At 36.1% G+C, this 72,089-nt stretch overlaps 1 pseudogene; it reads right to left on the bottom strand.

Moving 5' to 3' along the window:
• Positions 1 to 45,036: 45,036 nt before the first annotated feature.
• LOC123940724 lies at positions 45,037 to 46,565 on the bottom strand (annotated as a pseudogene).
• Positions 46,566 to 72,089: the final 25,524 nt, after the last annotated feature.

Raw genomic sequence — 72,089 nt, 5'->3', positions numbered from 1 at the left:
TAGCAAGAAGTTGCTATGGCCGAGGCCAAAGAGGTTGCTGCCTGTGTTCTCCTCTAGCATTCTGATGGATTCCTGTCTCTCATTTGGGTCTTCCATCCATTTTGAGTTTATCTTTTTGTATGGTATAAGAAAATGGTTCAGTTTCATTTATTTTCCACTGGATGTTCTTTCCTGCTTTGTTGAATATTAGTTGACCATAGAGCTGAGGGTCCATTTCTGGGTTCTCAATTCTGTTTCATGGATCTATGTGTCTGTTTTTGTGCCAGTACCTTACTGTGTTGATGATTACAGCTTTGTAATAGAGCTTGAAGTCTGGAATTTTGATGTTGCAAGCTTTTTCTTTTTCAACATTCCTCTGGCTATTTGGATTCTTTTCTGGTTCCATGTACATTTTAGGATTATCTGTTTCAGTTCTGTGGAACAGTGTCAATGGTATTTTGATAGGGATTGCATTAAATGTAGCATAGACATATAACAATATTTATTCTTCCAATCCATGAGCATAGAATATTTTCCCATTTCTTTGTGTCTTCCTCAGTTTCTTTAATAAATGTTCTGTAGTTTTTAGAGTACAGATCCTTTACCTCTTTGGTTAGGTTTATTCCTAGGTGTCTTATGGTTTGGTGCAATTGTAAATGGGATCAATTCCTTAATGTCTCTTTCTTCTGTCTCATTGTTAGTGTATAGAAATGCAACTGATTTCTGTGTATTGATTTTATATCCTGCCATGTTAATGAATTGCTGTATGAGCAATTCAGCAATTTGGGATGGAGGCTTTTGGGTTTTCCACATAAAGTACCATGTCATCTGATGAAAGAATAATTTTAGATAAGATAATCAGAGAAGCCCTCATTGGTGCTGTGACTTGAGCAAAGCACCCAGATGCATAACATTTTCTGGGTATTGTTGAAATGACAGGGAACTCTAGAAAAGGGACTGCCTGTGTCCCTTACGTATTTCCTCTTGGCTTGTTGAATTCTGCTCTGTGGGGAAGTGGGGTGTACAATTCAGCACAAAGGGGAGTAGGAATGGCATCTCTAGAAGAACAGACGCTGGGTAGAGGAGTCCACTTTCCATGTTTAGGAGTAGTCCTAGGGCACAGATTTGAAGAAGGAGAGAGAGGGACATATCTGGAGAAAAAACATTCTAAGTGGAAGGAACTACAGAGAGTTCTGAGACAAACTTGAAAAATTAAGACAGAGTAAGTTGTGGATGGGTGGGGGGAGATGAGGTCAGAGTGAGCAGCAGAATTCTACAAGGGCATTACAAGGACAGGCTTTTAATCAGGTTGAATTGTAGGAGAGATGTTGTTAGAGGACTTCAAACAAAAGATTTCCATGATAACTTTGATATTTTAGAAGAATCATGGCAAATAGCAGAAGGGAAAAAAGAAGAGCTAGCAGAGATCCTTAAATAAATAATTTACTAAGATTTTCACAGAAGGTATCACCTCTGGATACCAACTGTTATTCGTGTAAATAGATCCATGATCTAGGAAGAAGGGCCAAGTAGATGCATGGTTTTGGAAAAGCTTCTTCATCTTGATCTCACTATGCTTTTTTGTCCTTACTAAGTTAACCTGTTAGGCTAAATGGCCAAATATTATAACTGGGGAAAACTTATTGAAAATGTACCCTAAGAAACTTATTGAATTATTGTGATTTTTAAGCTCATTTTCAACATTTTCCATTTAATTTTAGGTGTTAGGCAACTCTGATAATCATAAATTACATTTACCAAAAGTTGAACAGTCCATTCTGACATTAATGAAATTATTGTGCTACTTTAAATAGAGCAAATTATGCTTGCCTATTGTGGATGGATATATATCTTTTTTGCTTTCTCTGTGCATAATAAATAAAGTTCATTAATAAAATCATAACATAAGCAGCTATTGGGAGAAAAACTGTGCATAATTCACTTGAAGCAAGAATGGTATACAGCATATATCACTTTTCTATTAAAAATAGATTAATTGGAGATATCTGAATGCTTACAACTTCTGTATTCCTGTGATATTATTATGTTTATAAGCATCTTACAGCAGAGTATGTGAATTTGTGATCATAGAAGAACTCATAAAAGAAAATACATACACTTGAACATTTGATCAATTCTACAAATTAATCTTGCAAACACGAAAGTAACATTTTTAACTAGAGTAAATTGAAAAAAAAAGATTAATGTAATGGTTTATTTAGCACAGTTATAAGAAGTAACATCATCAGCACAATCAGAAATGCAATCTAGATGTTGGGAGCATTCTTGGAATAAACTTTGGAAGAGTGTATCTTTCATTTTCTCTTCTGAGTGCCTACTCCACACCATCTCAGTGGCTCTGTTTGGCTACCTCTTTTAAGCACGTTACTGTTCAGTAACTCACACATGAATAGCAACTTCAGAAGAGAGCCCTATTCATTGAACAAGTTGGTGAATAAAATTTGGAGAAAATTAAGGCTCTCAAGTACTGATCAACATTTCCCTTGGCATCCTATTAGTCTCATGCTGTAACTGCTTGACAATAAGACTACGCAATTATCTTACAATTACAGCTTCAAGATTTTAACCTGAATGGGTTTGTTGGGTCCCACTTCCATTATTTTTGCCATATGTCATACTAATGAATGTTTTGTTGTAGTCTTTCTTAGCCAAGTCTTTCTCATGAGACTGTGAAGTCAAAACAGTAATATCTAATCTACTGTATAATGAGAAAGATATACTAATCGGTTGGTAGTTTCTTTTCTCGCTTTCTTTTTTCTTTTTCATGATTGACTGGCTATTAGACCTTTCTTGTTGATGTTAATTAGACTGGATTTTTAAAGATGAAATGGAAAGAAAAGGAAAGGAAATCTTAAAAAGAGGAGGGAAAAGTGAGTGGAGAAAGAGAGAAATAGTTGGGAAGGCAAAATACTGTATGAGAAACATAACTATGATAAAAATAACCTCTCAGGACATGCTTCCCATTTCATTTGTCAGTCTAATCAGGTTATTAAAATCTTATATTTTGCAAAAGAAAATGTATTTTCAGTCACTTCTAGAACAAAAATGCAAATGGGAAAATCATTTCCTATTTTTTTTTTGATTTTTTTTAATTTTTATTTATTTGACAGAGAGAGAGATCACAAGTAGGCAGAGAGAGAGGAGGAAGCAGGCTCCCTGCGGAGCAGAGAGCCCAACGCGGGGCTTGATCTCAGGACCCTGAGATCATGACCTGAGCCGAAGGCAGCGGCCCAATCCACTGAGCCACCCAGGCGCCCCTCATTTCCTATTTTTAAGCATTTGTCTCAGACCATTTCAGTCATCCTGTTTCAAACCATATTCACCACTAGAATTTCAAAATTCTGAATTAGAGTTTGTATTTTGAACTATAAAATGGGTTTACATATTAGAGTTTCCTAATTTTGTATCTAACCAGTGTAATTTTATCATGAAAATCTTTTATGTGTATCTATCTCCATACCCCATACTTCATTCATTCATTCACCTATTCAGGCATTTAATCTACCAGAAATGTTGCATATTTTATACTGTATGCATGTTTAAATTTGGTTTGATTTAACATTAAATTCTAGAAGTTTCATTTCTGGCTAAGTATTTTCAACATTGAGGAACATTTACTGAGATGGGAGAGAGTTTATTCAGAATAAATGATAAATGACAGAATAAATGATAAGATAGATGACAGAATAGATACTAAAAACCATTTTGTTTGTTTTAGAGTGTTGCAGAGACATTTCCTAATGTATCAAAACATGCTATAACATAAAAAAAATTAAACAATCAGTGGAAGCAGAATCCAGTATACGTAAAAACTTTACAACAATAAAGGAAGTATCACAATTTAATGGGAGAAGGATTGACTCTTCTAAACATACTGTTGGGAAAACCTGCCACACGCTGAGAGTACAAAAGTCAGCTTGGATCTTCATCTTTGACTCCACATAAAAAAGTCCAATTGGATAATGAGTTTGAGGGGGGAGAATAAAAAAAAGAAAATCAATAAATAACACAAGGGCTTGTAGAAAAGCTAGATGTTGATATCAATATCAGGATTAAAATAATATTTCTAAAAATAGGAAAAAATAACAAAGGAAAAGATAGACTATATAAAATTTAAAATAGCATGCAAATTAAAAGGCATGATGACAAATATATTCACAATATGCATGTCAGAATGTTGAATAACTTTACTTCATAACAAGAGCTTATACATGAATAAGGAGTATATATATGCATCTCAATAAAGGAAAAGTGGAGGGTAAAGAGAAACATACTAATAAATGTAAAATTTGGTAGTAAATAAATTCACAAGTGTATTTAATTACATTGTTCAAAGATAGTTGTGATTATGGCAGCACTGTCAAAGATGTGCTCTTATAGCTTTTCTGGAGAATAGTCTGATGTCATGTAACAGGGAAGTGAAAGATAGTTGTACTTTTGATCTTAAAATTTCACTACTAAGCTACTAATGTATCCTAATAAAATCATTAAAGATGCTTAAAATGGTTTATATTCAAGGATGATCAAAACAGCTTTCCTTGGGACTCTTGGGTGACTCAGTCAGTTAAGAGACTGACTCTTCATTTCAGTTGAGGTCATGATCTTGGGGTTGTGAGATGGAGCCCAGGGCTCAGGCCCAGTGTGGAGACTGCTTAACATTCTCTCTCTCCCTCTGCCCCTCATCCCCCCTCACGTACACACAAGTGTGCTCTCTCTCAAAACAAACAAACAAAAACCAAAAAACAAAACAAAACAAAAAAGCAGCTTTCCTTTAATAATATGAAAGTGAAAACAATCCTTCTTTCTAAATATATGGCTATAATAACATAATGAATGCTATATCACTATAGTTGGAAATGCTGCCATAGATATCATAGTTTCTGTAAATATTCCATGATATGGGTAAATGTTAATTGGTATAATTTGAGGGAAAAGAATAGAATCTACTCATAAGGAGTATTTTTTTTTAGTTCTTCATAAATAAGTAGATAGATAAAGAGCTGGAACAAAATAAAAATGCTAACAGTTACCATTTCATGATGAAGGCATTATAGCTGCTTCTTATTTTTAAATTTTTAATTTAAATTTTAATTTTTACTTCTGATTTTAATTTATACTTCTCTAAACTTATTTATAATTGTGTATTACAGTAATAATTTTAAAAGATAAATATTTTAAATAAAAATGTGTCACCCTCCTTCTGTCCTCTTCTGCCTCCACATCCCAGAAGGACTCTGTGAAATCTACTAACACTGAACAAGCAGAATTGAAAATGAATGCATTTGAACCTGGGAGAGCTTGCTTCTTTCCTCAGACCACAATTTCCTCCTACTTCCTCTTTCTTCTTCACCTTGACAATCTGTGAACATATCTGGCCCCTGAACAAGATCCAAGAGCCTTCAAGAGCATGAAACTCTCTCCTTCCACACTTCCCTAGCTGCCCCGCCACCATGTCACCCTGTCACAATATGAAATCATTATAGTAGCAAAGAGGTCCTTTTAAAATTTAAGTCAGATTAAAACCTCCGTTCAAACCTTCTGATGGTGTCCTTTCACTCAGAGTAAAAGCTAAAATTCTTACAATGCCTCTGTAATATGACACACCATTACTACTTCCCAACTTCTAATACTTTCCCTCTTGGTCCCCCTACTCCAACTCCTCTGTCTCTCTGCAGATCTTGAAACTGTCCCATGTTCACACCACAGAGCCTTAACACTGTTCCTTTTGCAAAGAGCACTTGCTGAATCCACCCCATTTAAAATTACTACTCTCTGCACCTTGGGATACCGGCCTAGAATTTTCCTTTTTTGTGTGTTGTCTTTGTTTTTGATATCAGAGTTACGATGACTTTGTAGAATGAGTTTGGAAGCATTCCTTCCTCTTCAAATTTTTGGAATAGTCTGAAAAGAATAGGTATTAGTTCTTCTTCAAATGTTTGGTAGAATTCACTTGTGTCATCATCTGGTTCTGGACTTTTGTTCATTGAGTATTTTTTGATTACTGATTCAAATTCACTGCTACTAGTCAGGATATTCAGATTTTTTATTTTGTCATGATTAAGTCTTACAAGATTGTATATTTCCAGGAATTTATCCATTTCTTCTAGGTTGTCCAATTCATTAACATATAATTATTTATAGTAGTCATTTATGATCCTTTGTGTATCTGTGGTATTCTTGGTAATATCTTCTATTTTCTTTCTGATTTGCTAATTTGAGCTCCTCTTTTTTCTTGATGAGTCTGGCTAAAGGTTTATTAGTTTTGTTTATCTTTTCAAAGAATCAGCTCTTGATTTCTAAGTCAAGTTACTATCTGTTACCACACATAGCTTTTACAGTATTGTTGACTGTATTCCCTATGCTGTACATTACATCCTCCTGTCTTTTATAACTGAAAGTTTGTACCTCTTGGTTCCTCTTCACCTATTACTTCCATCCCCCTCCTCCCCTCTGGCAACCATCAGTTTGTTCTCTGTATTTATGAGTCTATTTCTATTTTATTTTGCCTTATTTGTTCATTTTGTTTTGCTTTTTAGACCCCATTTGTAAGTGAAATCATAAGGTATTTGCCTTTTTCTGTCTAACTTATTTCACTCAGCATAAGGTATTCAGCATCCACTCATGACTTAAATGGCAAGATTTCATTCTTTTTTTAGGGCTGAATAATATTTCTCTCTCTCTCTGTGTGTGTGTGTGTGTGTGTGTGTGTGTGTGTACTCCACATTTACATTACCCATTCATCTATTGATGGTCACTTGAGTTGTTTCTGTATCTTAGGTATCGTAAATAATGCTGCAACGAACATAGATATGCATATGTCTTTTCCATTTAGTGTTTTCATTTTTTTTCAGATAAATATCTAAAGGTAGTATTGTTGGATCATATGGTAGTCTATTTTTTTTTAAGATTTTATTTATTTATTTGACAGAGAGAGAGCAGAAGCAGGGGGAACAGCAGAGGCAGAGTGAGAAGCAGGTTCTCCGCTGAGCAGGGAGCCCGATGCAGGACTTGATCCCAGGGCCCTGGGATCATGAACTGAGCCCAGGGCAGATGCTTAACTGACTAAGCCAGCCAGGCACCCCTATTTTTAATTTTTTAAGGAGTCTCTGTGCTGTCCTCTGTAGTGGCTGCACCTATTTATACTTCAGTTTAAACAAATTATAATCCCTTACTTCTCCGAGTCCCTTTTATTCTGCTTTATTTTTCTCACTAGCACTGACTACATAATAAACTTCAGAGTTTATTTATATATTGTATTTTTGTATGACTTTTCCCATTGAAACAAAAGTTAAATGAAGCCTAGAATTTTTGTTTCTTCTTTCTATTAGTGCCTATAACAGTGTTTGGCTTGAGGTAAGGCCTCAAGATAAATGTATTGACTGAATGAAAGTTTATAGTCCCCAGCTCCTAGCACAGAGTCTGGCACACAGACACAGTATGTACTGAATAAAGGTGTTTAATCAAATATATGAAGTGTTTAACTTCATATAAGTGGTTTTTCTTTATCAGTTTACAACTTGTTTCTAACTCCTGCTCTCCCAAAAACTGTACTACAATGAGAGCTAAATCTCCGCATTTAACTTGTGATACCAAACCTTATTTAGATATAGTAAGTTCTGTTTGTTTCCTCAGTTGAAAAGTAAAATTTAGGATGAAAGAAACAGGCAATTTTTTGGTAACTATTTAAACTAAAAATCCTCCACCCCCGCCCCTTGTTTTTTTGTTTTTTGGGGGGGGGGTTTTTGGGTAAAACACTAGCAGAGATTTTTTATCTCAACAACTATCTCTCTCATATGTTTTTGTGGTTGTTTTTCATTTATAAAATGAATATACGATACCCACATTTCCTTAATAATTTATTTCCAAGAGAGTTTCCCTCCCCCACTTAAGATACTGTCATTAAATTAGAAAAGTTGGATGACAGGGACTCCTGGTTGGCTCAGTCTGTTAAGCATCTGCCTTCGGCTTAGGTCATGATCCCAGAGTCCTGGGATCAAGTCCCACATCGGGCTTCTAGCTGCAGGGGGAGCCTGCTTCTCCTTCTGCCTGCCTCTTCCCCTGCTTGTGCTCTTGCTCTGTCTCTCTTTCTCTGACAAATAAATAAATAAAATGTTAAAAAAAAAAAAAGAAAAGTTGGATGACAAATAAAAGTACCAAAGTTAAAACTGATTATTTAAATTAAGAATAGGCAGTCTTTATGCAATAGGAAAAGACTAAACTGGTCAAGGCTCTTAAATCTTTCTGCAAATCAGAGTAAATAACTCATATACTACCATAACTCATATACTCGCAAGGCTCAGATTTGCTTTAGTTTCAACAAGACAGTAAAACATAATAGGAACAGAATAAAGAAGTGCAATCAGGAATTATCTAATGTTAGATGCTTGAGTACTGTCTGGGCCCACACCTTAATGCTATAAAAGGCAACGAGTTGTATTTAGATGCTTGGGGCTCTGAAAGCTGGTGGAATCTTCCTAATACTATTGGCCATCACATTTCAGGGAACATCCATAAGGTAATACATGTTGGCTGTTAGCAGCACACTAAAGGGAAAACAACTTTGAAAGGAGTCTGAATTAATCACCTTTCAAATCTTCTTCTTTTTTTTAATATTGTTTATTTATTTGACAGTGAGAGAGGTCACAAGTAGGCAGAGAAGCAGGCAGAGAGAGAGGGAGAAACAGGCTCCCCACTGAGCAGAGAGCCCAATGCGGGGCTTGATCCCAGGACCCTGAGATCATGACCTGAGCCGAAGGAAACAATCCAATCAAGAAATGGGCAGAGGTCATGAACAGACATTTCTGCAAAGAAGACATCCAGATGGCCAACAGACACATGAAAAAGTGCTCCACGTCACTCGGCATCAGGGAAATACAAATCAAAACCACAATGAGATATCACCTCACACCAGTCAGAATGGCTAAAATTAACAAGTCAGGAAATGACAGATGCTGGCGAGGATGCGGAGAAAGGGGAACCCTCCTACACTGTTGGTGGGAATGCAAGCTGGTGCAACCACTCTGGAAGACAGCATGGAGGTCCCTCAAAATGTTGAAAATAGAACTACCCTATGACCCAGCAATTGCACTACCGGGTATTTACCCTAAAGATACAAACGCAGTGATCCGAAGGGGCATGTGTACCCGAATGTTTATAGCAGCAATGTCTACAATAGCCAAACTATGGAAAGAACCTAGATGTCCATCAACAGATGAATGGATAAAGAAGAGGTGGTATATATACACAATGGAATACTATCCAGCCATCAAAAGAAATGAAATCTTGCCATTTGCGACGACGTGGATGGAACTAGAGGGTATCATGCTTAGTGAAATAAGTCAATCGGAGAAAGACACCTATCATATGATCTCCCTGATATGAGGACGTGGAGATGCAACATGTGGGGTTAGGGGGATAGGAGAAGAATAAATGAAACAAGATGGGATTGGGAGGGAGACAAACCATAAATGACTCTTAACCTCACAAAACAAACGGGGGGTTGCTGAGGAGAGGTGGGGTTGGGAGGGGGGGGAGGGGGTTATGGACATTGGGGAGGGTATGTGTTATCGTGAGTGCTGTGAAGTGTGTAAACCTAGCGATTCACAGACCTGTACCCCTGGGGATAAAAACACATTATATGTTTATAAAAAAAAAAAAATTGGAAGGGGAGGGGAACCATAAGAGACTATGGACTCTGAAAAACAACCTGAGGGTTTTGAAGGGTCGGGGGTGGGAGGTTGGGGGAACAGGTGGTGGGTAATAGGGAGGGCACGTATTGCATGGAGCACTGGGTATTGTGCAAAAACAATGAATACTGTTAAGCTGAAAAAATAAATAAATTAAAAAATGCATTTGAAAAAAAAAAAAAAACAAAAACCACTGAGCCACCCAGGTGCCCCCCACCTTTCAAATCTTAAACCTGTTTTCATCCCTGTAGGTTGGTGTAATCTCATCAGCACTGTCTTCATTTTATTCCAAAGAAGACTGGAATTAATTTTAAGCTCATAGAAGCAGAAAACAGGTCCCCTTATACTCCATCTAGCAGAGATACTCCAACCCAAACCCTATAGGCAAACTAATCAGGATAAAGGGCTTGTCTAACATATAGAAATTCAAATTCCCCAAGAGTTGGCAAAGGACAGTTATAACAATATGCCCTAATATGATCTATTCATATCATAGAACCACTTTTTTTTTTTAAAGATTTTTATTTATTTATTTGACAGAGAGATCACAAGTAGGCATAGAGGCAGGCAGAGAGAGAGAGAGAGAGGGAAGCAGGCTCCCTGAGCAGAGAGCCCCATGCGGGACTCGATCCTAGGACCCTGAGATCATGACCCGAGCTGAAGGCAGTGGCTTAACCCACTGAGCCACCCAGGTGCCCCATAGATCCACTTTTTTAAAATGACTCTGTTCTGTAGAATGCTGCTTTAACATGATTGCTACACAGGATTAAGAAATGCTGAGAAGACTCTCCTGCCCTTCCCCCTGCTCATGTGTGCTCTCAATCTCTCTTTCAAATAAATAAATAAAATCTTTAAAAAATTTTAATTATAAAAAGGAATTCTGGAAAAATAAAATTATATAATTATAAGGAGACCAACCTATTTACCTGAGACGATTATTCTGACACATTTAGCTTATTTCTGTTCACAGAAAGAACAGTCCAGTTTCAAAATAACTACAACTTGAGTTTTATCCTGGCTAAAATTCACTGAAAATATATGTTGCCTGGTCATGTAATGGGTTATTTTGTGAAAATAATCTGTATGGCTGAGTTGTGCTTTCACTGTCAAATAATAGAAAAAAACCAACTTATTGTTTATCTCATGCTTTGGTATAATTGTGTAATTATTTAAAGCTGCACAATACTGTCCTTGCATAAAAACACCGGACAATTCCAGGAAAAAAAATCTGTAAGAATAAGATATTTAAAATAGATGCGTGGAAGAACTTCTAAAATTACCTTAATAGAGTTTATTTACATCAGTGAATTTCTACCTACCTATTGCCTGTTCTCAGAAATACCATATTAGCTTGCTATTTAAACCTAAAAGTAGACTCATCAGAACCAACAGTAATTTTTTTTCTTTCTTAATATAAAAGGTTTTTAAACTACCTATGTCTGTGTATTTGTCAGAGGCAAACGATGTGACCTATAATTCACTGGACTATAAAATAAATAAATAAATAAATAAATCCATCCATCCATGATCCCCAAGACAATAGAAAGTTGAACATCTGGAGAAAATCTAATACCCAAAGATAGATTATACAATGTGGTAACAGGTGGTGCTAAGAACTATTAAGCTGATTTTAATAAAAAAGGCAAGTATCTCCAATTCCATTTCTTCTAATAAAATCTTTAAAGCAGGTGCTAGGGTATAGCAGAATTAGCTTCCTTAGTGTTAAGTATGAAAGCGCTTCCTCTTTTTTTCTTTTTAGAATCTTTAAGATGACATTGGTTTCATTAAAATATCATTGTATACTGTGTTTTTGTTTTTGTCATTCAAGAGAAATGTAAATAATACCTTCTCAAAGTAGCTAAGTATCTGAAACAACTGTCTACATGCTGACAGATTAAATGGATGCAAATAAACCAGTCTAAAAATGTAAGATTTATCTTTCCTTTTAAAGGCGTTAACATTTTGTTGAACTAAATCCAAATAATGAAGGTATCTTAGGAAAACAGCCTTTAAAAATCAAAGGAAAATCCTGGTTTTCAGAGTAAGTATCCATTTTATCTTAGACTTCAGTTTCTCAAGCCTCACTTTTCTCAGATCCAAACTAAAAACAGAGACAGGTTGGTCTCTTCAAAAAAAAAAAAAAAAAAAAAAAAAAATCATATGGCATAATTCTAAAACTTAAGGTAATTTTCTTAAAAACTAAATTCTTAGCTTTCTCATCTTTGGACCCATGATAGACAAGTAATACAAGATTAAAACAAGTAGGCAGCATCTGACTCCAGCTGGATTGACAAGTCAATAAGTGGAGGTCAAGTTTTCATTACCTAAAACAATGAAAACTCTGAGCTTAATAAACCCTGAAATATTGTCTAGGTACTTAAATGCTGTGACTGCTCATATTCTTTAAGATTTTAGTACTTAGAAGCTGTTATTGATAAACTGATTTTTTGTATATTTATATTTGTGTTTATATGTTTGCATATATATGTATGTATGCATACATAACTTTTAAAAAAATATAGGATGACTATGTATATTAACATATTGTTACTTTCAATAAATGTAAATAGTCTTAACCTCCCCATTAAATGAAAAATATTTTTCAGATTGGCTAATAAGCAAAATCCTGCTCTCTGATGTGTATAAGAAACACAGCTGACGTTTTTCATTAAATTTTTCATCCATGCTATGCCAAGCATAGACTATGGGCAGCACCAATAGAAATCTGCCATTCCTGATCTATTTTGCAGCTTTCCACACTGATGTGGAAACCTTTGGTGACTCATGGAGTCTGAATTTTTTCATTTATTAAAAAAAATCATATTTCAATATTTTTTCTGAGATTTACATATCAACTACTTCTGTTAGAATTTGAAGCCAAAGATACATCATATAAATAATTTAATTTCATATCTGAAACAGGGCATTTCTCAAATTATTTTTAAATGATTATGTGTTTTTTTCTTCCAGAAGTCCATTAAGCCCAGTAGTCTAATTTATACATTACCTAGTTTTAGATTATTTGACTTGCATCGATTACATGCCAGTAAAATTATCAATGTAGAGTTTTATTTATTTCCTTACCTCTATGTGTGGTTCTTAATATGTGTTACAATTCGAGCTTCAAGAAATACTGCTTGTCACCCTGCTAAATTTTCTCCATCTTTATTTCTGAAAGACGACACACACCTGCTTCATTCACCATATAGCAATTTCTATCAATTTCCTCACGAAACCAAAAAGGAATTTTACACATATATGTGTAAATGTAAAATTCAGAAACAGTGTAGCCCTCCGGTTCTAAGATATTTTAAAGAGACAGGTTCACAGTAATTTAAGGGTAGTTCTGCCGCTTGTGTTTTCAAATCTCCAAATAATTCTCTCAAAAGCAAACCATTATGCTTCTGATCGTCATTCCATTCTTCTAATATAGCCTCTCACCTCACAGCCTGAGAATCTCACAGTGAGAATGAGAAAGTTACTATTCAATGAAGATGATTAGAGAAACCCTGTGAATTCTTTAAGAGTGAATAAGACAGCAAGCATTTGGTGGTGCTTAAAAGAACACTGCTGAGATGCAAGACAAGAATGGGGCCCTGAAAATATTTCAAGATGCAGCCCCTTTGCTTTAGAATTAGTGTTTCCTTGTCATTCCAGAAAAGTGGTTATAGTCTATGCTAATACAATAAAATATTGGAATATCATATCCGTTTTTATAACCGGAAGGAATCTCCTCCTCTTCTATTCTCACCGTTTTTCCATCAATCCTGAACCAAACAAGGAAAAAGTATGGTTTCTACCTTCAAGGAGCATAGAATCTAGCAGAGAAAACATATAATCAATTGAAAGAAACTGCCATGATACGGTACAAGGTCAAAAAGAAACAAAATCTCATGTGAGCCCAGAGAGCAAGTCACCACGAACGGGGACCAGAGGGGAGAGCTGGACCCAGGTGATCAGGGAAAAGATTCTAGGTGAAGACCCAGGGGCAGAAGAGAGTATAGGCATTCTCGGAATTGAAAGAAATTAATTATGTTTTCACTAAAGTGTAAATTAAGTTCTGCTCCCTCTCTACCCAAATTCATTTTGTTTTCTTCCTGGATGTTCACCAACACAGTATTTACCGGGGTTTTATTCTTAAATTTAGGTGTGTTCATGTGACTCTTTCCCACTAATAGCATGTGAGCACAAATAATGAGTAACACTTTTGAGCCAGGGCCTACCCCCTCTTTCCCTTTGTCAGCTAAATACAAAAAATTTTAAGTCCCTGGAGGAGGCAAAGCCACAAGATGGGAAGAACCAAGGCTCCTGGGGTACTGTTAGAAGAGCCTGCCAACAGGAATTCCTCAGTGGACTATGCTAAACAAGAAATACACAGCCATTGTGTTGCGCCATTACGCATTTGACCTACCCCAACTAACATAGGGGCTAAACAGCAGGGGGTCTGTGCAGGCCAGGTTAGAGTTTCATCCTTATCTTAAGGAACAATAGGGAACCACTGAGGGCTTTCAACAAGGAAGTGTCAAGATCACAAAACCAGTCATCTTTAATTAGCTCTATAATGAAGGAGTAGTCATTGTTTCTAATATTTTAGGCAATTTCCCTCAGATTCCTGCTCTTCTCACATGACAAATAATACATAGTGTGAATACTCAAAGTTTTAGCAAATTCCAGTCTTACACAGATAATAATCATAAATATCTGGAGCTTAAGAGGACATAACATTTTATTTTCTCAAAATCCCTTATTGCACAGAAAAGGAAGAACAATAAAGATGAGGCACTTACCCCAAGGTCACCCGGGGATGTTAAGAGAGAGTGGAAGGTCAAGGACTAAGCCAAGTTCTCTTGATCTCACTCCAAGTCTCTTTCCACTATGCCTGCCTTTTAATTCCTTGAGCCCCGTTGCTTACAACAGAACCAGTTACTCTGTGGGAAATCAATCACAGGGATTAACCACTGAAAATTATAATTTTGGCAATATCATTTTGATTTTAAACTTGGAATCATTTGCATGTAAATTTTAGAAATACAATGAATTGTTTCTTTTGCCTTTTTTTAACTGATATCTTATTGAACTGAAATAAATGAAATATTTTAACACCTACATCTCCTTACAGGAAACATCTCCATCAGTTACAGAGAAATATTTTGAGTACTATTTCCACCTTTGTTTTACAATTTTATGTCTTTATAATCTGAAAGTCCTTATGTATTCTTTTCTGAATTCTTTCTGGCCTTGAAGGTAATTACCACAGTGCCTAAGCCGCAAGTTAAGCTGCTAGTAGACCATCTATCTGATGAAGCTGAATTGACTGAGATTGGCATTTTGCTTATGGTGTCAAATATTAAAAGATAAAGAGCCCTATGTTGAGTTGCTTTTTAATTTTCCAATGCTAACTAAAAGCCCATGGTGGCTAGTGGTGAAAAATGATAGAAATATATCCACCAGTATGAGAGAGTTGCATCCGTAAAAATGAAGGAACATTAGAGTAACTGACAGACCAGGAAATAAGAAACTATGATATAGCACATAATGGCACATATTAAGAAAGTAGAACCCAGTATGGACATTTTTCTGTATTGATATTAATTGGTATCAATATAGATCTAAGAAATGGAAAATCATTTTAGTCCCTAATGGCAAACTAGAAATTAGTGGAAATAATTTAAGTTAAAACTAGCCAATAAAACACGTGCTTTTAGTTCTATATCCTGTAATCCCATAAACACAAAGACATAATAAATAGAATAATCAAGTGGGGAGTGATGATATGATGATTTAAGTGAATGATCACTATTTGAAGAGATAGGGATTTTTCTAATTATATCATATATATGTATACACATTCATATTTTATATACATATATAAAATATATATACACATATTTTATATATTTACACATATTTTATATATGTATATATACATATATATTATTTATATATGTATATATAAATTATATATTTATATATTATTTATATATGTATATAATATATATGTATATGTATATATAATTTATATATATACATATATAAATAATATATAAGTACATATATAATATATATATAAATATTATATATATAAAATATATGTACATATATATACATATATATATGTATATACATATATATGTATATATATACATATATATGTATATGTATATATATAAAATATATGTACATATATTTTATATATGTATTTTAATTTTATATATATAATGTATATATATATGTATTTAATATATATATATGTATTTAATTATATATATATAAACATATATATAATCAGTATTAGGTAGAAGAATACAATGGTTTTCCTTCTACAAGGATTAAAATAAATGACATTATGCTACAAGGTATGGTTACTAATTACTTGCTTATTTCATAAGAAAAAAGATAATTTGCCAGACCTCTTATCTGAAATTTCAGCACTTTTTGTTCAAGCTGTATGAACATGCTCTTCATTTAACAACAATAAATAAAAGGTAGTTAACTAAAAAAAGAAAAAGAAAAAGAAGAAGAAATACTTCAAGCGTATTATTTCATGGTGGCCCTGGAGAGCATTGGACAGAAAGTTCAGGATAATCTATAAAAAGCAGGGTGAAGGGAGGGAGGTGGTGAAAGGGGCCAAGGGGCTATGGGGCCATGTGAATCCATGTGGAAAGATGATCAGTGCTAGAGAAGGTTAAATTCTCAGTCCCTGAAGTCTTGCTGTTGTGGCTACAGCCCAAGAAAGTTAATGAAAGAAAGGAGCACTGACAACTCCTGCTGCTTCGACAGGAGCTTACCACCTCATTACTGGCCAGATTCTTACAACCAAAAGAAAAGAATACTCCTGCCAAGGAAAAGAGTAAGAGCTAGAGCGAGAGAGTCATCCAAGCAAGGCATTGCTGATATTGGGCGAAGATCAAAGTAATATCAAACAAAAGGAACTGGACAAGAAATAGCTGAGCCAAGAGCTATGACCACAGACTAGACGACTATCCAAACTCCAGGCAGGAGAGACGGAAAAGACAAGTTAAATCCCTTAGTCCTCCCTGCTGAACGGGAAAAAGTAAATGAAGTGACACCATCTGCTCACTTTCCCAGAAGAGAGAGTTTCAACTCCTCATGGTTAGCAATGCAAACATTTTCAAAAGCATTACTCTAATTACAAATGATTAGAAATGATTCCTAGAAGTAAGGACTTAACTCACAGTGTGCCTGACTAATGACCGTTTTCGGCACAACCCACTGCACTTTGAGCTGACTTTGAAAGCACTGGCTAGAGATAGTTTCTGAGGTTTTAAAATGATCCTCTTAGAGATAATAGGATGCTTTGCTTTGCTTTTTTCTAAATTTCTCTAAGCATACAAATGAATGGCTTTTTTTTTTTTCCCCTAAAGTGCAATAGGAAATCACAGAGTTCTTTCAGGAGCAGCAGTTGTTGTTATTATTTAAGTTGTTGGTATATGTGGGTGGTTTTGTGTTTGTGTACATGACAGAGTGCTGGGGTGGGGGGAGGGTGGGAGGGAAGTACATATCAACAAAAATTAAATATTTAAACTTGAATTCATAGGAATACTATTCATGGAGCTATATTCCTTATTATAGATTTTAATTCCAGTATCATCTCTGTAAATTATTACTACACCACCCCATTAAAAGTGGACCATAACAAGTGTCAGTGGTGAATTGGAGCAACTGGAACTCTAACACATTGCTAGTGGATGTAAATTTGGAAAGCTGTTTGGTAGTACAGGCACACCTCAGAGATACTGCTGGTTCTGTGTCAGACTACTGCAAAAAAGTGAATATCCCAATAAAGCAAGGCAAATTGATTTTTTTGGTTTTCCAGTGCATATGAAAGCTATATTTATACTATATGTAGTCTATTAAGTGTGAAATAGCATTATGTCTAAAAAATGTACATACCTTAATTTAAAAATACTGATAAAAAATGCTAGCTATCATCTGAGCTTTCAGGAAGCCATCATCTTTTGGCTGGTGTAGCTCCTTGCCTTGATGTTGATCCTGCTAACTGATCAGGGTGCTGGTTGCTTAAGATTGGGGTGGCGGTGGCTTTATCTTAAAATAAGACAACAATGAATTTTGCCCAACCACTGACTCTTTTATGAATAATTGCTCTGTAGCATGTGATTATGTTTTATAACATTTTACCCATAGTAGATTTCTTTCAGTATCAAAGTCACTCCTCTCAAATCTTGCTACTGCATTGTCAACTGTTTTTGTAACATACTCAATCCTTTGTATTAATTTCCTCAATCTTCATAACATCTTCACCAGGGGTAGTTTCCATCTCAAGAAGCCACTCTCTTTGTCCATCCATAAAAAGCAATTCCTCTTCTGTTGAAGTTTGATCATGAGAGGGCAGCAACTTAGTCCCATCTTCAGGCTCCACTTCCCATTCTAGTTCTTTTGCTATTTACACCACATCTGCAGTTACTTCCTCCATTAAAGTCTTGAACCTCTCAAAGTCATCCATGAGGTTTGGAACCAACTTCTTCCAAAGTCCTGTCAATATTTATATTTTGACCTCTTCCTATGAATTAAAAATGGTTTTAATGGCATCTAGAATGGTGAATCCTTTCCAGAAAGTTTGCAGTCCAGAAAGTTTGCAGTTTACTCTGCCAGATCCATCAGAGGAATCACTCTCTATCTTACAAAACATATTTCTTAAATACTAAAACTTGAAGGTAGAAATTATTCTATGATTCCTGGTCGTGCAATGGATGTTGTCGTACATCTCCAACAGAACTCTTGGTGACCAGGTACAGTGTCAATGAACAGTAATATTTTGAAAGAAATATTTTACTTTTTCCTGGACAATAGATCTCTTGCCATATTAACCATGTTGTAAATAAATGTGCTGTCATTCAGGCTTTGTTTTTCCATTTATAGAGAACAGGCATAGTAGATTTGACTTAATTCTTAATTAAGGGCCCTAAGATTTTTGGAAGAGTGAATAAGCATTGGCTTCAACTTAAGATCACTAGCTGCCTTAGCCCCTAACAAGAAAATCAGCCTGTCCTTTGAAATTTTGATGCCAGCCACTGACTTTTCCTCTCTAGCTGTAAAAGTTCTAGATAGTATCTCCTTCCAGTAGAAGGCTGTTTCACCTACCTTGAAAATCTGTTGTTTAATGTAGTCACCTTGGCAGATGTTCAAGCACAGATAATTTCTGAATATCTACATTATGAACATTACAGATTATCCATGTTTTCTTTTTCTTCAACCACCTAGAAGATGACTCACACTTTTAACACTGAAAACTAAATCTTTTCTTTTATAAATTATCTGTTACCATCTGCTCTCCTATCTGTAAGTTCCACAAAGGCAAATATATGTATGTTTGCTCAATATTATTTTTTCAGAGCTAGGTATTACCTGAACACAGCAGAAGGTCAATGGATATTTGTTGTGCATAAATAAATAAATAAAATAAATGCAGACAAAATTGATTTTAAATAACTCAAAAGAGCACCAGATAAGAGAAACTTCAAGAGTACCTAATCTGCTAAGTAAATTGTAACTTACACAGTCAAGGGCAGGAAAAGGGGCATTTCAGGGTTGTGGAAGCTCTTGTTTATTCATCTGAAACCACATATCAAATTCAATTAAGAAAACTTAAGATGTGAATATACAATGGCTATTTTACGATAATAGAGTTAGATGAGATTTTTTTGGTATTTTTAGCTAGTTTTTGAACAATCTACAGTAAGGTTTATTATTTTATAATCATAAAAGGGTGAAAATAAGGAAATCCAAACACTTATTTTAATAAATATTTAATTATTGCCTAGTATATGTGAAGCATTACTCTGGTTCCAACATGTAAATATATTAAACAAATGAACAAGAATGGTATGCCATTCAGAGGTCAGAGTTATGGAGAAGACAGACATGAAAATAAACCATTATGATCAGCATATGAGGGTTACAATAGGTGTATTTGTTCAGCATTTGAGAGAAAGCATTGAACTATACATATGTGTACCAGGGAAGAAAGACCTTCTACAGAGTAGAAGACCTGTAGATTGTTTTCATGGTAAGATTTAAAGGAATTATTAAATGAAACACATTATGTTTGATAATGATGGTGTTTAAACCACTCCATTAATTTTTTTAGTAAAATTATTACAGTTTGAGAAAAACAACCTGATGAATAACCTAACCATTTACAATTTAAAGAAACAAACACAGTCATGAAGGAAGCAAAAGAATAGGTAAAGGAAAGTGTTTCTAAATGAAGGAGGAAAGGAGTTTCCTTTCTGTCCAGGAAACATCAACATCAGATGAAAATGAATGAGTTTTTATAAGTCAGTAGTTGCAAAATTTTGTCATTTAGGAAAGTGATAAAAGTAATTTTTCCTTAGTTATTAATGCTATGATAGAACAATCTGATAATTCCATAAACTTAGAAGCACTACATGAAACTAAAATGTAAATGTTGTGGGGCACCTGGGTGCTCAGTGGGTTAAAGCCTCTGCCTTTGGCTCAGGTCATGATCCCAGGGTCCTGGGATCAAGCCCCGCATTGGGCTCTCTGCTCCGCAGGGAGCCTGCTTCCCTTTCTCTCTGTCTCTGCCTGCCTCTCTGCCTACTTGTGACCTCTGTCTGTCAAATAAATAAATTTAAAAAATAAAAATAAAATGTAAATGTTGCATTGTTCATTTAAAAAAAGATCAAAAACAAAAGTTAAAAAGCAAAGAGAAGTAGAAAGAGCCCTGGAAAATAAAAGCCATTATGTTACCTTTAATTTGCCCTGCTTTTATAGATGCATGTTTTTGAAAATCCCACAATAGTAGATTAGTAAAGACAAATATTTTTTCTTCCTTTTCAGAAGCTGTGAAGTCACTAGGAGCGTCACACGAACACACTCACACACACAGAGGCACACACACAAAAGGAGACTAAGTGAGAAGAATAGAAAACGTCAATGTTTGAATCCTACACTATAGTCATTTCAATGCCCACATGAAATACAAATATTTTAAAAATATCCAGCCTGGGGTGGGGCTTTTTGAACATTTGACTGGTTAATGAATTAGGTGACTTTTGATTTCAGGTAGTGCTCACCATTTTAGGTGCTTAAATAGGAAAAACTTTTGTTTTGAGGGTGATTTTTATGTAAGTCATTTTCTGAGCTTTGCAGAAGTCCCAAACAGTGAAACAAATGCATTAGAATGGTATCTTCACTGCTCATCTGATTAAAAAATACTGTTTAATATACACGATGGAGTATTATGCCTCCATCAGAAAGGATGAATACCCAACTTTTGTAGCAACATGGATGGGACTGGAAGAGATTATGCTGAGGGAAATAAGTCAAGCAGAGAGAGTCAAGTATCATATGGTTTCACTTATTTGTGGAGCATAACAAAGAACATGGAGGACATGGGGAGATGGAGAGGAGAAGGGAGTGGTGGGAAATTGGAAGGGGAGATGAACCATGAGAGACTATGGACTCTGAAAAACAACCTGAGGGTTTTGAAGGGGTGGGGGGTGGGAGGTTGGGGAACCAGGTGGAGGGTAATAGAGAGGGCACATATTGCATGGAGCACTGGGTGTGGTGCAAAAACAATGAGTACTGTTATGCTTAAAATAAATAAATAAATTGTTAAAATAATGTTTAATATCATTTATTATTAAAAAAAAGCATGATGATCCAATATAAAAGTGCCATCTAGTAATTTTGCCCAAAGAATCAATTGTTGAATTGTGTCAGGTGTTATTTCTCAGAATATCTTGAAGGATAAAAGTTAATAAGCCATGAGTTGGAAACTTGATCTTTATAAGCCTAAGACTTTGGAGATTAAAGTGTCTTTAATGATAGTGAGTGTTTTGGAAGGCTTACGTTCTCTAGATTTATTTGGAAGTCATTGGACATTTTTTTTTTTTTACCATCTGGGCCATCAAGACATCTGAAATAATAAAGAACAACTCATAAAAGTCATTTTGCACAAAATAACTTGTATTTGAAGTGATGTTCATCATAACAAGCTTGCTTCAGGACTAGCCCTTGTTCTCCAGGTGGCTTCTAAGTATAATGGTATATTCTTCACATTCAGTTTGCCCTCAACTGGGACTGGCAATGGTAACTTTCTAGGTATTAATGCAGTGTAAGAGATGGATTTGGGACAGCGTACGTAGTCTGAAGATGCAGTATAATTTACCTAAAACTTGAAAACAGATATATTTTTACATCTCATCTGGATGAGAGGTATATATATGTATAGTTAGTTAATTAGTTAATTAGTTATATTAGAGGAATTTTTAATTTTTTTCATGATAAAAAATGTAATTAGAATCAGGGATAGGGTGAAGAGCTTTTAAGGGTGATGAACTGCATAATTATATACACATTGTATATAACTTAAAATAGAAGAAAACAGTGTGAATAATATAAAAAAATAACATTCTCTGTCCATCGTGAGGGTAAAGATAGTATAATATGAAGATTTGAGGCCATTCTTCCAGATTCAAATATAAATTAATCTGGCCTATCAGATATACTACCAAAATGATTTTTATTGAAACTTTATGTGATTTTCAGATGAATCAGATTCCTCCACTCTCCTACTGATAATAGATTTTCCAAGATGCACTTAATGATCTGAAACCCATGGAAGAATGCTTATGGCATCCTGCTACAAAGGGGAAAATAATCTACCATGAACTCTTATTTTAGTTGTTTATCAGGAGAGGATCACTAGACTTCTACTCTTCAAAATTTCATGAAGAACAGGTGCTTGTTATCTAACCTGATATTACCCTAGTTCCCTCTCTCACCCCCTTAAAAGAATGTATCAGAGGCCTGGATAGAATTATATGGCCAAAATGGATCTTAGAAAATCAAGGTTTCAAGTAAGTTAGGTTTGGAAAATATCTGCCACATCTTTTCAGAGTGGATTGAAAAAATCAGCATTCAATAAGACTGAAAATGGAAGATTTAGGAGCAAAGCATTAAGACCTGTGCCAGAACTGTAATTTCTTTAAAAGAGAAAATGAATTAGCTGTTGCATCCCAGATGGATGAACATAAGGCAAACTAATCTCTAGCCAGTGAGCAAATCTTGAGGGAAGGCCCTCTCCCACCCTGTCCCATGCCTCAGGAGAACCCTCTGTCCAGCTCTATACTCAGCAGGGCCTCACCTGCCCTCTACCTTTCTCCTGCTCTAGGTTCCATCAGTTCTAAGAGGACTACAAAAAGCAATTATAAGGTATGGTCATTTATTAGCTAGGACAAATTTCTAGTTCCTTTAAAGTAAGTTTTAACATTATGTACATAATTTTAAACATTATGTGCTGTGGATTTTTTAAATATCAGCTACAGAGTAAGTTTTATTATTTCTGAATTAGAATAGTAATGATAATCATAACTGTAGCCATAATCATAATATATAGCTTCTTATTGTAATTTCTCTGATGTAACCTCTTCATACTAACCTCAGGTTCCATTTATAATGAACCTATTTTGTGTCAGATGTGAGGATAGAGAGAATAGTGAGAATGTAAGCTGTAGTCTCATAGAGTTTATATACTAGAGGAAGAGACAGAAAACATAAGTAAATGGATAAAGATCTGGTGACACAATCTATAAAGGCAATATAACTGGGTGATGTCTTTTAGCACAGAGAGCAATTGGGTTGAAGAGGAATGGTTCCTACTTTAGTATGGATCATTTAGATTTCTCTGGGATGCAGAAATGAGGTGATTTCTGAACGATGATGGGGAAGCCAGTCATGGGCTGATCTGGCTAAGGTGGGGCCCAGCAAAAGGAAGTTCATGAAGAAACACTAGACAGTTTATGCTTTGGGTGTCCTAGGGGTAGACAGGTGGCCACTGAGGGCAGAGAGCACAGGAGAACCTGGTATGAGATTAAATCAAAGAGATAGGAAGGTCACAGCAAGATGATGCAGAGCTTTTAGGTCTGAAATTAAAAATGAGCTAAAGTTACATACTGAAGGATTCTATATTCATGTATGACAAGATCTAACTTTTCTCCCTGAATGCATGTGCAGAATGGATTGCAAAGGGAGCCCATATTTGGAGGTGAGGGCAATTTGGAGGCGAGGTGTTGAGTATTGGAAACTTGTACTGAGTTGAGGGCAGTAGTGGAAACGGATGCGGTGCCTCCTAGACAAAGAGCCAGTAAGACTTAATGACCAATTGGATATAGGAGCTGAAGTGCCTCAAGACTTCCGAGATCTTTATGTAGTAACTATTACACAGATAGATGTTGATGTGCTCAATCTTTTATGTACATGCTTTCTGTATTTCTCTACTTAACCCTGGGCAAAAGGTAGAATTAATTTGCTCTTGCAATTAATAAAACAAAGGAAAATGTGAATATTTTAATAACATGAAAATCTTTTCAAGTTGTGGTTAGAAATTGTGTTTTGGTGGGGCGCCTGGGTGGCTCAGTGGGTTAAAGCCTCTGCCTTTGGCTCGGGTCGTGATCCCAGGACCAGGTCCTGGGATCGGGCCCCGCATCGGGCTCTCTGCTCCGCGGGGAGCCTGCTTCCTCCTCTCTCTCTGCCTGCCTCTCTGCCTAGTTGTGATTTCTCTCTGTCAAATAAATAAAATATTAAAAAAAAAAAAGAAAGAAATTGTGTTTTGGTGTCTGGGCATCACCTCTGGAAAAACAAGAGGACATGATTAGCAAAACAGAGAGCAGGATTTTTAAGTAGAGGGATCAAAAATCTTCCATTTTTAAGATATAAAGTGGTAGGGTAAAAAAAGTTAGAGAATAAAAGAATTATTTGTTCCTAATAAGCACATTTATTCAAATCAATATCAAGAAATAATCAATAAAAAGAGTACAAGCAAGGTGAACAGCAAAGGGTAACTAGCAACAATAAGAGAGAGCACCCCAGGAATTTCAATGATCTAGGATAAACACAAAACACTGAAGAAACATTTTTCTGTAAGAACATAGTTTTTTTCAGGATCTTTCAAATAATGGCTTATATACAAAGAAGGAGAAAAGGGATAGCAATTTAAGTGTAGAGTGGACACAGGCCCCTGGGGGTGGGTACTGTGGGGATGAAAGAATCAGGGAAAGAAAATCTCCCTCTCAGATTCAATCTATTTCTTCACTTGGGAATTAAAGGGGGAAATGCTTAGAAAACCGGTGTGAATCTCGCTTGGGTCTTTGTGATTAATACTTCAGTAAGATGACTACCCTACTAGGTTTAACCTCTTTCTCCTTAACTTTAAAAACTACTAGAAGATATTTGTTGGGGAATTTTAATTAAAACTTCAATAGATCCAGGGTGCCTGGGTCATTCAGTCCGTTAAGCCTCTGGCTCTGGGTTTTAGCTCAGGTCATGATCTCAAGGCCAGGACATCCAGCCTTGAGTCCTGCTCCCTGTGGAGCCTGGAGCCTTCTTAAGATTCTCTCTCTCCCTCTGCCCTCCCCCACCACATGGGCATACATGCTCTCTCTTTCTAAACAAACAAACAAACAAAAACAAAAAAGCTTCCACAGATCCTAGGACATCTTGCCACTTTTTTGTCAAATGTTGATTGTAGGATGACGATGTTAAACAAGGGATGAGAGATGGATATAACACAGCCAAGAAACACACAGGAGCTACATTTTTGAAAAAATGATGTTTTTAATTAAGTGGTTTATAAATTTTTATTAATTCTTGTAATAGTATAAAATATTAAGGAGTATTGATTTTAGAGATGAATTTTATACAACTAATTTTAGTATCTATAGACTTTTTTTTATTTGAGTAAACTCAATTTCTCTAAACAACAAAGAGGAGAAAAACCACTCCACCCCTCTAAAACACACACACAGTGAATAGTTCTAGGTGGCATTTTAAAATTTAACATAGAATTAGCCATATAATAACTTTTAATTTGTGCTTATGTAAGTTTAAAATTTAAACATTATTCCTTGGATGGAGATATTGGTGATTTTTAATATGTGATCTTCCATATCTATTTATAATTTCAAGGGAAATATTTTAGCAAGAAATTAAATTCAAAAAAATCTATTTATAAAAATCATACAAAGAATTCAGGGCTCATGTTCCAATATAAACTATAAACAGTTTGTCATTACAAAGTCTACTTTACTGAATCTCAACTCTTATTCTCCATCTTTTACTAGCTAAATAAATGACATATTTAGTAATGTCTGTAGCAACCATATTCTCATGATTTCAAGAAACCAAGTACAACAATACATAACATGTCAAAGTAATAGAGTAATAAAAAATTGGTAGAAAAAACATATCTATTCTGGGAACGTTAGAATAAGAAGATAAGAGACTCTTGTGTGCATTTTTATGGAAAGGTACAAGGTGAATAAAATGCCTTTAGGTGCCCTGGATTAAAATCAAGAGAACAAATCATCTACATACAAGAGACAAAAACAAGTATGCATCCTAAAATAAACTTAAATCCCATTATAAAAAAGTCTTCATTTTCTCTGTCCATTGTTATTTATTATACACCCTTTTCTTATACACTCTTTTTTACACACTTTATAAATACTAACTTTGAAGTGAGAGAAAAATTATGGGACTAGTTAGCTATGACAAGATAGGGAATTTGGAAAGTTTTAATTTGAAGAGAGAAATAGCAAAGAAAAGTGTTTTGAGAATAAGTGGTCATCTTGCAAACTCATTTTAGAGATACTAGGTACTCATCAGTAGAGTTTTTGCTACCATTAGAACCATTATCAGTGACGGTAAAGCTTATCGGGATTTCTGTAAAGGAACACAGTTGAGATTTGTTCCTAGCAAAATGCAGTATGCTCTTTGAAAGGTAGGGGTCCTTCCAAAGGGGATTATTTCTTGCCAAAAGGCTCATTTGTCTGAGCTTTCCCTCCTCCCAGGCTCCTCAGCAACTTCCCCCTTCGTTTGGCACCATGCAGGATCATCATGTGACTTTTTGGACTGGCTGACTGAGTTCATTGAACATAAAGCCTTGGCAGTGGCAATTATCCTGGCAGTGGTAGAAGCCAGGAAACATATACCAGTAAATGGATCTCATTTTAATCACTGTACATAGGGTTTACTTGATTTATCCCATATCATACCAAGTTCCAATGTGGCAGCAATGCTCTGCCCTCGGTTGCCATGTTCAACAAAAGCACAGGTTTGTTCAGGTTGAACTTTGGTTATACTGCCAATAAATAGTTTTCGATGATTATCCTTCTAAAATTTTTTCTGTCATTTTTGTTCCTTTCTAAAGTTCAAAGATGAGGTTAGACAGGTTCAACTTTGTTTATTTTCAGAAACTATAAAATAATATCAATGTTTCTGTTTGAACCATAAGCTACTCTTTAACAGAGTTCTAAAATAGAGGTTAAAAAAAATCATTATTCTGAAATAGATTAGTAGAATTTTTTGCTCCTTTTCCTGTAGTCTAAAGTTTTTGTCCCTCCATTAATCTTGCTTTGATCATAGGACCGCATATTCTTTCTTTAATTGGGTTAATAAGTTTAAAGTGCTTCAAGTTGTGCTAAGAACATAATATACACTCGAGAACTGTTAGCTTTTGCTATGATTTTAACTACTCGTTGTTAGTTTACATATTTAGTATTTGTCTCACACTTAGACTCTGATCTATTTGCAGTCACTTGCCCTGCTGATCTGTATTCTCAGTGCCTGCCAAATATGCTGTGCTCAATCATGTTTGTCACCCTGTAGCAAATCAGCACCATCGTCGTCGTCATCATCATGAAAAACACTGCACTATTACTGCTATGCCACTGAGATTCACACTTACTAAGGTGGAAAAGAAATAGGAGGAACAGGCCAACCATAAGAGACTATGGACTCTGAAAAACAACCTGAGGGTTTTGAAGGGTCAGGGGTGGGAGGTTGGGGGAACAGGTGGTGGGTAATGGGGAGGGCACGTTTTGCATGGAGCACTGGGTGTTGTGCAAAAAGAATGAATACTGTTACGCTGAAAAAAATAAATAAAATGGAAAAAAAATAAAAAAAAAAAAAAAGAAATAGGAGGAACAAAGACAAAAAACGGCTTAAGAACCCTACAACTTTGCAGACTGATCAGAGAAAGAGTGGTAAGCAAATAATTGCATATTATGTTGTGGGTCCTAATTAAATGTCTTTAACTAATTTTCAATTTATTCTGGAAGTAGCCATAACAAGTTTCACAGGCTCTGAATACTTTTTAGAAGCATAGAGACCAGAAAATTAATCTTTATTAAAAATCTACTCTATGAAAAAAAAAAAATCTACTCCATGCCTGATACTATAAACAATGATTTATAATGTTCATCCCTATACTATGTCAGATAGAAGTTACTATTCCTTTTTAAATGTTTGAAAATTGTTGCTCGAATCTTTTATTAAGTTCCTTGGTGTTTGAGTTAGTAAATGCCCGAGCAAGGATTCGAAAAAGGAAGGTCATATTAACACTTAACATACTGTGGTGGCTAGGCTACAGTCCACAGTCATTCAATAAAACATTAATCTATGTGTTGCTGTGAAGGTATTTTGTAAATAAGATGAAGGACGATAGGCACTTAATTTTAAGACTGTTATAAATAATATGGATGTGCTCAATTCAGTTAGCTGAGAGGTCTTCAAATCAGAGCTGATGCTCCTGTAAAGAAGAAATTCCACATGTGGAAGATGCTTCTCATTGTGCCTAAGTTCCAGCTAGATTTTCCTGATGGCCTACCCTGTAGTTTCAGACTTGTTTATCTAGCCCCCTTAACCACATCAGCCAAGTCTTTATAATAAATCTCCTGATATACACCTCCCCTTGGATCTACTTTTCTGGTTGAACACTGGTTGCCTGGAAGTATGACACAGCTGTAACGAATACCTAAATATGTGAAAGTGGGCAATAGGAAAAAGCTAGAATTTTGAGGAACATATTTTTTTAAAGTAGATTGCCTTGAACATACCATTAGTAGAAATATGTGTGTTAATAACTCCACTATTAATGATTCTGAAGGAAAGGAGGACCATAAAAGAGAAAATCTAAATTACATTAGAAAATGGCTAAATTCTGATGAGCAAACTCTTAGCAGATGTCTGAATGTTAAAGGCACTGTTGGTGAGAGTTCAAGCGGAAAGGAGAAATATAACATTAGAAACTAAAGAAAGGAGGAAGTCTTGCTATGTAGTAGCAGAAACCTTTGCACAATTATGTTCTGAAGTTATGTGGATGGGAGAATTTGACATTTAGTTGAGGAAATCTCTAAGCAAAGTGTGGAAATTGTGGCTTTGTTTCTTCTTGCCGCTTATGGTAAGATGCAAAAAGAAAGGAAAAAATTGAGAAAGAACTGTTAAATACAGAGAAGCTAAAACTTGACAATTTCGGAAAATATCAACTTATCCCCAAATGCAAAAGACCCTGTAATTAAGAGATTCCCCATAAGAAAAGCAAGCTCTAATGAAAAAAATCAAGAGTCTAGCTATACACACTTTAGCTAATACCTCAGGAAGATTTTAAAAAGTCAGATTATTTAATAATGTGAATGTTCTTTGAAGAGAGCACATGATGTGTGTGACTCATATATTCCCTCAGTCAGTGAGGCGGGGATAAGATTATCTAGGAAAGATCTGTGGAGGAGATTCTCATGTACTGGAGTGAATCTCCAGGACATATACAGAAAACTCATAAAGTTATTGAGAATGTTATTCCAGGAGAAATTCTGCTAGTTCGGACTGAAAGGAATAGAGAAAAGACAAAATAAAAGAAGGCTTTTGATCCCCAAAATTTTCCAGGAAAAGAATAGGCTGATAAAACTCACCAGTAAACATATGTTGTCATTCATAAAAAAGTAAAGATGACTCACAAGCAGGAGCCTCAAGGCAAAAGGATGGAACCTCAAGCTCAGATTATAGAGCCCGGGGTCCAGAAGATGGAACTATTATTCCCAGACTTGAAAAGTGTTTGCCTGGCTGAGTTTTGATACTGGTTGAGATTAATGATTGTTTTTTCCCTTACATTTTCTCCCATTATGAGAAGGAATGTCTACAACTGTTATCTTATTCCAGTCCCACTATTGCATTTTGGGAGCAGATAACTTGTTTTTTAGTTTCACAGATCCACAAATGGAGAGGAATTTTACACCAGGATGCATTATACTTAACGTAATTTAGATTATTTCAATGATATTAGTTTTGGGACTTTCATGCTGATGAGATTTTGGACTTTGAGTTGATGTTATAATGGGTTGAGATATTGTGGACCTTCCAAGGAATAGGATGAATATATTTTGTATGTAGGATGGATTTGAATCTTTAGGGTACAAAAGGTAAGCTGGGATAAGCAAAATAATAGCTCTCCAAATATGTCCACATCTTAATCTGTGGAAGATATGAATATGGTATCTTACATAGCAAAGTGGACATTGCAGATCTAATTAAATGAAGGACCTGCTGATGAATAGATTATTTTAGATTATCTGGGTGGGCCCATTATAATCACATGGGTCCTTAACAGTAGAAAAGACAGGGAGAATAGAGTCACAGAGATGTGACTATGGAAGAGGGTGGAATGATGCCATGTGAGTGATATGAAGACTCAACTCACCTTTGCTACTGTGAAGATAGTAGGAAAGGGTCTTTACGTTAAGGAATGCAAGCAACCTCCAGACCTTGAAAAAGGCAATGAAACAGAACCTAACCAGAGAGTACAGGAAAGAATGTTATTCTGCTTAAAAATCTTTATTTTATCCTGTTGAGACAGTCTTAGACTTCTGACCTATAGAACTGTAAGATAATAAACTCGTGTTGTTTCAATGTGGTGAGAGTCTGTATTGATCTGTGGTTCTTGGTTAATGGTTTGGTTTGAGAGAATATTCAGGTACTTGAGAAGGGACACATTCGCAATTTGATAACCTCTGGAGAGAGGTATGTGAATAGATTCTTAGAAGAAGCAAGGAATATGAAGATATTTATGTCTCATGTGAATGCTCACCAAAGGTTAACCTCAACAAAGGAAGATTTTATTAAACAATTGGTAAGGATGGCTCTGAAATGAGTCTGTTTCTCCAGCCATTCCTCTTATTGTCCAATGCGTTTGTGAGCAAGTGGCCAGGGTTGCAGGGATGGAGATTATGCATGGGCTCAGCAGCATAAACTTCACTCACCAGTGTTGACCTGGCTACAATCACTATCAGGTGCTCAGTCAGCCAGAATCAGACAAACACTGAGTCTCCGGTGTGACACCAGTTTCCCAGGGTGATCAGCCAGCTGGTGACAGGTTGATTACATCGGGCCATGTCCATCATGGAAGAGGCAGCACTTTGTTCTTATTAAAATAGACACTAAAATGGCACCTGGGTGGCTCAGTGGGTTAAGCCTCTGCCTTCAGCTCAGGCCATGATCTCAGGATCCTGGGATCAAGCCCCACATTGGTTCTTTGCTCAGTGGGGAACTTGCTTTCCCCCTCTCTCTGCCTGCCTCTCTGCCTACTTGTGGTCTCTCTCTCTCTCTCTCTCTCTCTGTCCAATAAATTAAAAAAAAATAGACACTAAATATTGATTTACCTTCTGTGAACACAATGCTCCTGCCAAAAGTACCATTCATAGACTTAAAGAATACCTTATTCATATCACTGCATATATCTTTGCTCTGATTAAGGAATTCACTTCACAGCAAATAAAGTACATCAACAGGCTTTTCCTCATGGAACTCACTAGTCTTACCATGCTCCTCATCATCCTGAAGCAGCTGGCTTACCAGAATAATGGAATGGCTTGTGAAGACTCACTTACGGTGCCAGCTAGGTGGTAATACCTTGAGGTCTTGGAAAAGCTCTGGAATACTGCACATGCTCTTAATTAGCATCCACTATATGATGCTTTCTCCCATCAGCAAGATTCACACATTCAGGATCAGGAATAGAAGGGCACCACTTACTATTTCCCATAGTGATCCACTAGCAAAAATATTGCTTCCTGTCCCCACGACTATGCTTTGTCTCAATTCCCAAGGGAAAATTGCTTCTACCAGAAGATATAACAATGATTTTATTGAACTGAAAATTGAGACTGTCAGAGAGCCAATTTGCATTGGCTCACACCTCTGAATTGACAGGCAAAGAAGCAGTTACTGCGCTAGCTAGGGTGTAGCGTAAACTGGTTTGATACTACAAAGTGGAGTTAAGGAAGAATATGTATGGAATATGGAGATTTCTTATGGTGTCTTTAAGTATCACTATATCCTGTGATTAAAGTTAATAGAAAACTATGATGACCACCTCAGGAAGGACCACTAATGGCTTAAACCCTTCAGGAATGAACATTTTAAGTAATAGCACCAAGTAAAAACTGTGACCTCCAGTAGGCAAAAGAAATATGGAATGGATAATGGAAGAAGGTAATTATAAATACTACCTGTGACCAACTGGTCGCTATAGAAACAAAAATTATAATTATTTCTTTTGATGGCTGCATAATCTTGCCATTTGCGACGACGTGGATGGAACTAGAGCATATCATGCTTAGTGAAATAAGTCAATCGGAGAAAGACAACTATCATATGATCTCCCTGATATGAGGACATGGAGAAGCAACATGGGGGGGTAGGGGGATAGGAGAAGAATAAATGAAACAAGATGGGATTGGGAGGGAGAAAAACCATAAATGACTCTTAATCTCACAAAACAAACTGGGGGTTGCTGGGGGGAGGTGGGATTGGGAGAGGGGGAGCGGGCTATGGACATTGGGGAGGGGAGGCGAACCATAAGAGACTATGGACTCTGAAAAACAACCTGAGGGTTTTGAAGGGTCAGGGCTGGGAGGTTGGGAGAACAGGTGGTGGGTAATGGGGAGGGCACGTTTTGCATGGAGCACTGGGTGTTGTGCAAAAAGAATGAATACTGTTACGCTGAAAAAATAAATAAAATGGAAAAAAAATTATAATTATTATGAATATTTCTTCCTTATTTTATTATGAATATTGGGATATATATTAACCAATCTTTTTTTCTTTCTTCCCTATAGTATAACTTTATCATCTAAAATAAAATGCATTAACAACAATTAACTATCTTACAGTATTTAAACTGCAGGATATCAAGGGAAGAGAGTAAACATCACCCAAGAACTTTTCATTCTCTTCTAAGGAAAGGATTAGTTTGGTTTAGGTTGAACCCAAGATAGTTGTATTATGTTCAGTAAAAATATGATGTTGTTGTTGCTTTTATTTGGATATTAAATAAGATTTAAGATGTGTTCCAAAGAGATAGATGTTTTGACAAGGGGTGGACCATGATGGTCTTTTTCATGTGTCCACTTGGCTAGTCTACTGTCCCTCCTTAGTCAGTAAATACTAATCTAAGTATTGCAATGAAGGTATGTTGCAAATGTGTGTAAAGTCCATAATCAGTCAAGACTGGACATTTGGGAAGGATTAAGTAAAGCTACAAAGCTGGGTATTTTCTGTAAATGGAGAAATTACATGGGATTTTTGAAATGCAATTTAAAGGCAGGGCTGAAAGGCAAGCTGAAGTACCTTGAGTGATTCCTTTCAACCCTGAGTTAGTACTTCATGAGTAAATGTAATGTTCTTTTGAATAAGGGAAATAGAGAATGGCTAATGTATGTCATAGGGTATAATGATTGATTAAAAAATCAGTTGAGGTCAGAGAAAGAAGAGTGACATGGATAAATCAGAAGGAGTGGTTTGGGATTTCAGTAGTAGATGCATGGAATTAAAAACAAGATTTTTTTTTTTTATTTCTTTATTTTCAGCGTTAACAGTGTTCATTGTTTTTGCACCACACCCAGTGCTCCATGCAGTATGTGCCCTCCCTATTACCCACCACCTGGTACCTTAACCTCCCACCCACCCCCCCGCCCCTTCAAAACCGTCTAATTGTTTTTCAGAGTCCATAGTCTCTCATGGTTCATCTCCCCTTCCAGTTTCCCTCAACTCCCTCTCTTCTCCATCTCCCTATTTCCACCGTGTTCTTTGTTATGCTCCACAAATAAGTGAGACCATATGATACTTGACTCTCTCTGCTTGACTTATTTCGCTCAGCATAATCTCTTCCAGTCCCGTCCATGTTGCTACAAAAGTTGGGTATTCATCCTTTCTGATGGAGGCATAATACTCCATTGTGTATATGGACCACATCTTCCTTATCCATTCGTCTGTTGAAGGGCATCTTGGTTCTTTCCACAGTTTGGCGACCGTGGCCATTGCTGCAATAAACATTGGGGTACAGATGGCTCTTGTTTTCACTACATCTGTATCTTTGGGGTAAATACCCAGCAGTGCAATTGCAGGGTCATAGGGAATCTCTATTCTTAATTTCTTCAGGAATCTCCACACTGTTCTCCAAAGTGGCAGCACCAACTTGCATTCCCACCAACAGTGTAAGAGGGTTCCCCTTTCTCCACATCCTCTCCAACACACGTTGTTCCCTGTCTTGCTAATTTTGGCCATTCTAACTGGTGTGAGGTGGTATCTCAATGTGGTTTTAATTTGAATCTCCCTGATGGCTAGTGATGATGAACATTTTTTCATGTGTCTGATAGCCATTTGTATGTCTTCATTGGAGAAGTGTCTGTTCATATCTTCTGCCCATTTTTTGATATGATTATCTGTTTTGTGTGTGTTGAGTTTGAGGAGTTCTTTATAGATCCTGGATATCAACCTTTTGTCTGTACTGTCATTTGCAAATATCTTCTCCCATTCCGTGGGTTGCCTCTTTGTTTTGTTGACTGTTTCCTTTGCTGTGCAGAAGCTTTTGATCTTGATGAAGTCCCAAAAGTTCATTTTCGCTTTTGTTTCCTTTGCCTTTGGAGACATATCTTGAAAGAAGATGCTGTGGCTGATATCGAAGAGGTTATTGCCTATGTTCTCCTCTAGGATTCTGATGGATTCCTGTCTCAATTGAGGTCTTTTATCCATTTCGAGTTTATCTTTGTGTACGGTGTAAGAGAATGGGCGAGTTTCATTCTTCTACATATCGCTGTCCAGTTTTTCCAGCACCATTTATTGAAGAGACTGTCTTTTTTCCATTGAATATTTTTTCCTGTTTTGTTGAAGATTATTTCACCATAGAGTTGAGGGTCCATATCTGGGCTCTCCACTCTGTTCCACTGGTCAATAAAAGCAAGATTTTGCTTGGAACTGATGCTGATATAGAGCATGAAGAATAAATACTAAAGGATAGAATCCTGAGGAATAAGTAATGGAAAGCATTGGGCTGGCTGGATTAAAACCTGTGCATAGGAACACCAGGGTGTCTCAGTCAGTTAAGCATCCGACGCTTGATTTCTGCTCAGGTCATGATCTCAGGGTGGTGAGATTGAGGCCCACAGTTGGCTCCATGCTGAGCCTGGAGCCTGCTTTAGTCTCTTTCTCCCTCTCCCTCTGCCCTACCAACCCTACCCCCTGCTCACACTCACTTGTGCTAGTTCTCTCTTTCTCTCAAAAACAGAACAAAACAAAAACCCAAACACCTGTGTATAGAATAGTAGTACCGGCAATGTGGAGATTAAAGAAAATGGCATTGAAAAGGTATCTGTAACATAACCAGTACTCTACAAAGAGCTGTGAACTATAGTTACCATAATGAAATCCATATCTTAACATTTTATTGCTGCAAACAAACAATAACTACAACAACAACAACAACAACAACAAACACAACAAACAACAAAAACTACTCTCATCCTGTTATTTTAAAAATAAGGGAAGACTCCCAGAGTGGAAGCCATTGTTAGTGTTACAGAGCCAGTTCAAAGCAGCAGAACTAATAGAATTTGTGTTTGTTTCTTTTCTGTTTATCTTAGTGCCAAGGTAATTCCCCACACTCCTAGTTTGAGAAATAACATGTTGTGCAGTTGTTAACAAACATGGAGTGTTGTTGGCTCTCGACCCTGAAGAACTGGCTTTAAATCCTGAATCTGATACTAGTAAGTGGTGTGACATTAGTCAAATGGTAACTTGAGCTTCCCCATCTCTAAAATGAGGGTGACAACAACTTTGTCTATCTCACAGGAATGTTGTAGAGTATAAATGAGTGTGTTCATTTAAAATATTTAGACTAGTGCTGGACACATGGAAAGACCTAAGTAGATATTAGCTATTATTATTATATAAACTGTACTATAAAATTATCATGGATAAATTTTGGATTTTTAAGTCACAAAAATTATGTATGAAGCATCTAGTGATGAATTTAAAGTACTATCCTAACCTCTACAGAGCTAATATGAAAGTAGATAAACAAGAAGGGGAAGAAAAGGCCAGCATCAAATCTTTCTTCATTACACTGAATTAAAGATTATGGTAGAGTATCCATTTAGAAAGTCAAATACAACAGGTGGTTTTTTTAGAAAAATTAATAATGAGCTGCCATTTAAAAAGCTACCAAACACTGGGTGTGATGCCAAAACAATGAACACTGTTATGCTGTAAATAAGCAAATAAAAATAAATAAATTAATTAAAAAAAAAAAAAAAAAAGCTACCAAACAAAAGGATTTGGTCAGCAGAAGTAGAAGCTAAAGTCACTTAAAGTTTCATCTTCAATGACAGTTTGAGAAAAAATACAAAATACATCTTAGGAGTTCTTTCTGTGATGGGGATGGTTATGAGGGAATTCCCAAGCAGAAACTCAGGTTAAGTGGTCAGAAAGGGAGAGGAGCAAAACAGCTCTATCTCTTGGGGTAGCTGGAGGAATACTTAATAAGCCCTTGAGCTGCTGATGGATTGAAAGAATCACAGCAGGAGAACAGTTTCGACCTCACAAAGTAGAAAGAGGCAGGGAGTGGGAGACATAGCATAATATTCAACTACTCAAATGAAGAGTCATTAGGCTTAAATAGACCAATAAGGGCCAATGGAACCAAGATGAAACCTCTCAGTGGCATCGCTGACTTTTTGAGAGCAACTCAAAGTTAAATGTACTTAAAATGCTAAGCTCTGTGACAGGATCTTTCTCTGGATACAGTTCCGTGAAAATGGCTTTTTGAATGGGTGGAGCAACTGGCTAACCCTAACTGAACAAGACTCCATATGTTTTTGGTGTAGGAGCTGCATCAGTGAATCACAAAATGAGGTTAAGGAATTAACCGTTTATAGTGCTGGGTACTAAGAATTTTTGTATCTGGCTACATAACATATTTCCTTTCCACAGGAGGTAGTTATGACAAATTAGAAGTCTGAAAATTTTCTGATGGTGTAAAGGCCCAGCTGTCACTGGGGAGATAGTGATCAGATTTCATAGCTGCGTGGTCCCGTGGCGCCACGGAGAGCTCCATATGGTCACCCAAATGTTCCAGCTAAATCCACTGAAAATTTCCAGTCTGACTTTTACTTGTAAAGAATAAAACTCTTCTTGTATGAATTTATCACTATATGCCTACCAAGAGAAAAAGTCTTGTTAACTGGTTACATTTTAAAAAATGGGAAAAAATAATACTTTTAAGAACAACTTTGTACAGCTGTTATGCCGTCCTCATGATAAACGGATAATGACACACTCTTGGGAATGCCACAGAATTTATATCAATTGTAACATAACCTCAGAAAGGTGTACTTTTTAATGGATGTATAGTGAATAATTAAAATCTGTGGAAATACCTACTTCTGTGATAAAAAACAATTTTATACACCACGGTTCTCTCATTCTCCCAGAAAATCACCTCTGCTAAATTGCTAATGTAATTACTAAGTGCTGGGACACTTGTATGCATGTCAAAGATGTCAGCTTAAGTCTTACCCAATAACAAATGACAAATGCATAATTTATTGAGTCTTAAATGGCTATGTCCTTGGATATATTCCATATAAGTAATTCGCTTAGAAATACATCTGGCTCATGAAGGTAACAACTGTTTTAAAGAGCTCTATGTTTTAAAGTTAAAGGAAAGTACAGTAATTTAATTTGTTACACTTCTATACTGAATCAAGACAAGTTTTAAGTTATGGAATTCTATTTTGGGAGTGATAGTATAAATAATATAATAAAAATCTTTTACTAAAATTTCTAAATATTAAATATATAATCAACGAGTCAAAGATTACCATAAGGAATTGTTTCATTTTTACCAAACACATCTAATATATCAAATTTTAATGGTATGCCTCAGATTCTACTAGGCTAAATATTTGTTGTTAATGAAATGTAAATGCAAGTATTTGACATATATTATTAAATATACAAAATTGGAAATAGTAATAAGAGTACTTCAAATATTTAATATTTTAATTAAGATTTTTTTGCTATTAATTCCTAATCATATATAGCCTGCATAGCTATTAGCATTTCTTGTGGTGGTTCTAAGTTCATACAAAATATTAAAAATATTATATTTCATTAATGATTTTATGCTTTATGTTTCTTTGATAGAAGCAAACTTTGTTATTTAAAATACACTTCAAATTTTATTGTTGGTGTACAAAGAAAGGCATTGTGGAGAATATACATTTTAAAACCCTGTCACAAACAGCCAGGCACCTTTAACTTTACATTTCACCTTGCAGCACACACAAAATGTTTAATTATTTGAGGATTAATGGAGGTAGTTTATAATTAAGCTGAAGTATGAACTGATGTCATCATCTCAGTATGATGATATACATTTTTATGCCAAAGCACCTGTTGTTTTGGAAGGAAGCAGCTGATATCATTATCTGCGCAGCCAGATAGCCCTGTTTCCTGCTGCTTAAAAAATTATCCTAAGGGTTACCTAAGTTGGAGTAATTCAGCATTTACGTTTTCATACCCAGAAGAGGACAGAATGGAGAAAATTACTCCTCCCGCTCTCAAAGGGAAAGTGAAAGGCACACTGGGAAAGAGGAAGAAGAGGGAGGAGAGGAAGAGAGCTTGAGTTAATGTGGCCAAAGAAGACTGCCACTCATCCCTGAGATGGACTTCTTAATCGTTCTAAGAGCATATGGAGTTTGCAGAAAAACTGAACAATGAAAGCACCTCATTAATTTTATTAATGTAAATGGAATGTTGCATTGTTGGGGAAAGTAGAGAGGAAAAGATACATAGCTTTAACACAGAATATAATGTTACCATGTTTCTAAATATTAATGTAAATATCTCATAAATATCTCTATTTCCAAATTTATATATACAGAATCAATTGACTATTGCCAAGATTCAAGCGACCCAAATTCTCATTTTCCCTTGTCCCATTAGAGTTCTTTAGCCTGCATGACTTTTTGGTTTTACTGACTGGCTGGTTGGTCTTTTGTTATGGTTAGGGATGAAGGTGAAGACCTATGCAATATAAACATATCTGCTGTGTAAACATGTCAGTTAAGTACTCAACTTGCCCTATCACTGGCCTCATCCAATGGGTTAAAATTAGGAAGAAAATCCCAAATTCCTCAGCATGAGACAATTCTGCAGTGATCCACACTGACAAAATGATATTTCGAATATAATCTTGCTCCCATGGTCTTCCATAAAAAGTTATTGCCTACTCGGCATTCTCTTTTATCAAACATAATTTCTTCCCAACTTAATTCTTCTTTCTCATTGGGACTCAAAGCCTTAACCAAGACTACCCACCTGCCACATTTCCTTCTGTATTATCTCCGCCCCCGCCCCTCTCCACAATCTATCTGCCATAATACCTACAGAAACTGATTATTATTTTCCCAAATATTATAACTATTGTTTATTTAGCTATATTCATTCCTATAAAACTTTCATGAGGCAGATATTATTCTCATTGTCATCTTAAGATTGGAGTTGAAAAAATTGAACTTCAGAAAGTAGCTTGCCCATGGTTGTATAGTTAGTAAGTGGTAGAATGGATACTCAACCTTAGCTTGCCATATTCAAAGCATGTGGTCTTATTTCCTATATTATTTCCTTTCCAGTTTAACTTTTTCCTCACATACTCTTTCCATTCCCTTCCTTAACTGAACTCGATATGTCTCTGAAGACAATTCCTTACAAACTTTGTGTTAGGATATACTCACTCTTCTCACTTGTTTTATTAGTTGGGGTTATTACTTCTAGCTGCCTAATAAACTATTGAAATTATATATATATTACATATATATATAATGTGCATGTAACTTACTCTTTTCACTTGTTCTATTAGTTGGGATTATTACTTCTAGCTGCCTAATAAACTATTGAAATTATATATATATATAATATATATAATTATTTATACATATAATAATATAATGAAATTTTATATATAATATATATAATTCAGACCTTTTTGGAATAAATGTTTGGGACTATATATATATATATCTAAAACGTGCATGTTATGTATATATATAACATGCATGTAACACATGCACACATTTGTGTACAGCTGCTAGAGCACTCAGTTCTGGAAGTGCCTATGGGGGTGTCATTGATATTTATCAATATTTATCACTTCCTTTTCCCACTACTCATTCCATTTTACCTTGCTCTCAGATCAGTGAGGCAGGATTCTTTACAATTAGAATAGTCCCAAACATTTATTCCAAAAGGGTCTGAATTCTTAATGGTATTATCTTTATTGGAATGGTACTTATTAGCAGCCAAGAATCCTATGAATTCCAAATATAGTATTTTTTACTCTTGTTTTTAGCGGAAACCCAATTTTCTCTTGTTAACTTGGAAAAGTCACCCCTATGGATACTATAATCTCTTTACTGCCTTCACTATAACCTCTTCCAGTCATGCCTCTGAAAACAATCAGGTAACAGTTTTAACTTCCAGTTTAATGGGCCTATTTATGTGTCCTATAGTGAATATTTGGACAAGGTTGCAGGAACTGAAAGAAAAATGTCTGTATAATAAGTTATATATAATAGTGAGAGAGACCCTTCTAACTTCTACTTCTTGGATTCAGGACCTATGAATGCTGGCTATGAGAGAACTAGCATCACGTAACTGTGGTTGATTCAAAGTATATACTACATGCCGTAGAAAAACATTTCAACTTCACCTGGTCTTCTGTCAAATATCATAACTATTTTTAGTAGGCTATCCAACTTTCTTTTAAGCCTGCTGCTTCTGAGTGATGAAGTTTGTGATTAGATCAGAGAAATCCCTGGGTATGAACGGCTGTTGCATTTTTCTGGTAGCAAAATATGTTATTTGTTAAGAAACAAAACAATGTTATATAAGATAACATCATGATGCATATAGAATTCTCTGTCCATAGGTGGCAGTACAGACAGAAGCATGGTGGGTATGGAAGACAAATTCATCTCAAGTGTCAATGTTTAATTCAGCAATCCCATTTCTAAGTGTATACCCAAAATAATTGAAATCAGGATCTCAAAGAGATATCTCACTTTCAGCATTATTCCCAATAGCCAACATGTAGAAACAATCCACATGTCTGCTGATAGATAAATGGATAAATAAAATGCAGTTTATACCTAAAATGGAATATTATACAGCCTTTAAAAAAAGGAAACTGCTATCATAAATTGTTGTATGAATGAACCTCAAGGACATTATGGAAAAAAAAAAAAGAATGGATGTTTAAACCAATGAGGAAAAATTACTTTCACAGTGGAAGAGGTCCAATGTTATCTATCTGCCACTCATGGACCAACCAATACCACTACAGTATGGTGCTATACTGAGCATTCACTATTGCCATCTATGGTTCAGAAATTGGACATTTACCAGAGAAAATAAGGGCATCAACAATGATGAGGAAAAGTCCATGTTGTTGAGATCATACAGAGCCTACATGTCTGCTAATATGGCTATTTTTAATCGTTAAAAAACAAACAAGCAAACTCAGGATGGATGCAAGATTAGGCCTCCAGTCTTATAGTGGGACATTTTCCCCACATGATTAGTGAGATTCACCTCTGCAGTAAATGTCCTTAGAGGGACCACACATGGAACATACATGCCAATTTGGCAATTTGTTCATATAACTCCTCTCAACCTGCTTGCCATCAGTCTTCCAATCTTCTTCTTTTCAAGTGCCTGATCAGTGAGGACAAATATTAATCATTGTCATGAAGGAGAGGAGAACTTCCCTCAAGCCATCCCTGTCAAAGTCATGAACAACAAAACAGATGGTCTAAAGTCTTAAATACGAGAAGGTTGATGTTTCCCACCATCCTCCAGGATCAACTCCGACTGGAACAGCAGTGTGGCACTAGTTCATGTGCCACAGGCAGAGCCTGTATATTTTGCAAATTCTCTGTAAACTGAGACTGACATTTCTGCCTCCAGTAACTGGTCATAAGAAGCCCACATGAGACCACAGTGTGATGACTGGAGGAGCAGGAATGCAGCATAAGTAGGTGTCATGCAATTATAAGTCATCTTTTCATGCTATTTACTTGTGCCGTCAGGATCTGCTCAAGCCAACTTTTACATGCCAGTTCCATTATATGCTGGACTGCTGCTCCTCATGTCCAACTTTAGCCTAAGAAATGTTTCAAGTTGTACATTCAAGTTAATTTATAATTCTACAATGTTTGCCATTGGATTTTGGGGCCTAATCCTCAATCATGTCTCTCTGCTACTACAGAAGATAATATAATTTTGATGTTTCCATAACATCTCTTTGGTTCTCTAACTATGATATGAACGAAGAACTCAAAGCTCTCAGTCTATAATTTTCTTTCTGTAAGTTCATCAAAGCTGTCAAATCAGCCATTCTGGGGACAATGCTTGAAATCATTATTACTCCCATAATGGTATGATAGCAGCCATAGTTACCTGTTTTCCCAGGGCCTTGCCTTTGACTGGCACTTATTTCCATGAAATCATGGGCTCACTTAAGTAATTTAAGCCACTGCATGCCAGGTATTAGTAGTATCCTATTTTCCCACCTGCAAGGAGGTCATTGTTACATTTGTACTCACACAGAGAAGGAACCCAACCCTATAAACCCATCTTGAAAGCCTGACACTTGGAATAACTACTAATAACAAGAAGTTTGTCAGTCAAGGTATAATCAGGAAAATAAAACCATTCAGAGTTATAAACAGAAAGAATTTAACTCAGTAAAATGGTTACAAAGGTGACAGAAAAGGCTGAAAATAAAATCAGGGAATGATGGGGCAATCCAGAGGTAAAGAAGAGCAAAAACCGCTACCTGCCCTTGGCTGAAGTGTCAGAGAGATCAGAAGGCATTACTGGAATCCAGTGGCCCAGGAAAATTCAAAGAATCTGAATTGGAAAGACCTAGAACCAAATAAGAGACATGACAACTGCCTCTATGCCATCCTATGCAAAATCAGAGGGAAATAGCACACAACATCTGCTTTCTACAGGTCTTATAATCTTTGGTAGAACCTCCCTCTAACCAAACCCCAATAGAAAAGAAGTAATCCATGAGACTAGGGAATGAAACCTGCAGAGATCAGCCCATTTGTGATTCAGCGGAGCAAGATAAGGGCAGGGAGTGTATCTGGAGGTAAATAGGCACAGGGCCAAAGCGTATCATTTTTTTAGACACAGTTAAACTGTGAGATCAATACATGAGGTAAAAATCTGGTATAGTAAATATTTATCTTAAAAATTCCTTAAGAACACCATAGCAAAGGGCCTTTAACCACAAGAGGCATCTCAGCCTGGAGAGAGGCTCATACCATAATGATTCATAGGAGAACAGAGACCAACCACAGAAAATCAGATTTCTGTGTCCTCTTCTCTCCACACTGAGGTGTATGTACATTAAATGAAATAGCAGAGACAATAGTTGAAGTAGAGAAAGTTGAATGTGCATATCTTATGACTCCATAATTCTTTACACAATTGTATTAGTAAGACTTAGAATCAATAATAAAAGCCCTGAATTTAAAAAAAAAAAAAATTGTTCAACCCACTCCATATGCAGCAAATGTGTGAGGCCAAAGATGTGGATCTAGTTGTTCAGCCAGGAGAACTTCGGGAGAACAGGCCAGGCATGTTCATTTTACCCAGAAAGAAAGTTGTAATCTTCAGAGTAGAGGGAGAAGGGCAGGGATAGGGTTGGCTTTAGAATGGAGTTTATCTCTGGTTGATCTCTTGAGAGACAGGGAGGAAATTAAATCTGAGAGAGCAGTTTCTTCTAATTCTGTAAAACATCAGGATCACAAACTTTTTAGGCTTGAATCCTATCTTTTTTTTTTTAAAGATTTTTTAATTTATTTATTTGACAAACAGAGATCACAAGTAGGCAGAGAGACAGGCAGAGAGAGAGGAGCAAGCAGGCTCCCCGCAGAGCAGAGAGCCCAATGTGGGGCTCGATCCCAGGACTCCGGGATCATGACCTGAGCCGGAGGCAGAGGCTTTAACCCACTGAGCCACCCAAGCGCCCCAGGCTTGAATCCTATCTTAAAAATATAACACAAGGGGCGCCTGGGTGGCTCAGTGGGTTAAAGCCTCTGCCTCCGGCTCAGGTCATGATCCCAGCGTCCTGGGACCGAGCCCCACATCGGGCTCTCTGCTCCGCAGGGAGCCTGCTTCCTCCTCTCTCTCTGCCTGCCTCTCTGCCTACTTGTGGTCTCTGTCTGTCAAATAAATAAATAAAAATCTATATATATATATATATATATATATATATATATATATATATATATATATAACACAAACGAGAGCAAGCTGTTAGAATGGGTCAATGATTGCCCCCAAACTTGGACACCATGAGCACAGGAGCACCAAGGATGCCAAGAAGAGCATTAGTAGGACAGCGAGAATGAACACCATGCTGGCAAAACAATAACCTTCCATAGCAAGAGATTTTGATGCCTAGGAGAGCAGCAGCAGTAAGAATTCCCAGAGAGATATGGGAAGGGTAAGTATATTGCAGAGTGTTAAGGTGCTGCTTTTTATAGATGAGGACCACAGTCAATCAAAGTTGCATTTTTTGTAGTTTGTTTCATATGTATTCATAGGTTTATGAGACCTAGAGAAATGTGGGTTTCAGGTACATAGATTTAGTAGGCCCAGATGATGATATTCATATTGGGCAAAATTTGAATAAGAAATTCCCTTGGAGAATTCTTCCTTAATGAATCTATTTCCATCTGGGTACCATATAAATTATAAAAGCATTTTCTGAAATTCTATTTTTCATCCTTTCTTTATTTTTCTAATTTTTGTCATGGCTTATAACAAAGTACACATTAGGATAACATGGAAAGCTTCTTTATAATATTAATGACTTATTAATACTACAACACCCTAACCTGTGTCCCTCATATGACCCAAGGAGAGTCAAACTCCTCAGAATGTAAATCATTTTGCAAGACAATTATCCTGGATTCTACAGAGGATCCAGTATAATGAAGAATAGAAAGAGAGAGAGAATCTTCTAGATTGGGACAAACTAAAGCCATAAAGTAGTTCCTTTATAAGGAAACTTCATCGGATCTTATATAGAAAAAAATAATATATGTTTTTAATATTTCATCAAATATAGTACATCTTTTTTTTTTTAAATGTCAAGATGCTCCCTTTTTAATGTGTGGATCAGTCATGTAAATTAAAGGGGAATTTAGGAATATTTTTAAAGAAATAACAATTTTAGGTAGGCAATTGTAAGGAAGATAACAATCATACATGCCAAGGCTACATGATTCTTCCACAGGCCCCATGGGGAGATATTGATGCCCTGGTTGAGCAAAAATTCTTCGCCAGTACATATGTCATAGCTACAGGTGTCATTCCCCATTACATTGACTCCTGGGCAGAAGTTCTGTCCCAGAACTTCATTATGCTGCAAAGCCGCATAGCCATATCGAGGAATGCTGAAGTACTGAAGCCAGGAGAGCCAAGATGCAACGGTTCTGAGATTTACCAACAGCCCTGAAAATATCATCATAAACACAAAGGAGATGGTCATGAGAAGTGTCGCTATGGATACCACACTCTGGCCTGCTGCTATGGCCAGTGCCATAGAACTGGCTGAATAAGCCACCATCATAAGGGTGAACATCATGATGAAGAAGGCCTCCACAACTGGTTTCAAGCCTAACAAGAAGTATATTATACAAGTAAATATAATACTTGGTAACATCCTCATGGGTAGTAAATCAGATAACAGTTTTCCAAAGAAATAAGATGACACTCTGTAGTATCCACTGATATACTCATGTATAAAGAGCTTCTTCTCGACCACAAAGAGCTCCACAGCTGACACACTGCTGAAACACTGGTTGGTCGTCAGGAAGAAGAGCACCCCTGACCTATTCTGGATTCCTGTAGGATCATTTTTTAGATCATAGAAAATGGCACCTATAACCAATCCCAGGATGACTGTTACAATTATCTGAGCTATAGAGGCCTGGGGATTGCCAAGTAAGTTTTGAATGAACGCTTGGAAATCCATCTGAGTTGATGACAGAAGGGGGTGGCATAGGCGATCTCCTTTAAGGATGAGCTCTTCCTTTTCTGACCCTTTAGGAGTTCATCTAACTCATCTTTCGTTTTTCTGTGGAAGTCAGAGTTGGCATAAAACGCAGCTATTTTTTCTATGAGTGGAGTACCTCTCTTGGAAGGCTCTTCAGTCTCCTTGACTTCATCCTCTTGGTCCTCTCTGTTCAGTTTCACAGCAGAGGAATCTCCATTAATGACATCCAGGAAGAAGTCTGCAGGGTTATTATAAGGCTCACACTGGTAACCTACTGACGCAAAGTAACCCAAGGCCTCCTGGGCAGGCCCGTGGAACATTAGTTTTCCTGAGGCCAACAAGGTGAGGCTATCAAACAGCTTGAAGATAGAATAGCGAGGCTGATGAATGGAGAAGATGATCGTTCGTCCCTGTTCAGACATCTTGATATTTGTTAGTATTTCCTTCTCAACTGTTTTTCGACCAAAAAGAAAGCCACTCTTCACTTTCACTCGATAGTAAATGTTATGAAAACTTAACACAGCTACTTCAGTAAAGGTCTTCTGGTTGTTGGAGGTCATCTTGGAGAGGTCATGGGTGTTTCTTCGTGGCATTGGGATAAAAACTTGGTCATTTTCGGAAGACATCGGGAGAGTTTCCGCCTTTTCAGCTTAACAGAGGTTCAGTTCCACCGAGGTCTTCGATCTCAGAGTCCGTGTGTCCCGAATATAGTACATCTTTGAAAGGAATAAGGATGCTATTAACAATTGCACCAAGACAACAGACAAAAAGAGGGATTTCCCTAGACAAAGAAGGATACACTCTTTCCTAGTTATAAAGGACATTTTTCAGAGAATTTATCAGGTAAATATGAGGCTGATCTATGCATTGAAAGATGTTATTGAATTAAGCTAATTTTTCTTAACAAGATGGGATCGGGAGGGAGACAAACCATAAGAGACTCTTTTTTTTTTTTCTAAGATATTATTTATTTATTGACAGAGAGAGAGATCACAATTAGGTAGAGAGACAGGCAGAGAGAGAGGCGAAGCAGGCTCACTGCTGAGCAGAGAGCCCGATGCGGGACTCGATCCCAGAACCCTGAGATCATGACCTGAGCCAAAGGCAGAGGCTTAACCCACTGAGCCACCCAGGCGCCCCAACCATAAGAGACTCTTAATCTCACAAAACAAACTGAGGGTGGCTGGGGGTGAGGGGGCAGGGGGGTAGGGAGAGGGTGGTGGAATTATAGACATTGGGGAGGGTATGTGCTACGGTGAGTGCTGTGAAGTGTGTAAACCTGGTGATTCACAGACCTGTACCCCTAGGGCTAATAATACATTATATATTTATTAAAAAATTATAAAAAAAAGTTAATTTTTCTTAGAGGTGATGGTGTCATGGGTGTATAAGAGAATGTCATTATTCTTGGAAGATATATGTATACTGAAGTATTTAGAAATAAAGTGTCATGATGCATTCAGCCTTCTTTTGGATGATTTGACAAAGGGGTGTGTGTGTGTGTAAAAAAGAGATGGAGCTAGTATAATAAAGAAGGTAAATTATATATATTTATATGTAATATATATACATATATTTTATGCACACACATATAATCATGCTGTTCTAACTTTTCCATGGGTTGGAATTCTTACCCCCATTCTTAGCTCCTTCAAACAAGTCAACTAGTGAAAAAATAAATAATAAACATTACAACATGTGCTTAGGTTAGGTGTTGCTCAGGTCATGATCTCAGGGTCCTGTGAGCCCCACTTCAGGCTCCCTGCTCAGGGAGGTGTCTGCTTCTCCCGCTCCCTCTGCCGCTCTGCCTGCTTGTTGTGCTCTCTTGTGTGATCTTTCTCTCTATCAAATAAAAAAATAAATAATCTTTTAAAGAGGGGGGGCACCTGGGTGACTCAATCAGTCAGAATATAGGCAGGAAAGTTCCTCCGCCGCTTGCCGGGAGCCAGCCCCTCCCCTGTGGTCTATCTTCCCGTCTTTTTAGATTCACTTCTCTGCCAGTCCTACCTTTCAGAAAGTGGTTGATTTTCTGTTTCTAGAGTTGCTGTTCTTCTTCTCTTCGATCTCCCGTTGGATTTGTAGTTGTTTGCAATGTTTAGATAAGCTATCGAGCTGATCTCCTGCTACCTGATGTAGTCTCAGCCTGCTACTTCTCCGCCATCTTGACTCCTCACATTGGGGAGGGTATGTGCTATCATGAGTGCTGTGAAGTGTGTAAACCTGGCGATTCAGACCTGTACCCCTGGGGATAAAAATACATTATATGTCTATAAAAAAAAAAAATTTGGAAGGGGAGGCGAACCATAAGAGACTATGGACTCTGAAAAACAACCTGAGGGTTTTGAAAGGTCGGGGGTGGGAGGTTGGGGGAACAGGTGGTGGGTAATAGGGAGGGCACGTTTTGCATGGAGCACTGGGTGTTGTGCAAAAACAATGAATACTGTTATGCTGAAAAAATAAATAAAATGGTAAAAAAAAAAAAAAAGAATATAGGCAGGAAAAATAAGCAACAGAAAACACTGATTCCTAGCTCCCAACTGCCCTCCCAGTGATTCAGGTTTAATTGGTGTGGGATGAGATCAGGATCAATGATCCCAGGACCCTGGGATCATGACCTGAGCCGAAGGCAGCAGCTCAACCAACTGAGCCACCCAGGCGTCCCTATGTTAAAGGTTCTTAAGCAGGCTTGAAAACCATTAGCTTTGATGACTAATTATGTGTTGGTAACTTTTAGGTCATACTTACCGCTCTCCCGTTTTGTACTACTGTTTCGTAGTTCTAACTGATGGACATCTTCATATCTAGACTGGTCCTTACAGTGCCTCAAGAAACAGTTTTCATCTTTCTCTACTATCCTCTCTTTCAAAGAGTTTCTATTGTTTTTTGTGTATTTACTCATGGTACCTACCTTCTCCCAAGAACTGAAGCTAAAATGCAGTGAGTCATTTTTTTCCTGTCTTCCCATCAAATCAGAATCAGTGTTGCCAGCCCCTCCTCCCCACTGCCATCTTCATGACTATTATGAAAGAATTTACTCTCTCTCTTACTGTATCTTTGGAAGAGTCTCATTATTGGTCTCTTATTTCTATTACATACCCTTCTCCAATCATAAGCACAGCAACTGAGCATCCAAAACCAATCATTAAAAATAAAAAAACTTTTAATTATTCATGTTAAGCTACTAAATGAGATGAAAATTTTATTTTCTGACTTTTTAAATTCTCCACTGTTTTTTCACAACTTACAACTCCAGGCTTGTGAGGCCTGGGTGGCTCAGTCAGTCAAGTGACCGGCTCAATTTCTGCTCAGGCCTTGATATCAGGGTCTTGAGATCCAGCACCCATCAGGCCTTGCACTGGGCATAGATCCTGCTTAAGATTCTCTCTCTCTCTCCCTCTACCCCTCACCCCCCCCCCAGATAAAGAAACAAAACAAAACAAAAAAACTCCAGGTTTATTCCACATAACACTATATGCCTACCTTATATTTGCGTGAAAATTCAGACCTACCTTTTCACGATCTGTACCATATTGAAATTATTCCTTGTACATTAATGCCCTTATCTACAACTTATTCTTCAAGGACAAGTACAGCCTTCCTATAAAAACCCCTATCCCCTTTTGATGAGTCCCCAGAGGATTTTATTTATATCAAACCTACTTTCTCACCTCTAATATTTGGAAACTGAGGTCTATTTTTTTGCCCCCTTAATTAGGCTTCACACCCAGCCTGGAGCCCAACACAGGGCTTGAACTCATGACCATGAGATCGAGACCTGAGCTGAGATTGAGTCAGACTCTTAACCGACTGAGCCACTCAGCTGCCCCAAACTGAAGTCTTGCATAAGGAGAACCCTTACATAGATTTCCTCACTCCACCCTTTCTTGTATCTCTATTCCTACTTTCATGTACTAATCCCTGCTCAGGGAAATGGTGTGTTAATTCACATATTTGCAGTTCCCAAGCTGATTTTTATTTTCCAGACTTCTTTAGCTGATCTTTCTAATACCAGCAAGGTACTAACTTGGAGAGAACTACCAAAATGAACCTTTAGTTGTGTATGTTCCCAGGTAGTTATTCCACATGTACCTCATGTGGTCTGGTAGCCTTGTAAAATTTTGCCTCTTATAGTCATTTTCAGTTTTTTGTTATAGTTATGCAATATCCCCTTCCAATATACTATAATCTTATTAAAGAAGTATCTTATCCATTTCTATAACCTTTGCAATACTTAAAAATTTGTATACATTTGTTGTTCAATAAATGTATACTGACCTGAACTGAACAAGTGTTTTTAGTGTTCTACACAAATCATTTTAATGTGTGTTAAAAAAACCCCACAAAATGATTGTGATTATTTCTATTATTCTTTTTCACAATAAAGCAAAATATTTTCATTTGAAATTATATTTGGTGGGTTACAGCTGAATTCTGCACCAGTATATTAAACTCTGGATCATGGGAAGAGTAAGAATGGTAGAAAATGTTGGGAAGGCAGAATAAGAGGTTTGTAGAAACTGACTAGTAAATGAGAAATAATACTTTTTTTATTAGATTAAACTAGCTTGAAACTGATATTTATTAAAATTTAAATTGATGAATGCTTGAAAACAGTACACAGAGACCTGTAATTCCATCTTGCAATTCTAATGATAGTGAAGAACTAAACAAAATGTTCTGTCATTTTTTATACCACTATAACCTTTGGATGAAATTACAGTCTTATACCAAAGTGCATTTGAAAAAGAATATCCCTGCCCACATTAAATGCACTATATGGAAAAACATTACTTATAATGAATATCTGAATAACATAATTATGTAAACACCTGCTAAGTACAAATGTGTTATTGTGTTTCAATCCCTAATGCTGTGATTGTTTAAAATATAAAGAAAAAGGAGAAAGAGAAAGGTTCTACTGCTTTAACTCAAAGGAAAAACAGATAAGTAATTCTCTGTAACATTTTGAGGCCATGAAATATGCTACGTTGTTTCTTTTGGCAGCACAATTATTCTTAACATTTGACACTTCCGCCCAAAATAAGAACTATTTTTCTTCTCTATCTTCTGGCCATATTTATTATTTCATTGAACAATTATACAGAACCCAAAATGCAAGGTATAAAGGTACAAAATAGGAAAAAATAAGATGTCGCCAGAAAATGAAAGAAGAGATAAAGAGAAAATCAATGATTAAAAATATCCTTATCTCAATCATATCTCATGATATAGAAGATAGTTTTAAAAATAAACAGAAATTTCTATTGTAGAAGTGAACAGAAGTAAAATTATTTTACCTGAAAGAATTCGTCAGAACTAGGATAGAATTAAAGGAATTTTAACAGAAATTGGGCAGGAAATATTAAAATTATTCCAAAAATGAATTACTATTTTTACGTAAACAAAATACCAGAATACATTTTATTAAATTATTCATTTAATAAAATATATATACAAATATATATATACAATATACTTGTGTGTATTGTATATATATATATATACGATATACTTGTGTATATTGTGTATATATATACAAATATACTTGTGTATATTTACTATTTAATCAATTTTCTTTGGAAGATTTTCCCTGATAAGTTTTATACATATGTATTTTAAAATAATAAATTCTTGAATCATGTAGTATTTCCTTCATAATTAAAATGGATTTTTTCCATAGTTGCAGGTAAATATTTTTATCCTTCATGCAAATAATAACACAATTAATAACACAATTTCTTTTTTCCTTTACTACTTAGATAAGTTTTATTTGTTTTCATAGATAGCATTTTTTCATTGCTTCTTTCAAATCACTATTCCTTTATGATATACTTTTGATATTGTAGAGGATTCCTTAAAAAATATTTTCTTAAATAATTTCCATCATCTTTTCTTCCATTTTTCCACTCAACTGTAATTAGACCTTATTTGTATATATACATCTACAATGTGAAATAAAATTTCCCTTTTAATCTCTTCTGAAAACTCTAATTTTGTCTTACTCAACATCCCACCATCAGTCCCAAAATATATTTCTGATTCCAGGCTCATCAAGTTTCTTAAAACATATATTTTGAATTCTGGGCTATCTACAAAGTTAATAGATATTGAGGGACGTAGCTTTTGTATTTACAGATACATACAGTCCAGAGTCAGTCATATCATTCATTCACATCCTTAACATCCTACTGGTCAATAATTGTGTTAGCTCAACTGAAAAAATATGCAGACTCCAACCATTTCTTAACATCTTTATCATGACCTCCCAGTACATAATTTCTCACCTAAATTATTATCAGTCTCCTAACTGGTTTTTCTCTTCTACTCTTGCCACCCACCTGCCCTAAACCGTTGCCCAACTCCTGTGTCCTATTGCTAATCTACTGTCAAAATTCTCTCCATTCCTACCAATTCACTCAGGATGAAAGTCAAAGCCTTAGGAACTGCCTAAACACTGGGCATGATCTGATCCCTACTGACTAAACACTGGGCATGATCTGACATCATTCCTTACCAATCTTCCCCTCACTGTAGTCTACTTCGGTTACACTGGATTCCCTGCTTTTCCTGTAGCATGCCAGACTTGCTCCCCCCTCAACATTTCTGTATCTAAAGGAGTAACCAAAGTATCTTCTCATCAGGCCCAACAGGACATTATAAGTGTCACTACAGTCACCTTTGTGTCACATTTGTTCAAATCTGTATTGAGTTCCTACTTTGCCAACCAATGTGTTAAGTTTACAAAATACAAGTGTCAAAAAAAAAAAAAAGTCTCTTTCCCAAAGGAGCAGTCTAACAGAGGTGATAAATGCTATAATTGAGATGAATACAGGGAGCTATCAACCCAGAAGAAGATGGACCAGTACATATTGTAGATAATAAAGCTTCCCAAAAGAGTTTGGCCTCAGAGGAGTAGCAAGGGTTATGAAAGCTAAGAAGAAATTCAGAGGGAATTTCAGGCAGAAGGCATAGACACAGAATTAGTAGAGGATGTAATTTATTTGGAGAAGTGCAAGTTAAGTTCCTCTTCAATTTACAGTAGGGCTTTTTGTTATTGTTTTAACTTTTTTTAGTGGCTGCCCTAGAGTTTGCAAAATACATTTATAACTAATCCATGTCAACTTTCAAATAATACTATACAACTTCAGAGACAGTATAAATACCTTATAAAACAAAGTGATCCTAATTCTTTCCTTCCACTTCTATTTTTTTAAATTTTTAAATTTTTTATAAACATACAATGTATTATTAGCCCCAGGAGTACAGTGTGTGAATCGCCAGGTTTACACACTTCACAGCACTCACCATAGCACAAACTCCCCCAGTGTCCATAACCCCACCACCCTCTCCCTACCCCCCTCCCCCCGGCCACCCTCAGTTTGTTTTGTAAGATTAAGGGTCTTTTATGGTTTGTCTCCCTCCTGATCCCATCTTGTATCATTTATTCTTTTCTTACCCCCACACCCCCCATGTTGCATCTCCGCTTCCTCATATCAGGGAGATCATATGATAGTTGTCTTTCTCCTACTGACTTATTTCGCTAAGCATAATACCCTCTAATTCCATCCATGTCGATGCAAATGGCAAGATTTCATTTCTTTTGATGGATGCATAGTATTCCATTGTGTGTGTGTGTGTGTGTGTGTGTGTGTGTGTGTGTGTGTGTGTGTGTGTATACAACCTCTTCTTTATCCACTCATCTGTTGATGGACATCTAGGTTCTTTCCATAGTTTGGCTGTTGTGGACATTGCTGCTATAAACATTCCAGTGCACGTACCCCTTCAGATCATTACGTTTGTATCTTTATGGTAAATACCCAGTAGTGCAATTGCTGGGTCATAAGGTAGCTCTATTTTCAACTTTTTGAGGTATCTCCATGCTGTTTTCCAGATCCACTTCTATTTTTAACACCGTCATTCATTTCACTTAGATCTAAGCATACATAGCATATATATATATATACATATATACAGATACATAATCAATGAATATACATTATCAAATACATTGTTGTTATTGTTATCTTGAACAGTTACCTGCTACATTAAGAATAAAAAAAATTTATTTTTCATTTTATCTACCCTATCCTCCAGTGATCATCTTTTTTGAATGTAGATCAGAGTATAAATATTTTTGAATATTTTCAAAATATTTCAAAATAAAAAATCTACATTTTGAATGTAGATCAGAGTATAAATATACTCTGAAGGAAATATAAATTTCCTTCTCTTTGAGGAACTTCTGGGGATGCCTGGTTGTCTCAGCTAGGTAAGCATTTGCCTTTGGCTCAGGTCATGATCCCAGGAGCCTGCAACAGGCTCCTTCCTTAGCCTGGAGCCTGCTTTTCCCTCTGCCTGTTCTCCCTCTGCCTGCGGTTCCCCCTGCTTGTGCTTGCAGGGGGAAATTAAAAAAAAAAAATTTAAAAAATTAAATTAAATTAAATTAAATTAAAAAAAAATCTTAAAAAAACAAAACAAAAAACAACTCTTCTGTTAACATATCTTGCAATGCAGGTCTGCTGACAACAAAGTCCCTCAATTTTTGTTTGTCTGAGAAAGTTTTTATTTCTCCTTCACTTTTGAAAGATAATTTTGCAGGATACAAAAGTTGAGGGTTTTTTTTCTCTTTCAATGCTGTAAATATATTAATTCACCCTATTCTTGCATCATTTCTCAGGAGAAATTGCATATAACACTTGTTTTTGTTCCTCTTGGATAAGATGCTTCCCCCCCTTTTTTATTTTAAGATTTTATTTATTTATTTCGAAGAGAGAGAATGAGAGAGAGAGGCCACGAGAGGGTGGGGGTAAAAAGGAGAAGCAGACTCCCCATGGAGCAGGGAGTCTGATGTGGAACTCGATCCCGGAACTCCAGGATCATGACCTGAGCTAAAGGCAGTCACCCAACTAACTGAGCCACGCAGGCACCCTTTCCTTTCCTTCTTTTAGGATTTTTTCTTCGTCTTTAATTTGAAAATGACATGTCTAGGTCTCGGTTTTGGGGACATATATCCTACATGGTGTTCTCTCATTATTTATAGGTCTGTGGGCTGCTGTCTGACTTTAATTTGGGGAAGTTCTCTGTTGTTATTGTTTCAAATATTTCATCTATTCCTTCCTCTCTTTCTTGTCCTTGTAGTATTCCCATTGCACATATGTTATGCCTTTCGTAGTTGTCCCACTGTCTGGGTTTTGGTTTTGTTTGTTTGTTTTGTTTTTTGGGGTCTTCTTTACTTTTTCTTTCTTTTTTTTTTTTTTCCTTTTTCCAAGGATTCTATTGATCTAGCTCAGGATTCTTTCCTCAGCTGTGTTTAGCCTACTTATAAGCCCATAGAAGGCATTCTTCATTTCTCACAGTGTTTTTGATTTCTAACGTTTTGTTTGTTTGTTTCTTAGGATATTTTCATCTCTCTGCTTACATTGTCCATCTGATTTGCATGCTACCTAGTTTATCCATTAGGGCCCTTACTATATTAATCATAGTCATTTTAAATTTTGAATCTAATAATTCCAACATCCCAGCCATGCCTGGTTCCAATGCTTGCTCTGTCTCATCAAATTATATTTTGCCTTTTGATAGGCCCTGCAATGTTTTGTGATAGCTGGGCATCATGTAAAAGGTAAAAGAAACTGCTATAAATAAGCCTTTGGTAAGGTGCTACTGACCGTCAGGGGTGAAAAGCATTTTGTAGTCCTCTAATTAGTCTTCAGTGTTTTAGTGAGCTATGCCTCTTGACTAAACTTCACGTGTTCCTTGGTTTTTTCCTTCTCCCTTAGGTGACTTAAGATGGCTAGAGTGGGCTGGAGTTACGTATTTTATTTCTCTCACACGGAAGCCTAGAGCCCGCTGGATTTGAGTATTTCCCTCCCAAGCCATTTAGGCTTTGGTAACACTTTATTAGGATTGTCTCTTAGCAACTAGTTTGCCCTGAGGGCAGGCCTTGGTGAAAACAGTGCTCTGTTGTATTTCAAAAGGTTCCTTTTCCTCTGCCTCTGAAGGAAGAGAAAGAGATTTTTTCATCAATATTTCCTGTGGAATCTGGTCAGACTCTTGTAGGTAAATCTTACATTATTAATGCTCTCCTATGACCGAGTCTTCTTGGAGTTTTAGACCCAGAATTGTCCTCACTAAGCCTCCAGTATTTCATTAATTATGGTTCTGTTTTTCCTGCCTAGGAAATGGTTCAAGGACATTTCCACTCTTGAGTCTCTGACCTGGTAAGTTGTGATTCTCTATATTTTTTTTTGTCTCTTTTCCAGTCTTGGAGAGAGCACTTTGTTCTGTGCCCTCTCCTCTCTTATGGATCCAAAAAGTACTGTTACTCTTTACTTTTTTTTTTTTTAAATTTCTTTATTTGAGAGAGAGAGAGAAAGAGAGAGAGAGCACAAGCAGGGCAGAAGGAGAGAGAGAAGCAGGTTCCCGCTGAGCTGGGGGTCCGATATTGAGCTCGATCCCAGGAAACTGGATCATGACTTGAGCCAAAGGCAGACGCTTAATGACTGAGCCCCACAGGCACCCCACGTATTGTTACTTTTTAACCTGTTCAGCTTTTTACTTGCTAGGTCAGAGTGGTTACTGTCAAGGTCTTTACATAAAGAACCAGAAACCAAAATCTTTTTAAATAAGAATGTTGTGTAGTCTTTTTAAATAAGTATTTTTATGCTATTATGCTATTAAGTATATACTTGGTGTAAAGTATACGAATGTAAAGTATATAGAATTATTAAGATAAAAATCTGTGCGTAATTCCACCAAGGAAGGTGAACCATGTAAGGTTTGCAAATATGTATTTCTGATATTTTAGAGATTCATACGTGTCTACAGCTAGGATCACAGTTCACAAACATCTTTACATCCTCCACTATTACTTACTATTTATTACATGTCCATAGCCCAATGTTTTTAGGAAGATTTTGAAAACATTGCTTAATGTCTATATAATGTCTTGTTTGAGTCCATAATTTATTCAACCATTTTCCTGTTATTGGTGATTGAAGCCATTTTAAAGTTTTTACCAATATAATTATTCAGTAATAAATATCCCTAAGGGTGAGACTTAACTGCTTTATTTTTTGTTTGTTTAACACTTTATGTGTTTATTTGACAGAGAGAACACAAGCAGGGGGAGTGGCAGAGGGAAAGGGTCGGGGAGAGGGAAAAGCAGGCCCCCAGCTGAGCAGGGAGGATCCTGGGATCAAGCCCCCAGCAGAAGGCAGACGCTAACCAACTGAGCTCCCCAGGCCTCCCAGTAAGACTTCATTTGATTGTTTTGTTAAGATGTTTTCTTAGAATCAAACTGTTGGGGCAACAGATTGAAACTTTACAAGTCCCTTCATGAATTTTTACTAAATATCTTTACAGAAAAGCTGTGGCAATTTACCCTCCCACCTGAAGAATTATAGAGAGGCTTTTTCAACCCATTGAAGAAAGAGGCCACTTAATATCTAAAAGAAAAAGGAGCTGCCTTTATTGCTTGCTTATGTATGGGAAAGATGTACTAATAAGGGGCACCTGGGTGCCTCAGTGGGTTAAGCCTCTGCCCTCGGCTCAGGTCATGATCTCAGGGTCCTGGGATCAAGCCCCACATCGGGCTCTCTGCTCCGCAGGGAGCCTGCTTCCTCCTCTCTCTCTGCCTGCCTCTCCACCTACTTGTGATCTCTGGCTGTCAAATAAATAAATAAAATCTTAAAAAAAAAAATGTACTAATAAGTCCACAGTGTGTCAGAACTGTCTTATGTATATGGCTTTGAGAAGTGTGAAGTTAAGGAAATATAAGAATTTCAAAAATGAGAGGGTTAGGAAATTCATGATTTTCACGTGTCACAGGTGTGAGGCTAAGGTTAACTGGTTAACTTTTAAAGCTGTGGCACTGTCACCTGTTGTTGGACTTCAAAGAGGCATGGATCTGATACAAAATGTCACTGAGCTGCTGAGAGGAGTTTAACCCTGTTCAGCTTTGTTACTTGGCCACTATTGAGGATTATGATCAAAGAACTACCAGTTTTTTATTATTTGGATTACTGATGAGGTTGAATTTTCTTTATCTGTCTGTGTCTATTATCCCTTTTCCATGTCTTCTTTGTTAATCTGTTTGGGTCCATTTATGCAAAATGTTCTTTTGATTAATTTGTGTGACTGCTTTTAAGATTTATGAAAAAAGTTTTGGCTAGCATATAAAAAGAAAACATTTTTCAGTTTATTATTTGCTTTTCAAATTTTAATAAAGTGAAGAATCTCTGTTTACTTTATGGATTTACCCAAATTGTTGTTGTTGTTGTCATTGTGTACAGTTGTTTCAGGTGTACAACTTAATAATTTGACAAGTTTATACATTATGCTATGTTAACCACAAATGTAGCTACCATCTGTCGTCTTAAATTCCTCTTACATTATCACTGGCTATATTCTTTATGTTGTGCTGTGACTTAATCACTCTATAACTGCTAGACTATATCTCCCTCACCTCTTCACCCATTTTGCCTAACCTCTCATCCCCCACCCTTCTGGCAACAATCAGTTGTTCTCAGTATTTACAGGTTTGATTCTGCTTTTTGTTTGTTTATTCATTTGTAGGTTTTTTTGGTTTTGGTTTTTGGGTTTTTCTTTTGTTTGGATTCCACATATGAGTGGAATCATATGGTATTTGTCTTTCTCTAAGTTTTTTTTTTTTTTTTTTACTTAGCATGATACCCTCCAGCTCCATCCATGTTGTCTCAAATGTCATGATCTCACTCTTTTTTATGGCTTTGTAATAATCTGTTTATATACACTACTTTTTCTTTATCTATTCATCTATTAATGGATACTTAGTTTCCTTCCATATCTTGGCTATTGTAATAATGCTGCAATAAATACAGATGTGCATATATCTTTTTGAAGTAGTGTTTTTGGTTTTTCTGGGTAAATATCCAGTAGTGGAATTACTGGATCATTTATATTTCTATTTTTAATTTTTTGAGAAACCTCCATACTGTTTTCCACAGTGACTGCACCAATTTATATTCCCACCAACATTGCACAAGAGTTCTTTTTTCTTCACATCCTTGCCAGTGTTTGTTGTTTCTTATGCTTGTTATTTTAGCCATTCTAACGGGTGTGAAGTGATATCTCTTTATGATTTTCATTTTCATTTACCTGATGATGAATGATATTGAGCATTTTTCATGAGTCTGTTGGTCATTTGTATGTCTTCTGTGGAAAAATTTCTATTCAGGTCCTTTGCCTATTTTTTGAATTGGATTTTTTTTTATTCGTTATTTTTTTTCTGTGTTGACTTGAATAAGTTATTTATATATTTTGGATATTAACCCTTATTTTATATATCCTTTGAAAATATCTCCTCCCATTCTGTTAGTCACCTCATTTTGTTGATGGTTTCCTTTGCTGTGTAGAATCTTTTTATTTTGATGTAGTCCCAATAATTTATTTTTGCTTTTACTTCCCTTGCCTTGGAGACATAAGTAGAAAAATTTTGCTATGGCTAACATCAGAGGATTTACTGCCTGTGTTCTCTTCTAGGATATTTATGAATTCAGGTCTCACATGTAGGTCTTTAATCCATTTTGAGTTAATTTTGTGTGTGGTGTAAGAAAGTGGTCCAGTTTCATTATTTCACATGTAGTTATTCAGTTTTCCCAGCACCATTTATTGAAGAGACTGTCTTTTCCCCATTGTAGATTATTGCTTCATTTATCATTTATTAATTGACCATATGAGGGTTTATTTCTGGACTTTCCCTTTTGTTCTGTTGATCTATGTGTCTATTTTTGTGTCAGTACTATATTGTTTTGATTACTACAGCTTTGTAATGTGTCTTGAAATCTGGTATTGCATCATGTCTAATTCTTCTTTTTCAAGATTGTTTTGACTACTTGGAGTCTTATGTAGTTCCATACAAATTTTAGTATTCTATTTCTGTGAAAAATGTTATTAGTATTTTGATAGGGATTGCACTAAATCTGTAGGTTTCTTTGGGTAACATGGACATTTTAATGATATTGAGTCTTCCAATCCATGAACATGAAAAATCTTTCCATTTGTTTGTGTTGTCTTTAATTTCTTTCATCAGTGTTTTATATAGTTTCTGGAGTACAGGTCTTTCACCTCTTTTTTTTTTTTAAGATTTTATTTATTTATTTGACAGACAGAGATCACAAGCAGGTAGAGAGGCAGGCAGAGAGAGAGAGAGAGAGAGGAGGAAGCAGGCTCCCCGCTGAGCAGAGAGCCCGAGGTCTTTCACCTCTTTGGTTAAGTTTATTCCTAGCCATTCTATTCTTTTTGGTACAATTATGAATGATATTATCTTTAAATGTCTCTTTTTGCTACTTAGTAGTATACAGAAACACCACTGATTTCTGGGTATTGTACCTGCCATTCTACTGAATTTATTTATTACTTCTGGTAATTTTTTGGTGGAATTCTTAGGATTTATGTCATCTGCAAATAGTGACAGTTTAACTTTTTCTTTACCAATTTGGATGTTTCATTTATTTTTCTTGTCTGATTGCTGTAGCTAGGACTTCCAGTACTATGTTGAATGGAAGTGGTGAGAGTGGAGACTTGTTTTTAGGCCTAATATGTGATCTATTCTGGACAATGTTCTATAAGCACTTGAAAAAAATCTATACTCTGTTGTTTTTGGATGGAATATTCTGTGTAGATTGGTTATGTCCTTCTGATCCAATGTGTCATTCAAGGACATTGTTTTTCTTAGATTATCCAGACAAAAGATTACAATCTACTGATGTGTATGGGGTGTTAAAGTCCCTTACTATTATTATAATACCATTAATTACTCTTTGCATCCATTAATATTTGCTTTATGTACTTAGGTTTTCCAGTGTTGGGTGTGTAGATGTTTATGATTGTTTTATCCTCTTAGATTGATCTCTTTATCATTATATAATGGCTTTTTTGGTCTCTTGTTAGTCTTTGTTTAAAGTCTGTTTTGTCTGATGTAAGTATGGTTACCTTTGCTTTTGTGTGTGTGTGTGTTTCCATTTGCATAGTGTATGTTTTTTCTAGCCCTTCACTTCCAGTCTGCATGGGTCTTTAGGTCCAAGGTGAGTCTCTTGTAACAGCATACAGATGGGTCCTTCCCTAACCCCCCAAGAGAGATAGAGAATGAGCATGAGAAGGGGAGGGAGAAAGAGAGAGACTGAGTCTCAAACAGGCTCCAACACAGGGATGAAGTTTGACTCAGGGCTTGCTCTCCTGACACTGATATCATGAGATCATAACCTGAGCAGAAATCAACTTGGATGCTTTAACTGACAGAGCCACCCAGGAGCCTCAAGATGGGTCCTTTTTTCAAAAATCCATCTGCCACCTGTGTCCTTTGATTGGAACATTTAGGCCATTTACATTTAAAGTAATTATCGATCGCTGAGTACTTATTTTCATTTTCCTATTTTCTGATTTGTAGTTCTTCATTTCTTCTTCTATTGCTCTTTCTTTGTGATTGATGAGTTTCAATAGTGCGGTGTTTAGATTTATTCCTCTTTATTTGTGTATCTATCATAGGTTTTGTTTTTGTGGCTACCATGAAGTTCATATATAACATCCTAGGTAAATAGCAATCTATATTAATTTGATTATTTAAATTCAAACACATTCTAAAAATAGAAAAAAAAGTCACTTATTTTTCCTTTTCCCCTTTTCCTCTCTTTTTACTCCCTCCTCCATGTTTTATGTATATGTTGTCATATTTTACATCTTTTATTCATAATTTTTTATGTTTAAAGCCATTTCTTTTCCACTTAAAGAAGTCCTTTAACATTTCTTGTAAGGTTGGTTTAGTGGTGATAAACTCCTTTATATTTTGTTTGTCTGGGAAACTCTTAATCTTTCTTCCAAATTTGAATGATAACCTTGCTGTGTAGACAATTTTTGGTTGTAGGGCTTTTTTTTTTTCCCTTTTAGCACTTTGAATATATCATGCCACTCTCTTATAATCTGCAAAGTTTCTGCTGAAAAATTAGCTGACAGCCTGATAAATTTTCCTCTATGGGTAACTCGTTCTCTCTTGTAGCTTTAAGTTTTTCTCTTTATCTTTAACCTTTGATATTTTAATTATTATGTATCATGAGCAGACCTCTTTGGGTTAATCTTGTTTGGAACTCTCTGTTCTTGTGTTTAGATGTCTATCTCCTCTAGATTAGAGAGGTTTTCAATTATTATTTCTTCAAATACGATTTCTATACCCTTCTCTCTTCTTCTGGAACCTCTATAATGTGAATGTTTGTTTACTTGATATTGTCCAAGAGATCTCTTAATCTATCCTCATTTTTAAATTCTTTTCTCTTTTTGATGTTCAGCTTGTATGATTTCCTTTACCCTATCTTCCAGATCACTGATACACTGTTCTTTCTCCTCTAATCTACTGTTGATTCTCTGGAGTCTGTGTTTTATTTCAGTTATAGTATTCTTCAACTGTGGTTCTTTTCAATATTTTCTGTCTCCTTTTTGAATGTCTTACTGAGTTCTTCCACTTTTTTCTCTAGCTTCTCTAGCTTAATAAGTATCTTTATTATCATTACTTTAAATTCTTTATCAAACATTTTGGTTATCTCTATTTCATTTAGCTCCTTCTCTGAGGTTCTTCTTATTCTCTCTTTTGGAGCATATTTCTCTGTTTCCATTTTTCTTGACTTTCTGTATTTATATGGATATGGCAGAATATCTAAGTCTCCTATACTTGAAGGAATGGTTTTGTGTATGGTGTCACCTATGCAGACTGTGTGTGCTCGTTGAATGCTGTGTGGCTGGAAATATGGCTGTATATGCTAGTTACTTTTATAGCCATGGATTTTTACAGAAAGAAGAAAGAATAATAATAAAATAAAATAAAATATAAAATAACAAAACCATAAAACCTCAAAAAAAGAAGAAAAAAGGAAAAAAGAAAGTCCCCAAAGAACAAAAATAAAAACAAGACTAGACAAATTAGAAAAAAATAAGATAAGATAAATTCTTTCATTTAAAAAAATAAAAATTAAAACATAGTTGATTTTTCTTTTCTTTTTTCTTTTTTTTTTTTTTTTAATTTTTTTTTTAATTCTCCAGCACCACAGGGGATACAGGAAATGGTATAGGCTTATGGACCTTGGGCCCACTGAGGTCACAAGCTCACTGTGATCTGCAACCTATTTCTGTCTGTGCTTTTAAGGTGGAGGGAAAGAGAGCGTTCCTGCAGCTCCTTAGCTTTTTTAAATACCAGCTTTTCTTTCTCTGTCTCAGATGACCAGGGCTGGCATGGGCTTGTGGAACCTGAGCTTGCTTAGGTAGCAAGCTCATTGTGACAATCAGACCCACTCATTATGGTGTCCAGACCCTGCACCAGTCTAAGCTTTCAGGATTAATGGAAATATAAACCATATTGTTCTCTAGCCCCTCTGATCTGGAGAGCTTTCCCACAGCTCTTCACTGCTTAGCAGAGTTCTAGTGTCACCTCTTTTACATGCTAGTTTCTCTTTTAAACTGTGGCTTTTTATTTCAGTGCCCAAGGACAGAAAAATCTGTTCAGTACTTTCCCTCCCCACTGCGTTCACAGTGTCAGGGGTGGAAGTTCTCTTTGTTACCATGTCTCCATCTCTCTTGCTGTTCTCTTGTCTTTCTATCTTTGGTTGTTCAGAAGCTGTTCAATCAACCCTCTGTTCTTCTTCATGGAGAGTCATTCTATAAATAGGTGTAATTTGGTGCATTATACATAAAAGCTAAGTTCAGGGTCTTCCTGTGTCACCATTTTGGACTGGAACCAAGGTGTACCTAACCTTTTTATTCCTACCACCACCACCACATCTCAGGCCTTCATTTTCTCACACTTAAATTACTGAATTGGGCTATCAGCCAGTCTCCCAACACTAATCCCCTTTCTTCCTAGCATTCCTATTCCCATAGTTTATATCCCTAATTCACTGCTTTTATCAAGTGACTTTTCCTCCATGAAAACCTCAGTGCCTCCTTATGGTTGAAAACAAAATCCTAAGACACTATAGAATCCTTTCACATGCATATCCCACTCATAACTTGATTAAACACAAATACTGGACTCTAAATAGCCTAAAGTTTGTCCTTCAGCATCCATTCAATTCTTCTTTCTTCTTCCTCTTGCCTTTAGTTAATGCCTGTCTTATGCAAATTATCCAAGGAATGTGAAAACAAACAAAACCTGCAAATATGCAGAGCAAAGTTGGGAAGCTTTAGAGGTAAACAGAAAGTCCCCCAGAATGTACTGAGAACTACGATGAACCTGAGATAGTGGGGAAGAACATTCTCACAAGTGATAATGCTTGAGCTGAAACCTGAATGCCAATGAGAACCAGCTGCAAAGGCCCCAAATGTAGAGAATATACAAAACTAAGAGTTCTAAATAGTTCTGTATAAAGCGTGATGGTAGGAGATGGGGCTGGAGGGAACACATGGGCATATTGTAGATCCATGACAAGAAAAAAAAAGTGTGAAGATTCCTTCATATTAATTGACCTGAATGTCTGGATGATAGAATGGGAGGTAGGAAGGCAGGAGGAAAAAAATCATTGTGACCAGGATGACTCCTAGTTTCCCAATATAGACAATATGGTAGATTCTGGATTTGTAGACCAGGAATAGGTTTGATGAGAAACAGGTTTGATGTGGGAGAGTAGATTCATATGAAGATATATTGAGTTTGCACTGCCTAGCAGAAATACAAATTTAGAAGTTCAATTGAATTTTTTCTATTCTGTTGTTACCTACATTAGTCCCTCTACCTACAGTGAGTGCCCCCTTGTCTCTCCCAACTGATCAAATCCCACCCAATCTATAGCCTAAGTCCCAGTCAATTGCCAAAAAAAAAAAAAAAAAAATCTTTATCTACATGAACTCAAACATTTAACAAAAAAATTTAAATGCTTCTTGTCCAAATAGTGTTATCTTTCAGTAAAGTTGCTCTGCCTTATATGGCCCCACATGAGAGAGGTTGACACATTGTACAGGCAAATTCTTTTGTCTGTTTTGAGTTCAATTCCACAGCAACTAGTAAAACTTATTGGAAAGATAAAGGCAAGTTGGGGATAGATTTGAGGGAAGAATTATGCTTTAGTGGAAATATCCACTTATTACTGTGAATTATTTAACCCAGTCATTGTGAAGGATAGCAAAAACTCACTAGAGAAGTAGAGAAGTGGCTTCCCAGTAAAGGGCCACAGGTTGTATTGCATTTTGTATAGAGGGTATGCCAGGGCATAATGTATCTTAATAGATGGAGTCCTAGGCTGTGACCATTGACATGTTCTGTGCATTAGTGAATTATTGATTTTTATTTGTAAGAGAAGAGTGCTTTCTTAGAGATTAATAAATATTGAAATCTATAGCTCTCAGGTTTGAATAATACCAAAGCTCCCTTCCTTTTCTGTCTTCCAACATAATAAAACTTTAATATAAATTGGGTTTTTCAAAAAAATTGCAATAATAGAGAACAACACATATTATATGCTAACATAGAGGATATATAGTAATGGCCAAGGAGTGTGCACTATGCTTGTAGCTGATGAATCATAAGCACTGAATACTATTTTGTTATTTCCTATATCTGACAAAATATTCTAATATTTTAATGATATTTATATATCAGCTGTCCTTGCCAAATAAAATGAAACAGACTTGAACAAAGATAACAAAGACATATATTCTCTTCCTAAATCAAATAACATCTTTTCAGAGACCATTCTTAGTAATAAAAAAGAAGTGTGAATGAACAGATTTTCTACATACTTAGTACAGTGAGAAAAGAATTGTGCTGCCTGTCTAATTTTTATAGTTCTTTGAATTAAAAATCATGTGGGGTTATGTTTAAAAGGAGCCAATTCATGTAGTATAGGTTAGCAATTCTAAAATTACTATCTGTGGCTTTTAGAATGGAGCATATGAGTAAATACATTGAGAATGATGAAAGCTGTATTTGTTGGTGAAAGGAATTAGGAATTTGAAAAGGACAAAGACCAGAATAAACACTGTAAAATCGATTAAATAGGAGGTAGTAGTATAAATGCATAGTTTTTAATGTAGAGATAGAGAGGGGCACCTGGGTAGCTCAGTCAGTTAAATGTCTGCCTTCAGCTTAGGTCAGGATCCCTGGGTCCTGGGATCAAGCCCTGTATCAGCCTCCCTGCTCAGTGGGGAGTCTGGTTCTCCCTCTCCCTCTGACTCTCTCCACTGCTCATGCTCTCGTTCTCTCTCTCTGAAATTAACAAGTAAAAAATTTAAAAAGATATATAGAAATATAGAAATGAAGATATAGCTAGAGATAAGAAGATACAGATGTATTTTGAAGATCTTCCTACTGAGAGGGACAAAGAAGTAAAGCTACCCCTGTAGCAATGAGCAAACCTAACTCTCAGATACTGGATTCTGTATACTATAGCTTACTATAAGAAGCTGGGGTTTCTTAGAGAAATGACTGAATATAGGGGTATGGAAGAGAAAGGAAAAGATGAGTTTGGAGCATCTTGTTGTAAAGTAAAGCAAGGAATTGCTAAATAAAGTAATGAGAATATATCAAAAGGATGATGAAGACAGCTTAATGTGGCTCTCACTGGACAAATTTGAGATGGTTTCCTAAAAATGAATAGGAATAATAGAACATTCATGACATAAAATAAGAATTTACATGATCCCATATTAATACAAATAAGTAAACAAGTATATAAATGGAAAAGAGTAATGAAGTTACAAAATCAACTCTCATTTGCAACTATCATAGAAATTATTCATTTAGCCACAAATATATAATTGCTAAAACTGGTGAGAGAAGTTTGGTGAGGATATTTATTACTGCAAGGTATTCTGTGAGTTAGTTGTTACTCAAAAAGGAAATATAATTATTTTATAGTGGATGTATCTCTCAAAACTAATCAAGTAATCAAAGTTAACATCGCCAATAAAAGGAAAAACCAACACTAGAAAACTCCTGACATGATAAACTAGAAAAGACACAGCATTGCTTCCATGGTCTTTGCTGCCAAATATACATAACCTGAATGAAACCATAGTGAAACATCAGACAAACCCAAATAGAAGGACTTTCTAAATGGAGAGAGTATGATGATTGATAGAATATAACATACTATTCATATTCAACCAAATGGTTACTGAAATATGTTCAGATAGCAGAGGTGATATGAAACAATGAATTTAATATTAAAATATGAAATCATGAAACAATGAAAACCATGATCTTGCTTGAGCAGGGCACTCCTACTCAAAACTTTATTGACAAGATTAGGATGAAAGTGGCTTGTATGTTATGTTATTTGAGTGAAATAACTGTGTGTCCGCTATATTCTCCAAAATGTGTGAAAGGGAAGATACATTAATTTCTGATAACTTTGTAGTACAATATGATATAATGCAGGGAAAAGAAAATCAATGGTAGAAGCAAAATATACATAAATTTCTGGAATCTATTCTTTAAGGATATACTTCAAACTGACATTTTAAAATTGAATGGGTCCTTAGAAAGTCTCTAATAATCCTAATCCATCATTTACAAATAAACTGAATCCAGATAGAGTGACTTATCTGAGATCATCGGGATAATGAGATGGCAGCCTGGGATCTTGATCATATAATTAACTATTTGGAATCTTTGATCTGCCTTTTTTCTGTTTGTTTAAAAATTAAAATAACTATTTCACCTTAGTGACTTTCCAATAAAGAAGAAAAGAAATGTATCTAAAAACCTGTGATGGCTAGAACCAAGGCATGACTATGTACTCAATATTATTTTTAATAAGAGTAAGAATATTATTAGTAATAATATTCTTATTACTAATATTATTACAGAGTAACTTCTTTCTTAATTATGCTCTAAAACTGGTATTTCACTTATTTCTAAGGACAAAGAGAATCTCATATGTGATTTTGACTAGCTGACTGATTTCCATGTCCAGAATGATTGTAAAATTTTTTTATCATTGTTCAGATATGTGGCATGAGTATTTCACATATCATGGGGAAAAATATACTAGCTTTTAGTTTCTATTCAGTGTATCTAAGAATGATCTTCCTATCATAAAAGGTGTAGAAACATTTAAAATAAAATAGATTATAGTGGTAAACCATACTCAAATTTATCATTCATACCAACAGCTTCTGAATATTAGGTATTCCATTCAGGAAAGTACTAGAGTGAGTGACAGCTGCAGGCATTTGAGAACTAATGGTCCTGTCATTAACCAGAGAGACCTTTCTAATGTAAAATCATGAAAGGTTAAACAAAATCCTTATCATGGTAAAAATAGCTTCCCTAAATCTTAGCAATTATTAATGTTACAAATGTGCTTCACATAAAGCAAAGATTTTCCTTTTTTTCAGCTTTATTGAGGTATGTTGACAAAATTGTAAGATATTTCAAATGTATATCATGGTAATTAGATATACATGTACCTTTGGATTCCACCATATGGATAATTAATACATCTATCACATATTTACCTTTTTAATTTTTTTGGTAATATTTAAGTTCTACTTTCTTAGCAAATTTCAATTATACGATAGAGTGTTATCAACTACAGTTACCATGTTTTACATTAGTACTCAGAGTCTGTTTACGCTGAAAATATGTACCCTTTGACTAAACTCTCCCAATTTCCCCTAATCCCCAGGCCCTGGAAACCACTTTTCTTCTCTATGTCTCTAGGAGTAGAACTTTTTTTTTCCTTTTAGATTCCACATAAAAGTGATACAGTACAGTATTTGTCTTTCTCTGTCTGGCTTATTTCATACAGTGTAATGCTCTCAAGGTCCATCCAAGTTGTTGCTAATGGCAGGAATTCTTTCTTCTCGTGGCCACATAATATTCTGTTGTATATACAAACCACATTTTCTTTATCTCTTCGTTTGTTGAGGGACCCTTAGATTGTTTCAATATCTTGACTATTGTGATTAATACTATAAGATACATAGAGGTGCAGATATCTCTTCAAGATACTGGTTTCGTTTCCTTTGAATATATCAGAAGTGAAATTGCTGGGTAATATGGTAGTTCTATTTTTTTTTTTTTTTTTTTTTTTTTACTTTTTAGAGGATATTTCATATTGTTTCTCATTTGGCTGTCTCAATTTACATTCACACCAGTGGTGTACTAGCACTTCCTTTTTCTACATCTTTACCAAAACTTATCTCTTATATTTTTGATGATGCTCATTCTCCCAGGTCTGAGGTGGTATCTCATCATAGTTTTAATTTGCCCAATTTTTTTTTTAAATAATAGTGCTTGTTCTTTTACTATTGGGTTCAGTGTGCTCTTAATATATATTGAATATTAGCTCCTTCTCAAAAAAATATTTGCAAATATTTTCTACCCTTCTATAGGTTGCTGTTACATCAACATTTTATTAATGATTTCTTTTGCTGTGCAAAGTGTTTTAGTGTGATGTAGTCCTGAGTTCTGATTTTTGCTTTTATTGTCTTTCCTTTTGGTGTCAAATAAAAATAAACAGTTGCTGAGACTGATGTCAAAGAGGATACTTACTATGTACTTCTAGTTTTATGGTGTCAGGTCTTATGCCAGTCTTTAATCCATTTTGAGTCAATATTTGCATATGGTGGATGATAGTGATCCAGTTTCATTTTTTTTTCTTGCAGATGGCTGTAGAATTTCCCTAGTTCCATTTATTGAAGATACTATCCTTTACTCATTGTATGTTCTTGGCTCCTTTGTCATAAATTAAATGACCATATATACATGGGTTTATTTCTGAACTCTTCCATTGACCTATATGCCTACTTTTATGCCAATACCATACTGTTTTGATTGCTATAGCTTTGTGATATTGTTTGAAATCAGGAGGTTTAATGCCTCTAGCTTTGTTCTTTCTCCAGAATGCTTTGACTATCCAGAGTCTTTTTGTGGTTCCTCACAAATGAGAGGATTGCTTTTTCTATTTCTATTTCTGTGAAAAATGCCACTGAAATTTTGATAGGAATTCTGTTGAATCTGTAGATTGCTTTGGGTAGAATAGACATTTTTATAATATGAATTTTTCTAATTTATTAACATGGAATATCTTTCTACTAGTTTCTATTTTCTTCAGTTTCTTTCATCAGGGTTTTATAGTTTTCAAAGTACATGTCTTTCATCTCCTCGGTTAAGGTTATTCCAGGTATTCTTTTTGATGCAATTCTAATTGGGATTATTTTTCTAATAGTTATTAATATATAGAAACATAACTGATTTGGTATATTGATTTCTATACACTGCAACTTTACTGATTTCACTTATTCTAACAGGTTTTTGGTGGAGTCTTTAAAATTTTCTCTATATGATATGCCATCTGCAAATAGAGACAGTTTTATTTCTTCTTTTTTGATTTGTATGCTCTATTTGTTTTTCTTACCTTATTGCTCTGGCTAGGACTTTCAATACCAATGTGAATAAAAGTGGTAAGAATGAATATCCTTGTGTCATTCGTGAGCTTAGAGGAAAAAAAAAACTTTCAATTTTTCATCTTTTTAAAAAAGACTTACTTATCTGTCAGAGGAGAGAGAGAGAGTGAGCATGAACAGGGGGAGCAGCAGGCTGAGGGAGAAGCAGGCTCCAAGCTGAGCAAGGATTCTGATGTGGGACTCAATCCCAGGACCCTGGGATCATGATCTGAGCTGAAGGCAGATGCTTAATAGTTGAGCCACCCAGGCAACCCATTTTTTTCATCTTTGAGTATGTTGTTAGCTGTGGGCTTGCAAATAAGCACATGGAAAAATTCTGAAGATCGTTAGTAATTAAGGAAATGAAAACCAAAAGCATCATGTGATATCATTATACACAGTGAAATGGTTAAAATTTTAAAAATGGGCAAAAATAAATTTTGACAAGGTTATGGAGTGACTACAATTCTCATTTATTGATGATGGGATTGAAAAACACAAGAGCCATTTTTAAAACAGCTTAGAAGTTTCATAAAAAGTAAACATACAGGGGGAGGAGTCAAGGTGGTGGAGAAGTAGCAGGCTGAGACTACATCAGGTAGCAGGAGATCAACTCGATAGCTTATCTAAACATGGCAAACACCTACAAATCCAACAGGAGATGGAAGAGAAGAAGAACAGCAATTCTAGAAACAGAAAATCAACCACTTTCTGAAAGGTAGGACTGGTGGAGAAGTGAATACAAAACGACGGGAAGAAAGACCGTGGGGGGAGGGGCTGGCTCCCGGCAAGCGGCGGAGCAACAGAGCACAAAATCAGGACTTTTAAAAGTCTGTTCCACTGAGGGACATTGCTCCAGAGGCTAAACCAGGGTGAAGCTCATGCGGGGTCAGTGTAGCCCCAGATCCCGCAGAGTCACAGAAGGATCGGGGGTGTCAGAGTGTCACAGAGCTCGCAGGTATTAGAATGGGGAAGCTGGCTACAGAGACAGAGCCGAGGACTGAGCTCTCAGCTCAGGGTTACCTTGAACCAGTCGCAGGCGGGGTGAGCTCGGAGCACAGCTGGAGGCCGGGGATACGGGAGCGATTGGGCGCTGTTCTCTGGGGGCACACTGAGGAGTGGGGCCCCGGGCTCAAGTCTCCTCCAGGCCAGAGACTAGGAGACCACCATTTTCATTCTGGTCCTCCGGAACTCTACGGAAAGCGTTCAGGGAACAAAAGCTCCCGAAAGCGAACCTGAGCGGATTACTTAGTCTGGCCCCCAGTAAGGGTAGTGCAATTCTGCCTGGGGCAAAGACACTCGAGAGTCACTACAACAGGCCCCTGCGCAAGAAGATCAACAAAAAATCCAGCCAGGATTAAGTTCATCTACCAAGGAAAGCAGGTTCAATAGCTAGGACAGCAGCGGAATTCCAGAGGAGGAGAAAGCAACGCATGGAACTCATGGCTTTCTCCCTATGATTCTTTAGTCTTCTGGTTCATTTAATTTTTTTTTCAATTTTTTTTCTTTCCTCTTTCTTCTTCTGCTAATTTTTTAAAAACTTTTACCCTTTTCTTTTTTAACGTTTTTTAACTAGTTTATCTAATATATATATTTTTTCTTTCTTTTTATATTTTTTCTTTATTTCTTTTTTTTTTTTTAACTTTTGTCCTTTTTTTTTCCTGAATCTCTATCCCCTTTCTCCCCACCCACAATTTGGGGTCTCTTCTGATTTGGTTAAAGCGAATTTTTCTGGGGTCTTTGCC

The sequence above is a fragment of the Meles meles genome, chromosome 4 (genome assembly GCF_922984935.1).
Source record: "Meles meles chromosome 4, mMelMel3.1 paternal haplotype, whole genome shotgun sequence".
Taxonomy (NCBI): domain Eukaryota; kingdom Metazoa; phylum Chordata; class Mammalia; order Carnivora; family Mustelidae; genus Meles; species Meles meles.
This window is presented reverse-complemented; position numbering and strand designations above follow the sequence as displayed.